Here is a 72089-nt window from a genome sequence, read left to right on the forward strand (position 1 = left end):
TCTCTTTTGTTCGTAGTTCCAGTTCTTTTGTGTAATTTGTTTGCTTTGCTTTACTTTGTTATTTTTTTGTTTGTTTTTTTTTCCCTGGTTCTGTTTGACTTCCTTTGAAATGTCTCTCTTCTAAAGTGGCAAGAAGGCAATAACAACTATCTATTTTGAGCAAATATTCGGTCTGCTCTAACCAATGTATCTATTCTTTCAAAAATATAGTCCGAGTCCCTTGAATAATTTGATAGTCACGACTTCTTTGAGTGCCTTTTCATTTGCATGTTCTTTTTCCATTTGCATTAACCAGTTTCTCATTGTCTGTTTTATTTAGGGATAATGAGTTTAGAAAATAATTTGGAGGTGAACTTGGAATCCTCTGAAAAGGAAAAACCCATGGCCACGCTAAACGAAGATGATGCTGTAGTGGAGCTCGATGTAGATGAGATCCAAGACACTGCAACAGGAACTCAGGCAGGGACATCGAAAGGCAAGCGAAAAAGAAGATTGACCTCACCTGTGTGGCAATTCTTTGAGAAGTTGGCATAAAAGTCTATTGATGGTAAGAGCCGTTGTAAGTGCAAGAAGTGTGGCGCTGTTTTTATTTGTGATAGTCAATATGGGACATGAAATATGAAAAAACATAGTGAAAGATGCATTCGTAAGGATACATGAGATGTTGGTCAGCTGCTCATGAACCATGATATGTCTTTGAGAAGTGCTACATTTGATCCTGAACGCTTTCGTGAGTTGTTGATTGCTGCCATTATTATGCATGATCTGCCTCTTGCCTTTGTGGAGTATGCTGCAATTAGATCTGTATTCTCATATTTGGTGAGAGTGTGCCTGTTATATCTCGAAACACTGCAATGGCTGATGTGTTGAAAATTTATAAAAAAAAAGAGAAGTCACGGGTTAATGACTTGCCTAAGGAAGCTAGTGGTAGGATTTGCTTGACATCTGATTTGTGGACCTCGATTGCTACTGATGGGTATCTCTCTTTGACCGCACATTTTATTGATAAAAATTGGATTTTACAAAAGAGGATTCTAAATTTCTCCTCGATGCCACCTCCACATACTGGTGTGGCATTGAGTAATAAGATTACCTCTTTGTTGGCTGAGTGGGGTATTGAGGGAAGAATGTTTTCTATTACTTTGGATAATGCCTTCGCCAATGACACTTTTGTGGGCTTGTTGAGATCGCATTTAAATTTGAAGGATGCACTCCTAATCGAAGGTGAATTTTTCATCAACGATGTTGTGCCCATATCATTAATTTAATTATGCAAGATGAACTAAAAGAGATTGATGTTGCGGTAGACAAAGTGCGGGAGAGTGTCAAGTATGTTAAGGGGTCTCAAGTTAGAAAAGAAAAGTTTATTGAATGTGTGAAACTCTTCTCTTTGAATTCGAAAAAAAGCTTGAGGCAAGATGTCCCTACTCATTGGAATTCAACCTTTCTTATGCTTGAAAGTGCATTCTATTATCGTCGTGCATTTTGCCACCTAGAGTTAAGTGATTCCAATTATACAAATTGTCCCACTCCATTGGAGTGGCAGATTGAGAAGATAAAGAAGTTCTTGGGAGTTTTCTTTAAGATTACGAACTTGTTTTCTGGGAGTAAGTATCAAATTGCAAATCTATTCTTTCCTTCCACTTTCAAAGCATATATGATGCTCAAGGAGTATGGTGATGGGACAGATGAAGATTTGAGACCAATGTCATTGATGATGCTTATGAAATTTGAAAAATACTGGTTTGAATTTTCAGTGATTTTATCGATTGCAGTGATATTGGACCCTAGGTATAAACTTGAGTTTGTGGATTGGAGTTATAGAAAGTTGTATGGTAGTCAATCTTCATAATTTTAGACTGTTCGAGACAAATTATTCTCATTTTATGAAGAATATACAACACATGAGAAGGAGAATCGAACATTTGCATCAAAAGAGAAAGTGGTGCCAGATCGTAATCAAGAGTCCGAATCCGTAGATATGCTGGAGGTAAAAAATTTAATAATGTTATGTGTTACTTTGTCAATATTTGTATTTGTTCTCCCCATATATTTTCATTTTCTTGTTATTAGTTGCACTTGGAATACGTTTGTCATTGGTCTTTCCATGTTATTTTTAATTTTTTATCTGGAGTTCGATGATTATGCTGATAATGTGTACTTAGCATCTTCTTAAAAGTCCGAGTTAGAAAAGTACTTAGATGAGACAAGGAGCGATAGAAAGACAGACTTGGACATTCTTGAGTATTGGAAGATTAACTCCCAACGAATTCCGACAGTTGCAAGGATGGCTCGTGATGTTTTGAGCATTCCCGTATCCACGGTTGCGTCCGAGGCAGCATTCAATTGTGGAGGTCGCGTTCTTGATCAGTATCAAAGTTCTTTGAAACCCGACCTTGTGGAAGCACTCATGTGCTCTCAAGATTGGCTTTATGGATTAGCCGGTTAGTTTACTTTTTAGATTTGTTTTTTATAGTTCTTTTGTTGATCTCTCTCTTTTTTGAATGTAGATGGTTGTGGAATTTCCGTGGATCAACTCATAGAGGATGTAATGAACTTAAACATTAGCGAGGAGCCATCAACTCGATGGTCCAATACTGTGGTTAATTAAGGGAGCAATTAGCACTTGGGAACATCAACAGGTCTATGGAATGGAATATCTCTTGGTAAGAGTTGTAGAGCTCTATCACTTTTGTATTCGTAGTTGTTTGGCTTGGGTTGGATTCTGTTATCTTTCACAGTTGTTTGGCTTTGTAGAACTACTCTGTTATGTCGGTGGTCCTCAGACTATTGGATTCTTATGATATCTTCACTTCATCCATTTCAAAGCACATTACCATAGCATGTTGATTTGACAATGATAAACTAGTCTTTTCTTGCCTCTTCTTAACATTGTATCGTCTTACTTATACATGTCTTTGCCATGTGTCACTTTTAGGTTGATAGAATCAACTTTGTCCCATAATTAATGGGACCTTTCTATAGCAATATGTCGGTTTGTCCCGCAAACCAGCACTGCTCTCAGTGGGCAAGGAAGAACATGCAGTACTGCTTCTGCAATGCAAAAGATGGAGTCTCCTTGTTTCTGGGTTTGGCTAGTGTAATTAGTTGGGGAATAGCAGAGTACCCCATATTTTCTCCAATTACAGGTAAAACGGAATAGCTAAGAAAGTTTGGGCAACCGTAAACCGATACTAAAAGCCTTCAGTCGCACTGCAGGTTGGGTGGAGAAGCTCAAAAGCAGAACTTTCCATGTAGAACTGATAGGAGCTAAGAGTACTGTTTGTGTAATTTACTTTGTGTGTTGTAGGAATGAAGATTCTGTTGGTGAAACGTTTGTTGGTTTACCTTCCAGCTGAAATTGGAGATGCAGTGTTGTTTCATCGGTTCTTAATCTGTTTCTTTGTTCACTGTTACGATGAGTTTCATCCTAATCCTGTTCAACATTTTATACCTCGGGCTCAACCCCTTTTCTAGAAATGTCTCCATAGATTTTTCCATGTGGAATTGTTGACATCAATTCTACAACTGTTCATATCATCTTAGTTTTTTGTTAACTATATAGAACTGAATATCTGGTTCAGTTGGCCTTTCGAAATGTTCCATTTTTTTGCACATTCTTATGATAGGGATTGCATCTTTATCAACTAGTTAGTGTAATTAGTTCGGATCGTGTTAACGTGTCCAGGTTGAACGGATAACGGGTCATGTTAACATGTCCGCATACCGGTTATAATCGTGTCGTGTATACGTGTACCTGTTATGACATGTTTTAATAAATGAGTTTAAACGTGTCGTGTACGGGTTGACACGGATATAACTGTGTCGTGTTCGTGCATATGAAACCTGACCCGTTTAATAATCGTGTCGTGTACAGGTTATAACTTCGATAACACGAACCCATTTAGACAAGACATGTATAAACACGACACGACACAACACGAATTGCCACCCCTATTCGGATGCATGTGCATATATAGCATGTTATAGGATATCTATCGGTATTCCTCCAATCGATGTTGCACGAGTCCTTCAAATTAATTTCATCATCATTTACCCCCCCAACTTAAGTGTTGATTTCGGGAGTTAGATTGTACCTTCAATTTTGTACTTGTGAGCTATGATCTTTATCAGCCTTTGGAAATTATCAAGTCCTATTGACCTAAAGTTTCAAATCGATTTGTGGATCTTTATAAAATATGAAGTTCGTAGATCTTGGAATCAAAGAACTCATACATTTTTTATTGACCTGTAGGTCTTTGTAGGGTCCATAGATTTTCGGAATTGCGGAACCTTAGGTTCTTTATTGACTTATAGGTCTTTATTGGGTCTATCAACTTTAAAATTCTGAAATCTATAAGTTCTTTACTCACCCTTAGGTCCATAGACCTTGGAATTTGAGGAATCAATATGCTCTTTCTTTCTTGAGTCCATAGCCGTTGGAAATGTTGAACTTATATGATCTTTTATGGACCCGTAGATCTTTACTGGTGCGTAGACCTCGAAAATATTGAACCTGTAGGTTCTTTTATGCACATGTAGCTCCTTATTAGATCCGTAGACCTTGAGATCATTGAATTCGTAGGTTTTTTAGGGAACTGTGAGTTTTTATTGGATCCGTAGACCTTGAAAATGTTGAACTCGTAAGTTCTTTATGGACTCGTGGGTTTTTGTTGGATTCGTAGACCTTTGAAAATGTTGAACTCGTAAGTTCTTTATGGATTCGTGGGTCTTCGTTGGATCCGTAGACCTTTGAAATGAACCCTTAGGTCTCTGTTAGGTCTATAGACCTTTGAAAATGTTAAGCCTGCAAGTTCTTTATGGACTCGTGGGTCTTTGTTGGGTCCATAGACCTTTGAAAATGTTGAATCCATGGAATCTTCATGGACTCGTGGATCTCTATTGGGCCCGTAGACCTTAAAACTGTGAAACCCGTAAGTTCTTTATTGACCTCGTGGGTCTCTGTAAGGTTGGTAGACCTTGGAATTCAGGAACCTTTAGGCTCGTCGTGCATCTGTATGCCTTGGTGTATGTATGTGATAATAACACAATGATAATTTTATTATAATTACCTTAAAGGTTTATTCCACTCTCGAGAGAGTATTCCAACATCTTTTGCCCCCACTACAGGCTTCAATGTCTGGAGTACTTAGAAGATTGTGAACGTCAAACTATCATTCGTTGATGTTCTCTTCCGGTCCTTGATAATCTTGATCCCATATTCTTTCCAACGATCTGTACTCTTATGATGCACATTTCAATAATATGGCTTCTTCCGCTTCGTAGTAACGTCATGCTCTTTCTAATAATTCCACCAAGTCCTTCGATTTTTTTTACAAGGAGTAGTTGAACCTTGAATCTTTTAACCCGTCATAAGCACTAATGTTGCTATAGACTCTTCCAAATATGGAGTTCCCATTGCAGTGATCGTGATTTGTGGATATAGCCTTGGAAGCTTTCTTTCACTTCCCTGCAAAACCTCCGTTAAACTTCTGAGTGGATTTTTTTTTTGTGCTTCTTAAAGCTTCGACGAGTCGATTGATCTGGGAATGGATGTTCGGATTTTCTGAGTTATATATTTATTGGGGGACCTCTTAGTCTTCATCTTGTTCCATAAGATGATACCTTTCAGTAATATATCTAATTTTTCTATTTTTCCCTTTGCTCCCAAAATTGGAGATGTAGAATATGACTATATGTGATATGTTAATCCGGACATTGACTTAGCTTTGGTGAGCTGAGCTTTAAGATGTTTTCCAGATTGTGAATGTGGACCCAAGATAGAAAATGCTAAACCACCTCTACGTGTTAATTTGCTTATCTGTGCATTCAGAATTCTTTCTGTAGGATTTCGTGTTGAATCTTCGGATTTTTCTGCCTTTCTTGCCTTGCGAACTTGGCTTGATGCGTGTCTTTGCATTTTACGACGTTGGTGATGTTGATCCAGCGTTTTTTCTGACACCCCCAATTGGTTTAGCAAAACTTAGTTGTTTTGAGGAAGCACATCTTTGTCTCCTACTCTTGAGCCATGACCTTTCTTTTCGAAAGTTCTCATGGACGGCGCCAAATGTTGATACATAAATTGAACTTCGGTATTACATACATCAAGTACATCTCTTTAAAAATATTTAGAGCACCCTCTCCTATTAAGACCATCCTCTTGTGCCTCTTCCATCCCTCTAATTTCACTGTTTTTCCTCCTCATTATGGAAAAATATTTCTCTTTAATGAGCTCCCTCCGTGGGGTTTCTCTCTTTTCTTCTCCTATTTTTGTCACTAGAGTTGCAATGCCCTCATTCTCTTTTTTCTTCATTAAGCATCCTTGTCCTGCAGATGCATGTGTATATATAACATGTTATATGATACCTATCGGTATTCCTCCAATTGATGTTGCACGTGTCCTTCAAATTAACTTATCATCAACTTTCAGTTTAAGTATTTAGTACTTTAGTTAAGTATTTAGTATTTTATATAATAAAAATACTGTTGTATTTGGTTTTAGAGTTGAGTTTTGGTTTTAATTGGATTATAATGATTGTGTTATAATGATCGTGTTATTGAATTATGAGAAAAGGTGTGAAAAAATAATGAATAGTTGAGAAAAAGTAATGATTGTGTTGTTAGATTGTGAAAAAAGTAATGAATAGTTGAAAGAAAATAATGACTGTGCAGTTGAATTGTAAATAAAGTAATGAATAGTTGAGAGAATTTAGTATTAAAAATTGAATTGAATGATTAAAAAATTAAAGAAAAAGGGAAAAGTAATAATTGTGTTGATGATTTGAAGATAAGTAGAGTTAAGTGGAGTAAAGTAGAGTAGAGTAAAGTAGAGTTAAAAAAGAATTGTAAAACCAAACGGGCTATAAAAATTTAAATTGAAATGCTAAATATTTATACTACAGTACTAAACTTTTCGCTCTTCGTCACCCTAACCCAAACACTAATGGTACGTTTGGTTTGTAAGTAACATTTTAAAATCAGATTTTGATTTTGAAAAAGAGTGGTATAAATGGTTATGTATGGGGTCCACCCTTTGACTTTGTATGAGTTATGTGATTTTGATTTTGAAAAAAAAGTGGTATAAATGGGACTTACCCTTTGACTTTGTATGAGTTATTTTGTTTTGTTGTGGGTAGAATTAAGTTAAAGTAAAATTTTAAAATCTCATTTTGAATCCAAACGGAGCAACGGCATTTGACGAAGGGAATTTTCTTCCATAATAAAGAAAGAGAGATAAACTTTCCTATGAAGCCTCCTTAAAAGAGGGGTTGTTTACAGAGACCAATCACAGTGCACCATGTCGTAGTTTGTCAAGTGATTGTTCGGTGATGAAATAATAAAAAACTTATTAAATAGCAAGAAACTTGTTATTTAATAAGAAATTTATTGTTTATGATATAATAATAAATAATAAGAAACTATTATTTTGTAAAAAAACTTATTATTTTGAATATAGTAAGACTCGAGAACATTTTAAATGATCATACCTTATAATGATGTGGTGAGGAAGAATCAATAAGATTGCCTCAATTAAGAAAACTTACTACAATTAATCGAGTGATTAGTACTTATTATTTAGTTTATTGCAATTTAATTGGTGTTTTCTCACGTCGCATGACAAAGTAGGATGACCGAATAATCTCTCATAAGACTCTTATTAAATATAAAAGTTTTCTTGCTAAATAGTAAGAAACTTACTTTTTTTGAAGTCTCATTAAAAGTGCACTATTAAGGAAGCTCCTTATACTAGCCCTCAAAAAGTAAAAATTATGGCGTGAGAAAGTATTAATTAAATTGCATGAAATAAATGGATTGGTGCTAATCACTCAGATAATTGTCACAATTATTTTTCGTTAAACAATTATTATTGGTTATTTTTCGCTACATCAGTATGAGGTAGGATGATTTAAAATTTTCTCAAAAATTATAGAATTTCCCTTCGTTTTGACTTTGTCTCCTTGTCCTTCCTTTGTCATGAGAGGCTTCTCTCATATTATCACTTCTCTGCACTTTAAATTTTCTTCATTTCTCTCCGAAACATCTCAAAGATCGCCTGCAAATAACATGCATTTAAACAAATAACTTCGAGCATATATCGAGAGCAAACGATTAGGTATTCTTGAGCTTTAGGGATCTAGTCTAGATACTCGACAAGGTTTCCTGAACTTCCTTAAATCTCATATTATGGTTGATGCTGGAGTGGAGTTCATGTGAGTCCAAATAATCATCATTAAAGCATTTTGGGATTGTCTTGCCTTGTAATTCATGTATACTAGAAAAACTAGAAACTCTCGAAGTGCCCAAAAGTGTTTTATCTCGCAAATTAAATACCCTGTTTGATTTTAGGGTCGATTTTTAAAATTTTAACTTTAACTTTAACTCTACTCACTACACAATAAAAGTTGTCAGCACCCCATTTTGGCTCACCAATTCAAGCAATGCATATCAGCAATGATTCAGGCCACGGCTTGAGTATTGATACAGAAAACGGCTCAATAGAGCAACAGATCATTATTCAATCTCAAGTCAGCAGGAACAAGCAGAAGATATGGGAGAACAACAGAAGAACTTCCTGGGTCATCCAGAGCTAACAGATCAAGCGGAAGCCAAACAATCCCCAAACCGGCGTTTTTCAGAATACCACACCGGCAATGCTATTTTCCGATGGTTCACTCGACCATCGGAAGATAGCCAATATTGGACTTCAAAAATCCACATCAGTGCTAAACAGATGAAAAGTGTCTTCAAATGCATTTTGCAAATCATCTGCTCTATACATAACAACTTTCTGTATACAGACGACTTTTCAATGGAAGTCCCAAAATACCGGTTTCTTAGAGAAAAGTTAATTCCAAATGTTAGATGCGACCATGCCCCACAAGCATAAAGAGCATGAAAAGTGCTTCAGATTGTCTCTTGGAAGCCACATAGACACTTCAAATGACTTCCAAGTGACAAAACGGGAATACCCCTCTTCGGAAATGCATAACTGGAGACCGGTCTGACGGAATAACGGCAAACGAAGTTGACCTTGCATTGCCCTGAAAACTCCAGCAGACAGATGCAATTGGGCAAAACAGATAACAAAACCCTTTTCAGTTTCCTGAGTAACCTCCGAGGAGTATAAAAGGCCATTTTCAGTGGAAATTCATATCTGGAGGTCTTCTTTGGGGAAACTTGACGCTGGATGCCTACCTTACACAGTGCTAGCTTTCCTAAGGCTCAATGTGAAATCATCGGAATGAATCATACAACTCATCTAGACCTCCCAAGCAGTGCTTTAAAGGTCTCATATGCACTTTTCAAGTCCTTAGAGGTCCAATATCGACAAACAGAGATCACAGTGATCTCCGGAACGCCCAAGCAACTCAGAAATCAATATGAGAAATCAAGTTTCAGCCTCCTAGGACATCTCCGGCTCCACATTTGCATTACAGGCTTAAGGGTCAGTTATTCAGTCTGATTGACAATGCACATCAAAACGACCAATTCGAAATGTAGACACGAGATACGCATTTAGAAACGGCTAACTTCGCTCTGAGCGCTTAAAATGAGCAAAACCGGCTTCTGAGCCTCGTACGAACCCGAGGCATTTTCTCACGAAAAATGGCAATCTTGGACTCAATTGAACCGTTTTATCGTTGCATACAAAATATCAAGCTTTATCCTTCTTGCACTCAACCATCACCATCCAAGCCATTAATGCATTTGGCTCTTCTTCATGAAGAATACTTGGTGGAGATTCATCCATATCTTCATTAAGTCAACCAAATTTCTTTAAGCAAGCCTCTAATTACACTTTGCTTTCCTTAATTGCACTTAAGTTTTGCCTATATATTGCATAAAGTTTATTAAGCTAATGACAACACACATTGCCATCATCTCTTGCATTTCACTCAAGCATTTCTCTCTCAAAATCCTCTCAAGACTCCTCATAACTTCAGCAATTCGCAGCAGCAAGCACAGCCCCGAAAACAGGCCAAAATTGCCGGAAAACTCAACCGTTTTCCGGCGACCACCCGTCCGGCTTAACCAAGCTTCAAACAAACTTCATACCTCACATGTATTCGACCTCCCGAGTCCATTTCTGGGGTTAGTTTCAGCATTTGAAGCTTCCAGCTCACCGTTCCAGGCCTGTCCAGAATCGGGTCCCTTTTAAGCTTTCCCGGCTTTTCGGCAACCATCTTTCCGATTTAACTTGAAACTTCACCAAACTTCATATCCCACATGTTTTCGACCCCCTCTATCCATTTCCGAGCTTAGATGTTAAGTTTGAAGCCTCCAACAGCCCGAATTAGGTGTGGTCAGTACCTGTCCAAAATATATCCAGATTCGGATCCCGGATGGCAGCAGAATTGTGCGCTGTGCCAAATCTTAAACCGGACCATTGTTGGAGATCTAACTCGTTCATATCCTCATACACTTCCCAAGGGTCTTCCAGGAGAAAGGAGCCATCAAGCAACCCATTAAAACCCACTCAAACTCAAGCTTTTCCAAACCGGATAAAAAAAGGACAGTTTTGAGCTTACCGGGTTTTCTTGTCTTTTCGAGTTAACGCAGGTTCTTGCACGTCATGAGCCACCTGTAGTCACCTCCAGTACCCTCTAGGGAGGTGTCATAGCCCGGGCTAGCTCGTGCAACCATCCCGAGCCACCGGTGCAAGCTAGCCAAAATCGGGTGCCTTCTCGGGTGAACAGTACCGCCCAGGCATCCGAATTCCAGCAAGCTTTTTCCAGCCGTTTTTCCGACTTGTCCTCGACCCTCGAGGTTAGGTATAACCATTCTAGACTTAGAGAAGTTAAGACTTTTACATTATCTTTGCGTTTGTGGGGTTATAAGGCGGTTCGAGACCGGTTTACATGCAAAGTTTACATTTTTATGCTTTTTTTTTACGTTATGTCATGCATGCCTAAATCGTTTAACATGTCAATCATGTCGGGAACGGGTTTAAATCGGAGTTGAGGAGACCGATTTGGCTCGGAATGACCAAAGGAGCTCTCGGCTTAACTTTTGAAAAAGTACCCGAGAGTTCTTCTTGATTTTTCCGGGCCATGACCGGCCTCCTTGCCCCAACTTAAGTCATTTCCCGAGTTTTGTGTTTTCCTACATCCATGAAATTGGTATCGTTTTATTGATTCCGTAAATAACATGTTTGTGCGTGTTTATATGTTTAAATGCGCTTTGTCGATTTTATGGCGATACCGACTTTGCAAAAAGTATGTTATTTATTGTGTTTAAAGTTTGAGCATGCGAGAAATAGTTGAAATCGTGTTAAAGAGACCGCTTGAAACCCAAAATGGGTCAAGGAAACCCACGGCTATTCCCAAGAGGAAAGAGCCAAGAGTTCTTTGACCTTATTCGGGTCAAGAACGGTCTCTTTACCTCGATGAAATCCATTTCTTGGATTTTGTGCAAAATTGCAATTTCAATATCATTGCAAATCCCGCACTAAAATTCCTTTCAAAATGTCGTTTTCCAAACAAAATGCATGGATTCATGTATCGATGACTCTTTCGGGGTCATTTGGGTTCGAGGGTATTTTGGTCATTTTGACCAAATTATCCTCAACCTTCCTAGACCCGTCTTGCATCGTGTCATGAATCGTTTTCATTAAATTAAGCTCTTCGCGTATTCAGACTTCATTCAGTGGATCAATTCATGATCTTTCTGATTGTCTGTAACCCGCACATTTACTGTATTCGGCATTTAATATTAAGCTGTAAATTCACAAACGGGTTAATTGGGACGCTTACATGATTAAACCCACTTGACACTGATAAGTTTGCATGAATTGGTAATTAACTGATAACTCACGTCGATGAGTTGTCAAATGATGTTAATGCCCTTTTCAAAACTTGTCTATTTCAAAACAGGAAACGCGCAGTCCGATGTAGCATGGACGTCTAGAAAGAACTTGTGTGTCTCAACTTGAGTTTTTACCTGATTTCAGGTAACTCAGGTCAAAATACAGAAGATCTTTCTAGATCACTTCCGGTCAGATCGAACGTTTCTTTGGATTTTCCGGGGTTCTTGCATAATCTTGGACGATTCGGGGAATTGGTCGACACTGGCTACAGGCCGAGGTGGCCCGCACTACGACGTTTTCCCTTTTCTGAAAACAATTTTCAAATAAATGGCAGAATTGTCTTTTCACAATTCAGCGACACCCCTAGGATTAGCTTGACAGAAACACTACGGTATTAGGATATGAATGGGTTACCTGTTCAGATGCAAGTTCATCTGCAAAGTCTTTTCTTATCCACTGATGAGTTTCTGTCATTCTAGCGTAGACTCAGGTAATTAGAACGGTTATTTCTATCAGAAAACATGCAAAATACTGATTAACCTTTCACTCGACCTAACCAAACACTAGATAATGGTTATGAGGAATTCTAGATTCCAAATCTAGAGTCAAAACACGAATTTGACTAATTCAGTGGAAATTCAGTGTCATAATACAGAACAATTGTAAAAGCAATCTACACACACGAGATTTGACTCTTTTTGTCAAGTTCTCAAAATAAAGCCGAATGCAAAATGTTTTGCATGATTGTTTGCTTAGCATATGGCATTTGCTTGCAAAAATACCCCTGGGTTAATAATCTGTTAATCTACGTACACTTGGTAATAACAAACACATTCTCTACAATCTGCATGCTATTTGTTACTCTTCTGCATTTGTTTGTCATGCGGGTCGAGCCTGACTCATAGGACGCATTGCACTTAGGGTTCAACGCCCTAACCATCGAACACAGGGTCCAACGCCCTATTCATTGAGAGCGGTTGAATTTCAATTTTTCGGTGTTTCCTTGAACTCATGGCAAGTTAGAGTGGAATAATAACCGAATGCGAACTGACTGAGATTCAATCATTTCTAATTTATAATTTGTTGTATTATTTTTGAGAGTACATTGTAAAGATTTTAATTTGTATATTCATTCTGTAAGAATCTCAGTTGGTGAGCAAACGGTCCGAGAGTCAAATCATTCGAATCGGTTTAATGCTTGCCCAAATAAGAGTAATCTCAAGATCTCGCGGTTCCGGTTCACGCAGGAAATCAAATATCATAGTTTGATGAACTGTAACGCAAGATTGTGAACCGATTCCCCGACATACGGACCTACTTCTCTCTCGGCTTCTCAACCGACATCGTTTAGTTCACCGAATTTCCGGTGTCAAAACGTGTAAGTCAAGCGCAGCTTAATTCACGCGATATATGAAATAAAACTACAAGCCTAGCAAACCAGAGTACCAAAAGGGCGGGCGGGGCCCACACGTAACGTGAATCCCCGAACTCGGACTTTTCGATTCCGCACAGACCAATGCCTTAGCAAAACTAGGTGTTTCATACCCCTAGACCCGGGCAACTCACCGGCCCTTGACTTTCGGGTCGTAAATAGGTAGTGGCGACTCCTTCTCACGCGTGTCCGTCACGCATCCTCTGGAAGGTGGACACTCCCAAGTGCGATCCGAAAGCGCGCATGCGGGCCCCGACGACAGTCCACATTCGGGTTCGTACAAAAGTCAATAAATCAATTATTACTTTTTTCCTTTTCTTTAATTTTTTAACATTTCAATTAAATTTTTAATACTAAATTCTCTCGACTATTCATTGCTTTTTCACACATTTTCTCATAATTCAACAACACAATTATTACAACCCAATTAAAATCAAAACTCAACTCTACTTAACTCTAAAACCAAACACACTGAGTATGAACCATTTGCAATTTAAAAAAAAGAAAAAGAAAAAAGATCAACCACAAAAAAATACCGAATCTCATACATCGCAAAAGCATAACGCTTTTTCACTAGCTAAATACAAAATAAACGACAAATTTGGATGGTTGGGCCGCAAATCTGTTCACTCCCTTGCTTCCCGTACAAGCAATTCATATTAATCCTCTCATGAGGTGGAAGCCCGTCATCAGACTTGGAAATAAAATTCTCCTCATCACATCACTGAGCGACCGCAGAATCAGATTTAAGATCTGTTAGTGATAGTTAGACCAAACTTGAAATACTATATTGACTTTCTCACGAAAAGAGTTCTCTAGTTTTTCGTCCTGAAACTATAGACTAAAAGGAAGTGTCAGATTCCATCTGCCTTGATCGTATTGCACGAGCCAAATCTATGGATCAAGGCATCTCATTTTCCTTTTCCACATCACAAGAATATTTCCTTAATATATCCAAGATATAATTCTTTGGGCATGGGCTTGTTGGATTTTGGTTGAAAATCCTCCTCGTCATTCTCCCCAACTTGTGAAAAGCTCGTCCTCAAGCTTTCGATGTTCTTCGAGTATTGTAGTTACCATGAAGTTGAATTGCTCGTATGGATGGATCTTCATTCGCCAAAGCTTGAAATTCCATATGTAGTAATTTTGATACGCTTGACATATTTAGGATTTCTCTTCCAACGAAACAGGCAACTCTTGCGATTTTGGAGTTAACTCAATCTTGGTCTCAAATGCTTCTTCATTTTTGGGACTCTTGACAATCTTGGAAACTTCCTCAATCTTTTCCTTCTTATAATAGACTGGCTTCAGTCTCCTGTCTTCCTTTTTGGGGCCATGGTTACTGTGTAGAATTCCTTCTTCCATCGTTGGATGAATATTCGCCATATCACTAAGATTCACCTTAGCCTTTTCATGAAGAAGTTTGGCGAAATCAGCAAAGTTCTCTCGAGTTACAATTCTAATTTGCTCCTTCAATTGCAATTCAACCTTGAAAGCTAAGCCGTAAGCTTGAGATAAAGTCAAAATCACCTTGTACACCATTCTTTCTCGTATGTCAGGAATTAGGCCTTCTAAATAACGTTTGATTTTGATATCTTCACTTTCCACTAGTAGAACGCATTCAACCAACTGAAGGAATTCCATGGTATACTCTTCAACTGTCCCGCTTCATTGAGAACATTGCTTATACAATTGAAACAGGTACTCTTCATACTCCAAGGAAGAAATCTTGCTTTTAGCAATCTCTTCATACACCTCCATTTAAAACAAGATCTTTGCCATCTCGAACGCGATTGTCACGACTCGAAACTTATAGTAGAGTTTCCCCTCTATTCCTTAGTATCCATTGTCATATGCGCAACTCATATGTGTATAATCTGTTTTCTTAACTCCCAACACATTGAACCAACCCAGCAAGCTCTATATAAACATATAACCACCTAACCAATTCAGATATATGCATAAAACTCTCAAAGATTACTCAGTTGCAACCATCTTGTAACATAGACTGAACGAAAAGCTTTCATATATATATATAGCATACTTCTACAACACATCCAACCTTTAAACTAACTCGGCATGCTCTACATGAATATATAATGAGTCTAACGGATTCTAATGTACATATATGCTCTCCATAGTGTGTTCAGCTACAACCATACCACTAAACCAACTAACAAAAGTTTCAGGTCGTAACAGGATTGTAACATTTACGAACACTTACTACCTATACTATGGGTGGGCCTACTTGCCAAAATCCTTTGCGCTGATCCCCGTTATCCAAAGCCCTCCTGTGCGGCTAGTCTAGCTCCTAGCTCATCTGGAAAAATGTATGCAGGGGGTGAGCTGCAACTCAGTGAGTACTATATTCCAAGGTAAAATGAGCTAATATATTACATCACAATTCACGACAATCAATCATACACACACACACACATATATATATATATATTTCACCGTGATATAGCATCCAATACCAAGATCATCCTTTCACACAACTCTAGGGCAACCAATCCAAACAACAGTAATATAGCCATAGGGTTGCATTTCCTCGCAACAGAGTTATGACGGTACCGTGACCCCGCACACCTCATTCATATCATCCTCAACTCCCAATATCCATGTCTCATGAGCAGGGGCCGCCCATTAACCTCTGGCGGTAAGAGTTGACCTTCATTTATATTCCGCCGGTCCAGCGGCCGATCATGCCCCTACTTATATTCCGCCGGGTCCAGCGGCCGATCAGGCCCCTATTTGTATTCCGCCGGGTCCAGCGGCCGATCAAGTCCCTATTTATATTCCGCCGGGTCCAGCGGCCGATCAAGTCCCTATTTATATTCCGCCGGGTTCGGCGGCCGATCAGGCCCCTTTTATAATCCGCCGGGTCCAGCGATCCCATGGCTATAGTCCAACCATCACAAGCATACTAAGCATACACATCAACTATGTTCCGCAATCATTCAGCCACCATCACTTCTATAACCATACATATATATATATATATTTATTATCATTTTACGATGGAAGAAAGTACTCACTAAGACCCCTGAAATGACCACTTAATGAGTTGAGCCTTCCGGAGGTATAACCTCAGTCTCCCCAGCCCCTATTCAGTTCAAGCACAAAGGTTAGATAATATGCTAAATAAGAGTACATATAGGTATCAGTTTTAACTCCCGTATTATTTGATTAATATAACTAAAATATAACCAATGACATAACGATTCCAATGATATGCTATGCATAACTCAAATCATATCAGTTTAGAATAGTAATTATATTATACGGAGGGCCAATTCGATCAGCCAAATTCAAGTAAGGAGTACAAGGAATTCTAAGTACTTCTTTGGTTCCAAAATACAAATAAACAAGAGCTTGGTCAATCAACCCATCACATGATATCATTATAATGCATGATAAATTTCAAATCAGATCCCTTCTCTAATCCATAATCAGCTCAAAGAGCAAAATATATGCATATATATACATATGTACACACACTTGTCTACATCTATATATATATATATATATATATTTTCAGAAGGGCATAGCTATGTGTGTTAAAAACCTCCTAACTCAACTAAGAAATTTGCCCCCTGCCTTACAACCGAATTATTCAGCTTCTATTGGTGACCAAACTCATCCTAACACAACATAAAACTAACTCCAAATATATATCCAACTCAATTTATATTAGCTAGGAGAACTAACAAAAATCACCATAAACTAATCTTTTGAAACTTGATCAGACAAGAAGGATGCAAGAAGAGCCACAAACCATGTACAACATAGTAAATATGAATGTTTAAATCATAGATAATCAACTTACTAATCAATACTCTAACTTAGTCTTCTTCCTCTTCTTCTTCTCCAAGAATTTTCTCGACTCAGCCAGTTCTCTCTCTCTCTCTCTCTCTCTTCTGGTTCATTTTCGTTTCCTTTCAGCTAGGGATAGAGCAAGGGAGGGTATGGCTTAAATAAGGATGAAAAGAAGAAAAAGAAGGTGGTCAAAGATGGTCAGAGGCGGTGGGAAGGAAAGGGCTGCTGAAGAGGAGGCCACTTGGCCCATTCTACACTCATCTCTATCTGATTTCTCACTTTTTCGTTTTTTATTATTATTATTATTATTTTTTTCTTTCATATAGATAATGATCCAGCCACAAGTTGTGGTATATTATATACATTTAAAGATCCAGCCAAAAAAATAATGGTATATTATATACATGTATGTTATGTAACCATGCATGTGCACATGGATATGAATATGAGCATATATGCATGTTTGGTGGACACTAGCCTCACAGCGATCTTGTTGCAATCTTTTCCCACCAAGTAGAGGCTCTACCACTTAAACGATAAACAACTCTATCAACTCGGCTTCATTATCCGGAATATCATAGTAATCAAAGAAACGATGCACATTGGAAATTCATTGTAGAAAATCTTCGTCACTTACTCTTCCATCGAAAGTAGGAAGTCTTCTTGGATAGCAATCTCCTGGATCCAATAAATATCTTCTGCTTCCGTAATAATTCACAACTCAATTGTATCCTCCATCTTGATATGGACCAACACTAACTTGGAGTGTACGATAGGCCGAAACGCATCGAACGACAGGGTGTTCACGAGGAACAATTCAATATGCCCGACTGCTGTCTCTCGCATTCTGAATAGCACGACAGCCTAGAGTGCCAAACATGGAATGTAACTCCTCAAACCTTTGGTTTAATCTCCGCTCCACCATTATCAGATTTAAGTAAGTCTTGCCACCAACTGACGCAGCGCGGATCACGGTTTCTCAAGCGTAAATCCAAATCTAGACTCGAAAGGAGAAAACACGTTTAAACCCTAGCGATATGTTGAAAACAAATAGTTATGGCAAGGTCAAAGTAAGCAATAGGTCTTTCTGAGATAGCCTCCTACAATGACGCGAATAACATATGTGTATATATATATATATATTTATTTATTTATTTATTCATTTATTTAGATATGGTGAAGACATCCCTTGACTCTAAAATAGGAAAGTGACAATTAAACTCTTCTAGATAACTTTCCTAAAACGGAACAAGGAAACAATATGAAATTAGAAATTTAAGACTTTTGACTCAAACTAAAATTGGAAGTAACATCTAATTCTAAATATACTTCTATCTAAATAAAATATACTACCTAATTAAGGTAGTAATATTCCTAATCTATAGATCAAGACACCTTATCTTCCATTTCCACATTACGAGAATATTTTTTTGATATATCCAAGATATACTTCTTTAGGCTTGAGCTTGTTGATATGGATTTTGGCTGAAAATACTCCCCGTCAGAAGGCCTTTCTTCCCTTCATGTTTGTGTATTATAGAAACTGTGAGAATTTGACATCCATTCCTATGAGCAATTTAACATTTCTGACTTCTCTTGAGGTTCTCTTTGTTAAGGAATGTAGAGAGCTCAATTTCTCTATGGAAGAGGAGGAGATCTTCTCCTCATGCCTACGTACATTGACTATTGATGACTTGCCAAGTATGATTCCCTTAAATTAGACAAAAAGCTCGCATGCATGCGCTGGTCAGAGTTTTTAACCATAAAATGGGGGACTCAATTGGAAGGGGCATGTATGTAACACAAAATTTTATTGGCATCACTAACCTTGTCCATGAAGAAATTAGTTTTATTTCTATTTTTAAAATTTGCGATTTTGGTAAAATTTCTCTATTTATATTGTGAGGTAGATGGTGTTTACAAAATAGTATGTTGGATATACATTTTTGTATTCCCAATAATGGGAGATCTCTTGGTCCATAAGATATAATATGTTTTATATTGTCTTTGTGAAGATAATGAAAGCGTATATCCACAAGCGGTGGGTTTTTCTTTTATATAAATATATAAACATCGAAAAATATTCTTCCTTCCAAAAACTTTTGAAATAAAAAACCTGTGAATGTCTCTAACAAATAAAATGCCCCCGCTTTTTATGAAAATGACAAATCTGCCATCCCTCACTGATTCGACTCTTTCAAATCGGAGGGTATAACACTAATCTATAATCATATACATAAAAGACTCTTCTACTTCTAAAACTGAAAGAACTTTTGAAATTCTATGAGTGCAATAGCAAGATTATAATATGTCATTTGTTGTGCTATGATTGGTTAGAATTTCAAAAGCCACTCTAACAAGAGTTATCTATGTCCTACATGGTATTATTCGGTGAATTGCTTTAATTTTTATAATTTATATAGATTATTATAAGATATATATATATATATATCTATTACTATAGAAATAAGTGATTATTATATATTTCATTATATTTCTCGAACAACGCGATTGTAATATTTTCGCAATCACTTATCAAATTCCCTTGTAAATAGTAATTATGAATATATTTTCTATAATGAAACTTAAAAACTTCAAATATAAAACATTAAAGTAAAGTAATATTCCTCATTACCCAAAAAAAATCCTATATAATATTTAGGAACAAGTCCATGCAACACCCGGGTCAAGAAGAAGAGTATATTTTGGTTTCTATTCAAATTTCCATATTAGACATTATAGAGCTAAAAAACCGGATTCTTTCTTTGGAACACAATACTCCATCAAGTCCTCAATAATCAAATCCAAACTATTATAAATGTAATTATAAAAATATGATTTATGGCTTTACATAAATTTAAATCTTTTATGTTTCCGGCGCCGACTTAAGATCACGATATGGCATCGATTGTCATTCCTCATTGGTGGTAACACGAAAGATCTCGCTATCATAGACATACTTCATCCTACGTAACACTGTCCAATGCGTTGCTCCAGCTTTTATTATATTATATAAATAAATAGATTTTTCAGGTAAATTAAGTATAATTAGGCGGGATAAACGAAGGGCATTTCCGTAAACCCAGTCATTTTTCAAATCTTTTCAAAAGGCAGACGAAGCTACGACCGCGAAGAGAAGGAAACCGCTTTTTCTGTTCTTTTGTTCAAAAAAGCAACGGCCAAGAGAAAAATTAAATTAAATTTAAAAAAATATGTATAAAAATACTTATTTAAAAAATTATAAAAGCTATATATTACTCTTAAATTTATTGTATTATATTATCTTCCATTTTCATATCCCCACTGACTGACTGACTGACTGACTGGCTGAGAGGGAACCGAAGAATCTTCCCTTGAGAAGTTGCCTTGCTTCGATTCCAAGCCATCATCAATTCATCCTCTTCACCCACTCTCTCACCCACTCCCTCACCTTTCTCTTGCTCATCTTCTTCCTCGTGAAGGAAGAATTTTTGCTCCCCCCCCCTCTGTTGCAGCCTTCAGTTTTTGCCTCCGACGTGTGAAATTCTCGCGCAGAACATGCCGTATGTAGTCGGGAGTCCTCAGACAACAGACTTGGACGGTTTCTTTCACCCTCCAACAATGTAAGTTGCGTCTCGTTGATTTGAAGTCCTTCTCGCCCCTAATGTATCATCAGATGCTAGGCTGCTGCTCTCAGTACATGTGCTTGCCCGTTTGGGATTTATTAGGGTGGTTTGTTCCTTACTTGCCATCAGACTGTGATGATGTGACGTCACGCCAAGCCAAATTTTGGCCCCCGCGTGTTGGATGCGTTATCCATGAAATTTTGAATGTGTGGTTGGTGAAGGGTTTTGAGTGTAGAATTGATTTAATGGGAGGCAAAGATGGTGGCGGGCTTAAATGACTCGAATCCGGCTTTTATAGTGTATGGGGAGTTTCCAAAAGGACTCCGCCAATTGATCTACAGGCTTGCGTGAAACTTGCTTCTTTGATTACGTGACAGTCCTAAGTCCACTTTCTGTTCCTGTCCTCGGCATTAGTTCTGAGCTGTTTGACTGCTTCGGGTTTTCTTCGAGTTTGACTTCATTAAGGATTTCCGATACAACACTGCAATCATTAGTTGCTTGCTGGTCTTCCTTGGATCATTCTGTCCTCTGCAGGATCATAGTTCACATAATATATGATCATTTAATTGAATAATAAGATCACTGGTTTCTCACCTTTATTTAAGAACGTGCGAGTGTCTCTCTTAATTCGCTCTCATTTGAACATCCTCCTTGAAATTATTGAGTTTCATACACCTGATGGTGTACACTCAGTTGTAAATATGCAGCACTATGCTTCTGTTAGATTGTTTACATCGACATATCATCAAATTGTTGTAAGCAACTAGAAACTTCACGTAGCTGTGTCCAGCAATAGTGGACTGTGATGTTGTCAAAAGTAACACGGCTTGGATTTCAAAGTTCTTGAGCTATAATTCTGTTGCCAAGGCATGAATTAGGAGTAATTCTTAGTTCTATGTCCTGCCTGTTAAGAATTAGGGTTAATTAGGTAGACTCTCATTCTGATGTTTGGGGTTCAATTTTAGCAGAAACATCTGGTGAGCGAACCTATAATTGGACTTCAGTGGATTTTCAGAAGATGAAATGTCAAATAAAATCCAGGTTACAGCTATCTGATTCCCATTCAGATCTATATGCAACATGTTTTTCATACTGTAGTCTGAAAACAAAGGGATAAGGCAATGCTACTGACTAGTTGCATCGGTATTGCAATGTCCGCCAACTCCGTCTTGTCTTCCCATAACTTTGTGTTTCTTCCTTCCCCTCTTGCTCTTCCTCATAATGCCTTTCTTACTCTTCAGAGTCTTTATTTGCTTCACCTCTTCCTCCGTGTTCCCATAACTTCTTTTCTTATTTGTCCCTACCCAAACATCCTCCGCGGGCTTCCTTTTGGACAAAAGTTCCCTCAAGCCATTCACAATAGAAGGTACTAACACTTTGCTGTAGTCCTTTTCCTCATTTGAGGGAATCTCCAGCAAAAATTGCTTTCCTCTATCGCCCTCCCATCTTATATCTTCTCCCACGCCTTCTTCCACTCCATTCTTTTCACAACACTCCTCTCCCTCCAGGTCCGTCAAGGTCTCTCAAGTCCACAAGACGGGACTGGGTCACTGGGTCATATGAATGCTGGTGTTTAGCTTGGTTGGTTTGATCTACTTCATGGTTTGGGTCAATTTGTGGTGGACTGGATATCCTACTATTCATATGGCTGTTCACAAAACTGCTTTCTAGTTCAGTTTGTACAGTGATGCCAGTCTCAAGGAAAGTTTCAGTTGCAGTTTTCTGGTCCTTTTGTGTGCTGGTACTGGTTGGTTCTTGGGTATTGCATGGAAACTTTGAGAGAGCTGGCATTTGTTCCCTTGAACACACATCCCTCTCTTCAACTGTTTTCTTTCCTTAACTCTCCCCCTCAGTACTTCCTCCCGATCTGTTCCTCTCCCACATCTATCCTTGTTCTGCATTCGTCCTCTTTTTTGCCTTTCGTCCTTCCCAGTCCCCATTCTTCCCTTTTTTGTGGGAGTTATTATTTAGTCCTTCTTTGCTCGAGGCATCCTCATCCATGGGCCATACACCCCTCCTCTTCCTCATTCTCTTTTCTTCCACATGCCTGTCAGTATGGTGAAGCCTGCCACAAGTATAACAGAAATCTGAGAATCTTTTATATTTGATCTTAACCCAGTTCTTATTCCCTTCACTTCTCCTTCCACCAATGGCTCTTCTGCTATAATCTCCCCTCTCACTCTTAGAAAATTCCTGAAGATGCCCCCTTCTTGATGTAATTTCTCCACTTCTATAACCTTCCCAATCTGACTGCCTATTGCCCATGCATTTGATCTAAGACACATACTGTCGAGAAATGCCCATCTTCAATGCTGCATTTAATGGGCTCAATTCTTTACACATGAGCAGCTACCATCTATATTCCACGGGCCTTCATTCAGTGCTCATTCTGCTCCTTTTTTATCACTGGATTAAAATATAAAGACGTTTTTACCAGCATCCATAATATGTAATTCCCCACCATGACCACTTGAGCACCCCCATAACTGACCCCTTGTTCATCTCCTTCTCCGTTATTACCTCTCCCAGCAGAACAGTACTTCTCTTGGTGTCATTAGCAACTGATTCCAGATTAAATACCGTCTTGCCTTTTTTTTTTTTTTTTTTTTTACTTCTAAAATTGTTAAAATTGTGGAGTTTTAAGTTGTACAGATCTGCTTGACTATATTCGTCATCACTCATAGGGAAATATACTATTGCTTGATGTTTTCCAAGATATACTGGGCTCTCGAGCTCCTAGTTGATTTTGCCTATTATAAGGGGAAAATGGTGCCCGTGTGTTTGAAAAGATAAGACTGATTCACTAAAGGGACAAGTGAGTAGAGAATGTACCTTTTTTCCCTTTTCCTACGTCTATGTATGATATCAATAATCTGTTGAGACCTTAAGTCCAGAGTTCAGCGTAAATAAGCCATTCAAATCCCTGATATTAATATGGAAAAAACTTGATCATTGATTGGTGAGGCATCTTCTAACAAATTAAAGATCCCAAAAGATATTTCAGAAATGCAACTTTAAGCAATAAATTCCTGTGTTAGGCTTATCCATGAATTCACAAGTATACAATATTATAACTATAAACCTCAGCTATGACAAACATTCAAGTACATTTTGGATTATTTGTCTTTATAATTTTGTAAAGAGAGCTGGACCTTCTTGGTGGGATTATTGATGAAAATTTCATTTACTAAATAAAGGAGAATAGAAGAAAAGACTAGGACAACACAACATGTCAATTTTTTCTTTCCTATTTTGAATCACAATAGCTGAGTCATGAGATCATACTTTCTGTAGTCTAACTATTTTTAAGGTCAATGTGATTGTGATGGTATTCAGAGACAAGTAGGTACTTCTGGTTGCACCATAAGATTTTGCAATCTATTTTTAGGTACAAACACTAACCGCTTAGATTTCTTTATTTAGGAGGAGAACAGTTGAAATTATTTGGGTATGATAAAGATGATATAAGTATCTTTCACAATTTGGGGCATTATGGTTATTTGTTGTTTGTTCGTTGTTTTTTACTTCCTGTATTTTGCTTGCTAAATATTTCATGGTTTAGAAGATACAACAAATTGGCCTTGTAAATGAATGGACTTAAAAGGTAAGGATAGATAAGCTGGAGTTAAACTGCAGTGCTGAAGTACCTACTGCAGCACTTTGAACTGCCAATCGTATAATATCTGTTCCAGGGTTTGCAATTGCAGATTGAAAGTCTGATCCTGTGAATTAAAACTGTAACCAGAGGGTACTCCTACCAACTGAGAGAACTGTCACCGTTACTAACGGGAACGGTTAATTAGGTTGGGGAACTCCCCCAGAAACTACTTCTTTCCCCAACTTTATTCTGATGGCTTATCCCATACACAGTACATTCATCAAAACTTTGCCTCGTTTAATTGCTCTAGCAGCAAATTTTGGAGTTGTGCTTTGCAATCTCATGAGTCTTTGCAGTGTAGATTGTTGCTGCTTCTCTAAACCCTTTTGCTCAATTTGTATCTTGTGCAGGAACAGGAGGTGATTTTATGTTGGTTGTCCAGACAATGACTATCTTGTTAGAAATTTTAACTACAGATTGAAGTGATAATGGAAAGAAAGCCATTGCCAGCATGGTCATTTTCTGTGGAGCAGTGTTTGAAACGGTACAATGTGAGGTTAGATAAGGGTCTTAGCACCTATGAGGCCGAGAAGCGTAGAGAGAGCTATGGATGGAACGAACTCTCCAAGGCGAAGGGAAAGCCTCTGTGGCAACTCATATTAGATCAATTCGATGATATGCTTGTTAAAATACTTCTGGGTGCAGCATCCATTTCATTCATCTTAGCTTATATGCACGGATACGAGTCAGATGGGTTCAAGGCTTATGTTGAGCCGTTTGTGATTGTGCTGATCCTAGTCCTTAATGCCATTGTTGGGGTATGGCAAGAAACCAATGCTGAAAGAGCGCTGGAGGCCCTTAAGGAGATGCAATCTAAATCCAGTAAGGTTTTAAGGGATGGTTATTGGGTTCCAGATTTGCCTGCAAGGGAGCTTGTTCCAGGTGATATAGTTGAGCTTCGGGTTGGTGACAAAGTCCCCGCGGATATGAGAGTCGCTGTTTTGAAAACCTCAACGTTTGGAGTTGAGCAGAGCTCATTGACGGGTGAGGCAATGCCCGTCTTGAAAGGCACTGATCCTGTAACTTTGGACGATTGCGAATTACAATGCAAGGAAAATATGGTCTTTGCTAGCACGGTTGTAGTAAATGGAAGCTGCATATGTGTTGTTGTCAGTACAGGGATGAGCACTGAGATTGGTAAGATACAGAAGCAAATACACGAGGCTTCTTTGGAAGAGAGTGATACTCCTTTGAAGAAGAAGCTAGATGAATTTGGTGGCAGGCTAACAACTGCAATTGGGCTTGTTTGCCTCGTTGTGTGGCTTATAAACTACAAAAATTTCCTGATATGGGATATGGTGGATGGGTGGCCTGCAAATGTGCGATTCTCGTTTCAGAAATGCACGTACTATTTTGAAATAGCTGTTGCCCTTGCTGTTGCTGCCATTCCAGAAGGTCTTCCTGCTGTAATCACAACTTGTTTGGCTCTGGGTACACAGAAGATGGCACAAAAAAACGCCATTGTGCGGAAGCTGCCAAGTGTAGAAACTCTAGGATGCACAACTGTAATCTGTTCTGATAAAACTGGAACCTTGACAACAAATCAGATGTCTGTGTCTGAATTTTTCACTTTGGGTGGGAAGACCACATCCGCTCGAGTATTCCGTGTTCAAGGCACGACTTATGATCCTAAGGATGGTGGTATTGTTGATTGGAATTGCTACAATATGGACATTAACCTGCAGGCGGTGGCAGAAATTTGTGGAGTCTGCAATGATGCTGGTATACATAATGAAGGCTGTCGTTTTCGAGCCACAGGTTTGCCCACCGAGGCTGCTCTTAAGGTTTTAGTTGAGAAAATGGGTGTTCCAGATGCCAAAGTCAGGAATAGAATTCGTGAAACACAGCTTGCTGCTAGCTATTTGATCGACTGCAAGACGGTGAATTTAGGTGAGTATAAGTTCAATTCATACTACAATTTGATTGATCTTCGGTTCTTACTATTCTTTTTGTGTATAGGTACATGTGATTGGTGGAATAAGAGATCGAAAAGAGTTGCCACACTGGAATTTGATCGTGTTCGAAAGTCTATGAGCGTTATTGCCAGGGAACCATCGGGTCGTAATAAGCTTCTTGTTAAGGTGACTAACAGGATAGTATCTTTTCTTTTTTATATGATTAACCTGATGCTGCTTTTGAAAATCGATAAAATGTCGTTTTCACAGGGGGCTGTTGAGACTTTACTTGAACGCAGCTCTCACGTGCAACTAGCAGACGGATCCCGTGTACCAATTGATGAATCTTGCAAGCAACTTCTGCTATCAAGGCTTCTGCAGATGAGTTCAAAAGGATTGAGATGCCTGGGCTTGGCATACAAGGATGAACTTGGAGAGCTCTCGGACTATTATGGTGATCGGCATCCGGCCCACAAGAAATTACTTGATCCAGCTTCTTACTCTTCCATTGAAAGTGACTTGACTTTTGTTGGAGTCGTTGGGTTACGAGTAAGCTTCTGTAATGCAGCCAGCCCAAAGATCTTTTAGAGTGGTGATCATCTTTTAATTTTTGTTGTTCAAAATTGCATTCAACAGGATCCTCCACATGATGAGATCGACAAAGCTATTGATGAATGTCGACAAGCTGGGATAAAGGTTATAGTGATAACTGGAGATAACAAGTCTACTGCTGAGGCTATTTGCCGCGAAATTAAGCTGTTCTCTGAAAAAGAGGATCTTATTGGGAGGAGTTATACTGGTAAGGAGTTTATGTCTCTTTCATCTACCCAGCAAAGTGAAATTTTGGAGAAACCAGGAGGGATAGTCTTTTCTCGTGCGGAGCCTAAGCATAAGCAGGAGATTGTGAGAATGCTGAAGGAGATGGGTCATATTGTGGCAATGACTGGTGATGGTGTGAATGATGCCCCTGCTCTTAAACTTGCTGACATTGGGATTGCGATGGGCATGAATGGAACTGAGGTAAAGGCTTTCGAATGCTTTCGTGACCCTCTGGGTTGTTAAGTGAGAGAGGGATAACAAAAGTGTATTACTCGTTGCATTTATGCACTTTTTGTTTTTCAGCACAACCCATACAATCTGGTTCAGTAGTTATTTTTGGGGTAAATAGTGGTAAATAGATTCACCATTCACAATGCTTTGGGAAATGAAAGATCACCTTGAGCTACATCTCACGAAGGAGAATCAAATATTCCTTTTCTCCAATTAAAGTCGGATGCGACTAATTGTACATCTATTTGTCCAGGTTGCAAAAGAAGCTTCAGATATGATCTTGGCAGATGATAACTTCAGTACGATTGTGTCGGCTGTTGCAGAAGGTCGCTCAATATACGATAACATGAAGGCTTTTATCCGGTATAGCCACTTCATAGTCAGGTTAAGATTCTCGTCAAGTGGTGAATGAGCTCACTTGTTTTCTTTTTTCTTCGGTATTATTATTTGCAGATACATGATATCATCTAATGTTGGAGAGGTAATCTCTATTTTCCTGAATGCTGTGTTGGGCATCCCGGAGTGCTTGATCCCAGTTCAGCTCCTGTGGGTGAATTTGGTTACCGATGGGCCACCTGCTACGGCTCTTGGTTTCAACCCTGCTGATAGCGATATCATGCGGAGACCTCCTCTCAAGAATGATGATGCTCTGATAAACTCTTGGGTCCTTTTCCGCTACTTGGTCAGTACTTTGCTAATAAGAGTGACCATGGATGGTCAGTATTAAAAATTAAATGCACTTTCAATGTTGACACAAGGCTCATGTCTCAAATTTGGCAGGTGGTTGGTTCTTATGTGGGCTTGGCGACTGTGGGCATTTTCATTATGTGGTACACACAGGCTTCTTTCCTTGGTATTGATCTCGTGAGCGATGGGCATACGCTCGTCGAACTGTCCCAACTTCGTAACTGGGCAGAGTGCCCTTTGTGGTCAAATTTCAGCGTTACTCCTTTCGTGGTTGGTGGAGGCCACACAGTCGCCTTCTCAAACCCCTGTGATTACTTCACAATTGGGAAAGTGAAAGCCATGACTCTGTCCCTCTCAGTTCTGGTTGCTATCGAGATGTTTAACTCTCTGAATGCTCTGTCCGAAGACCACAGCTTGGTCACTGTGCCACCATGGCGGAATCCTTGGCTTCTACTTGCGATGGCATTCTCGTTTGGGCTGCACTGTCTCATTCTTTATGTTCCCTTCCTTGCGGACATATTTGGTGTTGTTCCGTTGAGTCTGAACGAGTGGCTATTGGTCGTATTGATATCTTCACCGGTAATCCTTGTAGATGAGGTGCTCAAGTTGGTGGGCAGAACCAGGACCCGAAGATTTAGAGCAAAGGAGAAGATGGCATGAGATTTTGCTCGGTCATGTGATTACCCTGACAGCACATTAGGTACACTTCGAAGTTTCATAGGAGATGGCATAGTTTAGCTGTGTGAATTATATAGTATACCTTAGCAGTTGAAGCTCTATAGTATATTACGAATGACTAAGCCTAGACTGCTGTAATTGCCTCTAATTGGTATCGAACATCGTTTCATTGTTTCATTTAATTTTTATTGCGACATCAGCACGCTCCATTCCATCGCATCCCTGTTTATTCTTTACGTGTATTCTCTGGATTATGCCCGTACATATTGTCAACGATGCTCAGATCATGGAAGAGGGGAGGAGAGAACTGATTTAATGGATCGGTTGATGCCTACGAGAGGACAGCAGACTCTAAAGTCTGTCTGAGGGTATCATCGGGCTGTACTATACCATAATTTAACATATCTCATGTCGGAATCATTGTGCATCGTGGTTTCTTTTTCGGTAGGACTCTTTATAGCCATTGGCCTCGACTGGATAATTGTACTTGTACTCGAGTGGTTTTAATCGATTAATCAATTATATAGGGCTGCCTGGTGGATCGGGCCAAGGAGCTCTGGCATGCTGCCTCCTTTTCACGTAGCCTTCCCGTGATGAGCAGTCCCTCAAGGCAGCAGCCTGCTTCACCTGACTCCACCTTAGACATGCTCCTCCATCAACGCCCGGCTCCAGCACAAGCTCCTGGATAACCTCTCCGACAAGGCATGCTCCTCAATTTTGTGTGTTTATCGATGTTTATTGATGATCATTGTGTAAGGAGAATACTTCTGGAATCCTTTCATTGCATCGGAAATGCTGGAAGCCTACTTAAATATCCTATACATACATAGAATCCATAAATCTAATAACACCAGAATAGTTTCACTGGAAGTTGTGAATCCTTGTGGCTGAGGTGAGAGTATTAGACATAAGCATCACTATGGTAACCGGACCGACTCCCTCGTTATCTGGAGTGATAAAAGTAAATTCAAGTTCCGATTTCGATCGTCAGATATCTCCGAAACAAGAACCGAAACCAGTTATAAATAAAAATAAGTGAGAATCCATGCGTTGCATGGGAACGATTATTGATTTTTAAAATAGAGAGTAATATTAAAATTAAATACATTATGCATTTTTCAAAAAATAATTTATGGATTAATAAATTGTTTTGCAGTTACCCGGCAAACAATCATCCTCTTTTACCTAATCTCATAGGTTGAGAAGGGGAAGAAAAACCTCTTTTCAAACATGAAGTTTTCAACCAGAGTAATATTCCTTATCATCTCAGTTCCCAACGGTCTACACAAGAAATGTAACTCATAATGATTGTCCCAAAACTGACCGAGAAGGGCTGCCAATAATCTGAGTCCACAACCAACATTGGAGACCTGGAAGGTCTCGTTCACATGTACTTGTCTTCTAATAGCTTCTTCAGTTGCTCTAACTTCTCAACAATCTTAGGGTTCATCAAGTCCCTGGCTTCTCTTATCAGGGTGCCTTCCCTGCTAAAATGATAAGCTTCTATAACAGTCCTTATCGCAGTGTGAAGCTCCTCCGGTGTCCTACATAAGTAAACGGTGGGGAATCAGATCACCATATGTTTCTCGAACTTAACAGCACAATACCTTCAGAACCAACATTAGGTAATGTGTTGATCTTGTTTAGTAAATTGGAAAGACAAGTTTCATTATACGTACGTGTAGAGGTAGTCTACATCCTTCCCTTGGAGTTCTTCTCCAGGTGTAAATGCATCTGCTAGGGCAGAAACTCGTTCTTCTGGGTCCTCAATCATGAGGAGATATTTGAGTATCCGAATCTCTTTGGGCATGAGCCTCTGAAGGTTGCCTCTTGCAGTCGTATAGAGATGATAAAGAATGTCCTTTACCTGCAGCAAAAGACAAGCACAAATACCAGTCAACACCCACGTAAAAGCAGCAATTTATGGAATATTATGTTGGAAACAATTCTCCTATTTCGCCTCATCCCCATATGTGAAAAGAAATTTTTACATTGTCTTCATTCATCAGTCTGGAGTACCATTCCAGGCTTCCTGTCGGAACCTTCTTTAGTTTGGGTTTTTAAGAGCACACCGAATTCATAAAATTCCGAGTTCAGTATTATCAGTTCTGTTAAGGCTTTTCACATGGAGTCTGAATTAAAAGAAGAAGTATTTTGTGTATAGTTCTAGCTTAGTTGAACCAAACAAATATAAGGGATCAGCTATTTAATCAAACCAGGCCTAACAGACATGAGCTTTGAATTCTTTATATCTTCTAGCATTCATCTCAATAATCTAGAAGCTTGAAAGATCGGAATATATATATATATATATATATGAAGTTAGATTGATGGTAGAGTCAGGATTTCAAATCCAAAAGATGTTGTGCAAGATAAGTGAGTACTTCATCCTTCATCATGTTTGATTCCTTTGCAGCTGACCAAGCTTTCGTGATCATAAGCACCAATGCAGAATCAAGTTGATTTTTTGCAGCCAAATTGTCTATCTTCCTACAAGCAGCATCTAATGAAGGGGAATTGATGATATCCTGGAACTTCAGCTCTGCTGCATTCAGTGCCTCCATATTTTCAGTTGCAGTATCGTAAGCTTGCACGGCAGCCAAGCACATGTTACCAAGCTTCGCCACAGCTACGCAAGTCATGCAGGAACAAGAGAGCAGTTGTTAGCACTTGCAAAACTAATAACAAGTAAATTATTACACTTGATCTCCCAAAAAAAATCAAAACAGGCAAATTTCAAAAGATGGTCTGACCAAAATTATTCTCTCTCGATCTGTTGACTGAGTTTATCCCTTCGGGAAATTAAAAGGACGAAGTCTTCAGTTTATCACAAATGAATTAGTTTCGCAAAGGCAACTGAGGCAATCCATCAGAACTAGTTGTTGATCACAATACAATTTAGCAATTATTCATCAATTTATACACTTTAATAGTCACGATAGTTGCTATATGATCCGCGGTGGTGCTTGATGATGCTTATAGTAAATTCACTGATCAAATTTCCACTCACCATTTCCCTCAGATGGATTATCATGATAGGATTCTGCAACTGTATGAACATGCAGAAAGAACTCTTTTGTAAAATCTTTACGACGATGAGCGACCACTTCGCTTATCTCGGATGGAGCACTCCTGACAACTTCAAGAAGTTCATTGTGTCTCTGGACATCATCATCCACCTGTAGTCAAAAGTTCCAATAAGTTTCCTCCCTGGTCAAGTAAAATAAAAAGAGGACAAATGCCTCCTTTATCACAACACATAATGGTATCCTTACCATCGCATCATTCCATCAAGTATGAACACGTGCACCAAATTGGAATGTCAACGGTGAAAAATATTGAAGTTCTTAAACTGCATAACATACCTCTTTTAGTTTCCTACTAAGTCGGAGAAGCTTATGTTTCATTCCGGGGTCATCCAGACTATCTGCTCGGTCCTGACAACGCTTATAGAAGTGGGGCCGGATGTTGGGCCACTCCCTGCTGAATGCTAATAGCCTTCTCCAGTCAGTTGGAGTAGGCTTGTCCACAATGAAAACCTCTATCAGCTTGTCACACACTCGGACCATTTTATTCTCATCAAAGCTTCCAACATCATCTCCGTTTTGTTCTTCTTCATCTTCTGCCACCAGATTACCTTGCCCCTGCAAAGGTTCTGATGAATCAGAAGCTGACAACTGCCCTTGACCATCTTCGCATGGAACAGTTGTTTTATCACCAGCAGTTGCTTGAGGAAAGGGCTGAAGTCTCAATTGATGAACCGGAAATTGACGACCTTGGAACTTCAGGGGAATCTTTAGTCAGAAACACCAAAAAAAAGAGCATAATAAGTCTTCTTTTGTGTAAAAATCACGAAGAAAATCTACTGGGTTACGTGACCGGTCACAGTTTAGCGGGCAAATAATAAACTGCCTAAGCTGCCGCAACAGAGTATTGAAGTCAGAATCAGCAAAATTCAAAATAGCTCTCAACAGCATATGCACCGGATTGCTATACATAGGTAACCACAATGCACCAGGGAAGCACAAAACCAGCAATCATACCAAAATTATTTTCCTAACACCAAAATACCCATAAACAAACATCAACATCAACGACACTCTTCGAATAAATTATAAACACATAAAACAAGTTTGTGTCAGACCCGAAATTTTATATGGTGCTTAATCAGAAACACATGAATGTTTAGAAGTTTCTCAATTTCAGCATCTCCCCGTGGTTTCCTCGTCAAACAAACAAACAGGGTGTGGAATGAAATGAAATTCTTGAGGGAAAGGAGCGACAAGAGAGCAATATTACCTCACCTTTGAGCCGAAGACGGGGGTTCTGAGCTGGGTTCTTGGCCAGATGAAGAAGAGACGGAACGCGAGAAGTCGAACTTCCAGTGGTTGCAGGTTCAGCAGGAGGAGGCATGAAAGGGAAAGAGCAAGAGGCCCGCGGAGCCCCACAAGCCAAATCCATGGCAAACCGATCGACTCAGAAGAAAAAGAGAGAACTTTCCGGCAAAAAATTCGAACTTCCACCAGAAGGAAGGAGGAAGCTGGGAGATGATATGCCGAGTAAGGAGTTTGCTTGCTGAAAATCCATCGACGGGCGGGGAAGAAACAAACGGAAGAGAAAATCTGCCAAAGCTTTAAAAAGCTACCTACACCCGGTGCAGAATAAGCCCAGCAACGCGGACCCAAATAACTGGTTTGATCTCTTCATGCACCATGAGCATATGCTAACAGAAAGATATTGAATACTTTTAATTATTGAATACTTTTGTGTGAGAAATTGAGAATCGCTGGTGGCATTTTTGGCCCATTAAATTTTCAAGCTCGCCCTCGTCTAATAACTTGTGGACCATGACGTGCCACTAACACCCGCCTTCAACAATAACCCAAGCCGGACATCTTCTTCCGATTCGTGCTCGGGCAAAGGGGAACTGATCACTAAATTATAGGAGAAAGGGATTGCAAATATTAAAAAATCAATTTTACCCTTAGTTTTTATTAGGTTTTTTGGCTCATGCAATGAATGGGACTTTTATCACAAATATGTTTATATTTACTTAACTCAAACTTAACTGTTTGTAGTTAAATTCAAATTTTCTATAAAAAAAATATAATATCTATAATTATATTCAAATATCTTAAGGAATTATGATTAATTCATATATTACTAGTATATCAGAAAGGAAAGTAATGGTGTAACTCTTTAAAAATTATCATTTCTTCAATTCAATAAAAAATCAGTAACTATAAGTTTTTGGGATAATTTTGTAATTATATATTAATGCTTAAGCTATAAATTAAAATATTTCACGTTCAAATATGTTTAATCATACATATTAAAATTATTATGCACTTTTACTGATAAATACTTAATTTGTATGCAACTAATTAAATCCTATTTAATCCTAATTGTATAATATTTACAATTACATCACTTTTTGTTACCGTGTATTGTATTCAAGTGATATATGTGCATATATATTATTCTATAAACTTACCCTTTGAACCCTATATTATTTTTACATTTGCCTTTTTAACCCTATATAATGAATTGTAGACAACCGTATATATATATATATATATGTATGTATTAGCTTTTTATATATATACATATATTTATATATCTTATTCTCAATTACTTTTATATGCAAGGTACAGACACTACATAAAAATTTATATATACAAATACACATTTCATTTAAATATTCAATCTAGAAATAGACTATTAAATATCATATATTTAACAAATAGTAATGTCATTCATTAAATGAAAATTTTTGAAATTTTAAGTTTCTCGGACCCCTCTAAATGTATTTTAGGTTAATCTTTCATAATATATCATTCTTATCGCTATTAAAATATTATCAAATTAGTTTTTACTTATTTTTTATTTGTAAAAGTTAGTGACAGATATTTACTCTATTAAAAAGAGTGGGAACGAGTTATATTTATTTAAAGTAACAAATTAAAATGTAATGAAGATTAAGACTAAAATACGTCATTTTAGTTGTATATTGCCTGAATGAACTTCATCTAAAGGACTCTGTGACAGTAGCTGTTATTTGCAACAAGTGACCCCATTTGGTGACTCGGCATTAAAAATTTGTTAGGTTATATACGGGGAGGAATAGTAATTGCAGAGTGCCTTACTGATATATCAGTAGTATATTAGGAATTATTTTTCATACAGTATTCATAATTTTGATTGAAACAACTATTTGTCTTATATTTTAGCGCGTGAACCGCATTCTGAAGCAGCGAAGAGGGCCATCGGTGATCATCGTGTTGTGATTACCATTACCATGCTTCCTATTTTCAGAATTGAACTTGTTCTGCTTCACATTTGTGATGACAAACAATCGATGCATTACAAAGTTATCATTAACCAGAGCTGGATTTTTGTTCTGTCGTAGGCAGTTGAGAAAGGATTATTGCTCAAGCTTCCCTTCACTACTATATTCGAGTATCTTCAGGTTAGGGTCGGGACACTTTTATTTTCAAGATTCTCGCTTTGAAAATTACCGATAAGATTCATTACTGTGTTTGGTATGCACTGATTTTGATATACATTACTGGTAATCTTGATGATAATCTTGATATGGAAAAGTATATTACCAGCTGAGTGGGAAAGTGAATTACTTGGGGCATTCAAATTACGAATTACTTGGGGCATCTGTTTTATCAGAGCATAGCAATCTGATAAGTCCAAGGAATTTAAAATCATGTTCCTAGCAATCCACGTATATTACGTGATACCAAATGCCCAGTTAGTAGATCAGTAAGATTCAAAGTTACTATTCTGTTCATCATTTGCGGGTAACTTTAATTTTTTTTTTTAAGGAAAGGAAAATTTTGTTTGACCACAAAATAAAATCTAACTTAACTTAATTTCATTTTACTTTTTCCTCAATTTAATAACACAATCATTATTTTTTATCATTTTCTTCAATTTATTAATAAATTCTCTCACATATTTTTTTATCTTTTATTACAATTATTTTTAATATTAAATTCTTACAACTATTTATTACTTTATCTTAAATTCAATACTATAATTTTTACTTTTTTATTTTATTCTTCAATTTTAATAATAAATTTTTTCAACTATTTTTATCTTCATCCTATGAGTTATACAGTCCCACTCAAAAAATGAGCCACACTTTCAGGCAAAAAATAAGTGGGCCATACGTTCAAGCCTTCGTATATAGATGGGCCATATACTCAGGCCAATGTCCACGAAGATGGGCTGAGTAGGCCTAGGATCCAAAAAGAGGAAAATGGACCTAGGATCTCCAATTTAGAAAAATTCTAAGTTTATTCTCTATTTATACATGTTTTATTCTTTGTTTTTCGATTTTTCCAAATATGATTAACAATGCCTTATTTACATGATTAGGCTAATTAATCCCTGAAAGATTCATAAAGTGGTCATAATCCCTTCAAGGTCGACTTGACCTTCGATTTAGATCCTAGGACTTGATTAGTGGGTTTATAACTCTTCATCCCAATGATTGTGTATCATTGTAAGTGATTAACCATTATTATTATTATTTATATTTTTATATTCTATTTTATGTAATTCAGATACAATCTAGGATTATAGAACTCAATCATAATAATGATTAAAAATTATTATATTGTCTACAAGAGTTTGTAACTTTGTGCTTACCGTAAAGTATAATGACATAAGGGATTAGAAAGTAGGTTGAAAAAGACCAAGAATATTATTTAACTCTTAATAATAATTATGGTATTGAAATGACTTTTATCATAATAATAAACAAAAAAAAAAAAAGAATATCAGCCCACGGAGTAATGTATATAATGATGTTAATTTGTCTTATGTCTCTCCCTAACCTTAAAATAAAATAAAGATCTCACTATGGCAACAAAATAAAAAGAATTAATTAGATAAATAAAAAGAAAAGAAAAGAAAAAGAGGGAAGTCTTTTTTATCGTCCAAATCCATTCATTGAATATCAGCCCACGGAGTTCCCGCTTCTCCAGCCCCTGTCAGTGTCTCCTTCTTCTCCCTCCCCCTCCCAACCCTCCAAATTTTTCTACGGTTTCCTCTTTCAACTCTCTCTCTCTCTCTCTCTCTCTCTATCTCTCAATCAACCCGAGAAACAAGAAACAGGAAAGAAGGAAGACGAAAGAAGAAAGAACGAGTCTTGCCATCTTCAAAGCCTATATATGTATTTTGGTGGGGTCGAGGTGAGATTCTTCAGAACGATTGACTGCCCACTGTTCCCTTGCCATCTTCTAGCTCTGTCTTCATTTTCATTTCCCCGGATCTGTAAGGTTTCTTATTGCCCCGTTTCTCTGCTCCGATTTTCTCTTGTTTGACCGGCTTTTCTTCGTCCTTCCGATGCGATTGCTTTTACCCCTTGTTGATTCTTTCGAAATCCGATTGCCCATTTCCACTTGTGCGTGCCTATTCACCCGCGAATGCATAATCGACGGTCTCTTCGGATTAGAAACAGCGTGAGCATTGTTCTTTCACGGTATAATTCCTTTGGCGACAATGGAACATGTCCCGCTGCTCTATCTCATAAGGTTGACTACTTGATTTCGATGTTTTTATATGACGGGCCTGAATTTCTACCACTTTTGAGATCTATTTGTTTCTCTGGTACTATTCCGATCTCGTGGTGGTAATCTTTTATTTTCAATCTCTGAGATCAATATGTAACATTTACTGCAAATGCTTATGAGAAATTGCTTTGTATAAAATGGCTAGATTGATTACCATATTGCATATATAACTAAGTGAGTTCAGTTGGTAAATGCTTGCACCAATCAAAGCATTGCACATTTGTTCGAGTTTTTCACGATCTGACCGTATCCGATAAACCTGCTGCAATCTTATTGACCCTTTGCTTTTTATATTATAATATATTGTATACATTGGTTCAGGACAAGGTTTTGGAGAACTTTTGTTGAATGAGTTAAAACAACCAGGAATTTTGGTGTTTGTGCATCTGATGGATAAAGAAGACTCCAGTAAACCTGATACAGCCGCTCTGAAAGACGAAAAGTTGGAGGAAAAGGCAGATTTGACTCCTCTGTATGCAGAGAAGTCAGGGGACCATGAGGACTCTACGAAGCCTGACACAATTTCGGCGGATACCGTGAATTTACAGGACAAAGAGGAGACTGCAAAGGTAGATCCTGCTTCTGATAAAGCTCACATGATGGATTCTACCAAGTCAGACTCTAGTTCTCCAAATGCTGACAAGCTGGAGGACAAAGAAGTCTCCACTATGGAAAATTTAACTCCTCGGAATACCAAGGATGTAGAGGATAAAGAACAACATATTAAGGCAGATTCAACTTCAGGGAAAGCCGAGAAGTTTGAGGAAAAAATGGACTCTTCTATGTCAGATTCGTCTTCAGCAAACACTGTCAAGAAGGAGGACAGAGAAGTCTCTGTTGCAGTGGATTCAACTCCTCCGAATGCCAAGTACGTAGAGGATGAAGAAGAACCTACTAAAGCAGATTCAACTTTGGGGAAAGTCGAGAAGTTTGAGGAAGAAAAAGAGTCTTCTAAGTCGGATTCGGCTTCTCCAAATTCTGGCAAGATAGAGGACCGAGAAGTCCCTGTTACAGCAGATTCAATTCCTATGAAATCTGAGGAGTTGGAGAATGCTACAAAGGATAAAAAGGAAGGTGGAGGAGGTAATGATAAGATGGACGGGCAAGCGGATCGAAAGTCAACAGAAAAAGATGACTTGGGTGGCAAAATGAACGAGGACAAAGGTTTTGAAGCGAAGGCTGAAGATACAACCAGATCCATGGAGGCAAAACTTGATAAGGACTCAGGAGAACACCCTAGAGAAGCAAACCTTAGTGAAGAGAAGGAACCTGAGCCGGTTTTCGATGGAACTGAGATTCCAGGCATGGAAGCTCACCAGAGCTTGTCAGACCGTTCATTGGATCTTGACCCTGATGGTCAGAGCAACATTTTGGCCGACAAAGCTGTGGCTCTTAAGAATTTTGTCCGGGAGAAGAGCGTTGGGGCAGTTTCCACCATGCTCCGTCGCCTATCTGGGAAAAAAGATGATATCGGAGATGAATTTGCAGATGATGAGAACAGTAAGGAAGTTACTGACTCCAATAGAGAAGGTGAAACACATGTTTCCCAGAAAGCATGTGAGAAGCCCTCATGGAACCCTCTTAGCTACTTTAAATTCTCCCGGGATGCTGATGATTTGGGGAATAAAGTTGGGCAACAAGAAGTTCATGGTGATATAACTCAGCCCATACCCATGAAGGGACGTGCCATACTCTATACAAGATTAAGGTGCCAGGAATGCAAAGAGGCAAGGTTGTTCCTTTATAGGAAAAGGCTTAGATACGTTGAGATCAACATTGATGTGTATCCCAGTAGGAAGCTTGAGCTTGAGAAGATAAGTGGATCCTCTTCTGTTCCCAAGGTGTTCTTCAATGAGGTTCTAATCGGGGGCATTAACGAGATGAAAGGGTTGGAAGAGAGCGGGAAGCTGAAGGACAAGTTGGACTTTCTGATCTCGGAAGCACCATCTCCTGAAGCTCCTTTACCTCCTCTCTCGGGTGAGGACGACGTATCAAGTAGTGGTGCAGTCGATGAGCTGGCAGCTATAGTTAGGAAAATGAAGGAGTCGATCATTGTCAAGGACCGATTCTACAAGATGCGGTGGTTTACTAGCTGCTTTGTTGGTTCAGAAGCTGTTGACTTTATATCGGAAGATCAGTATCTCGAAAGAGCAGAGGTTAGTGAGACTCTTCAACGTGTAAACTTTTTTTTTTTTGGGGGTTTTGTATTAGTTTACCTTCTGCTATGTACATTTTGTTAGCAATAGTGCTTAGTATGCATAAGAGGAGTTTACTTTTGGCTTTTGAATCTCTGGGCCTGATATGTGTAAAAAATTATCTAGAGGAAAGCAGAACCAGAAAATTGCTAAAACATGTTAAGTGAAGTTCGTGGATATATGATAATGAAAACACACGTGGTGATTCTGGGCAGCCTTTCCTTCCTGTTGAATGTCATGCATGCTTTGACTATATTGGCTCAATTCTGTTTAATTTCTTTGTGTCATGTTATGAACCAGGCCGTTGAATTTGGGCGGAAGCTTGCAGGCAAACTTTTCTTTCAGCACATACTCGAGTGAGTTTTTTTCCAACTTGAATCTCAGTCCCCTTATTTATAGCTTACTCTGCTGATGCTCTTCTTTTTCCCCTTGCTGCAGTGAGAATGCATTTGAGGATGGTAATCATTTCTATCGGTTTCTGGATCAAGATCCAATTGTGTCCACACAATGTTATAACATTCCCAGAGGCATCCTAGAGGTGAAGCCAAAGCCCATTTCAGAGATTGCATCAAGGCTCCGGTTCCTCTCTCATGCAATCTTCGATGCTTATACATCAGAAGACGGAAGGCATGTTGACTACAGAAGTATTCACGGGAGTGAAGAGTTTGCAAGGTTAGTCTTAAACTGCTAAATAAGTAGACAAGTATTAGCCCAATGTGAGCGTTTCTAAAACTCCAGGTAGCAGATTGAACTGGTCGAGGCACAGGGTCATGATAAACTATATTAAATGATAAACTATATTAAGATATGGGTATTTGACTATATCCATGGGGAAAACTATATTGGTCTAAGTGCTAAAAATAAATTGTACGTTTTAAAACTAGAATAATTATAATGGAAAATATATATTGATTTTCCATTTCGGGTTGTTTTTAATATGTATATATATATAATATACTCTAATAGTAAGTAAATTTATAGTTTGGGTTCGGTTTACTTATGTACATGTTGTTCCTAATGAATATTATAATGTGATTCAACTTTCGAACCTCGATCCAGGATGAGATCTCGATTTATGTTTGAAATTAGCTCGACAATTGTGTTTCATTGTGAAAAATGGTCTAAACTGGGAACAAGAGATTAATTGAACTGCTGTTGAATCTGCTGTTCTGATTGGAAGATTACGCAAATTGATTAATTGAACTTAAGAGATTGCATGTTTAGCCATAACTGACATATCAAGCTTTCTAGGTATCTGAGGACTGTTGAGGAGCTCCAGAGAGTTGAGCTACAGGACATGTCAAGGGAGGAGAAGCTGGCCTTCTTCATTAACCTCTACAATATGATGGCCATACACGCGATATTGGTGTGGGGCCATCCAGTTGGGCCACTGGAAAGAAGAAAGTTGTTTGGGGACTTCAAGTATGTTGTTGCAGGGTGCACATATTCGCTCTCTGCGATACAAAATGGCATTTTGAGGGGCAATCAACGGCCTCCTTATAATCTCATGAAGCCATTTAGTGCGAAAGACAAGCGTGGCAAGGTAAAAAGTTAATCATCAAGTCATTATGGCCGATGCCATGCTCGATACTAACGAATCAAAACAAAATAGAATGGGTAGAATCAGCATGTAACTACTTCCATTGCGCACCTCTTTAATGGATTGTTTCCATTCTTCATGCCAAACATGCTACAAGTACTTGTTATTATTCATTTATTGTCAGTCACGTTATGAGTTCGTGATGTTCTCAGTTTTCTTCCTGTATTAGGTTGCTCTTCCATATGCAGAGCCTCTTATTCACTTTGCACTTGTTTGTGGGACTCGTTCTGGGCCCGCTCTTCGGTGCTATTCTCCTGGTAACATCGATAAAGAGCTGGTGGATGCAGCTTGTGATTTCTTAAGAAGCGGAGGCCTTATCTTTGATCTGAATGCCAAGGTTGCTTCCGTCAGCAAGATTCTCAAATGGTGAGTTCTTAAAGGAAATGCTCTTTTCGCTGCAGCTGCAGTGCAGTTTCAAGTTTACTTTCAATGATGATAAGAACAACACTGGGACAACTCTTCTCGAGGAACTCTTGTAACATACAATATTACAAAGATTAAAGAAACTTCCATGTTAAGCTAAAGAAAATACGTTGCTTGGTTTCTGTGGAGCAGACCCAGTTTTGGTTTTTTGGTGTCTAATTTAAAGAGCAGGGCTAAACATTATTTGTCAATGGGGCTGCGTGCAGGTTCAGTGTGGACTTCGGGAAGAACGAGGTGGAGGTCCTGAAACACGCTAGCAACTACTTGGAGTCTGCAGACTCTGAAGCTGTACTGGAATTGCTATCGAATACTCAGTTGAAGGTGACATATCAGCCCTATGACTGGGGATTGAACTGCTAAACACAAATTTTCGATCTTTCATTATTTATTTTACTAGTTTCTGACCAAAGACAAGGCTGCTTCCCCTTGTTTGTGGAAATAGATAGCAAGTGGGGATGAAAAAATATAATAAAATTAGGAGTAAAGTTTCTCTGAAAATATATTATATTATATCTGCCGTTGGTATCTGGAAATATATAAACGTAGAACGATAGATCTTTTCATATATGTAGTATGTAACCATTAAAGTTCGAGGAGATTGCCTTCTCGTGAAATTCTTCTCGTGTTTTTCGTATTTCTTGCTATTTCTTGCTATTCGCATTGTTTTTCGTAGCCATAAGCAAAATGCTTTATTGTTGGCTGAACGTTCATCCTGTAATATCTAACTAACTTTTCGCGTCAATGCGATCTAAAATCTGTTGAAGGAAACTCCTTAGGACATAATGGTAAAGTATGCTCCAGTTTCTCCTTTTCATTAGCAATCTCAAACCTGCTGCAACAACCCCCCCCCCCCCCCCCCCCCCCCCCCCCCCCGCGCCAAAAAAAACAACTGATAGAAGGCCCTTCGATCGATCGAGCTGTGGTCATTGCTCAGTTTGATCACGCTCTAATTAATTCCCTTGCAAGTCCTCTTCGACAAAGACCCAATTCACCCAATGTAGCATCACAGCACAAAGCACTGGTAAAAACAGGCATTATACCAATTTCAGCAACAGTCATGCAGAACGTTTCGTTACCAATGGGAAATTAGTTTTCCCTGCTGGTTAGCGCTCTCGTTGAGTGGCTATGCCTGGCTCGGCATGCTGCAATGACTCTTCGGGTTAGAGGCCAACCTTGCTCGTTGGAGTGTATATGCTGGTGGAGCAAAAGAAGTTGTATATATGGCCGACTCATTGGAGAGGTCAAGGATGTCCGGTTCGTCCATTGACAGTAGTGAGGCTCGCGTTCGTGATTGTTGTGGTATCATGAAGGCCAAACTGTTTCAAAACCATAGGGGCCCCCCACCCTCAGCCACCTTTGGCAAGCTTGCCGTTGCCATCTCAACCGTCGTTATAACATCCCGGTCCTTTATTAAGTCGGTATGTCTAAGAAATTCATTTTTTTAATATTTATTAAGAAATACAACAATAGTCTCTAGATTATTTATGGGACACAATGAACATTTCTAGTTTGGAAATATAAGAAAAAGAATGAAAATTCCTACAAAATGTTTGATAAAAGTCGGACTTATAACCCATTAGTGCATTTCACAGGATTCATGTACGTACCTTAAATTGTGCTTGTTTCAACTTAATCAAGTAAGCGCTTAAAAATTAATTACAGTTAGTTATATGGGGTAATGGAAGGGAGAAAGAGTGAAAGGTGAGATATGAGCGTCTAAGTTACTTAATCATTTAGTAAAAAATCACTTAAATGTGTTAAGTCAAAATATTTGACTTAATGAAATAAGTCATTTTTCAATTATTGATGCCTTTAACTCTTCAAAAAACATCTCTCATCATTATCAATTTTTCCTTCATCTTATACACTTATTTTATCAAACGCCACCTTATAGTCTTTTTTCTGGTAATTGTAGACTTATATTAGAAGACATCTAATATGGTTTCTAATAAATTTTGTGATGAGTTTCACCTCAAGAAAGTGGCATTTGAAATATGGTAACGAACAAGACGTAGAAATCCCGTTTTTGTTTGTCGACTGAAAAATTGAATTTTAATTCTTTTTTGTAAATGATATTTTATTTGCATTCAAATGAAAAATACCTTTTTATTAACATGTAATGTCTTAAATAAATGGAGTAAATAAAAAAATGGACGAGACATTTACTTAAATGATATTAAAATGTATATAAGTTAGCAATAACTAATCCGACCAATGAAGGCTCTAAAGGCTCGGATTATGTGATCTATCGGCCTTTGTCTCAGGCGAGCGTCATCCGTGTCTCCAATAAGCCTTTTTGGGAATAATCGCGTATGATTTCGATAATTTATCCCGAAGTTAACTGTTAAGAATGCCATATCGTACGAAATTGTGGGCTGTAAAAAAGGATATAGTAAGCTGATGGTGGCAGAGGGCCGGTTAGAACAGAGTTTTGCTCCACAACACCAGATCGAGACTTCTCTGGTGATTGCTTTCTGCTTTACGGTGATTTTAAGTGCTGGGATACTCTTTCCTGCTTGGTGGTCTATTTGGTATTGAAGAGGCGATTCTTTGACGTTTTCTCAGAGTTCAATTCTTATTAATGGCGTTTTCTGTACTCTATTGCCTTTTCTCTTTTCTCTATTAGTTAGGTTTATGGACTTTTTGGTAATCAGAAAAAGAACGAATATGACATTTTTCATTTAAGACAATTTACATATCACAAGTATTACTTTTTATGTTTATTGTTGGGTCGGTTTTTGGATGTTATAATTTGCCTATGTACATACACAGCCGATGTACGATTTGTCCTGGGTTGTTCTCAAAGACTATCGAATAAAGTTCTCCATCTCACCATTTCTTTTTTTTCATTAATTTCATCAGTTAATACTTTTAATTAATGCCAACGCTTGTAAATCTCTATAAGAAAAAAAGAAGAAAGGAATTATGAAAGGCGTAGTGACAAATCACATGCTGAATGCATAAGCAAGAAGAAAACAGAAAGCATGCCCTGTTTACCTTGAGAAAACTCTCCAAATTTTTGGAAAATTCTCATAAAAAACTTAAAATAATAAAATATGTGTTTACTTACCTAAAATAAGAAACAGTTTTTTAGGAAAATAGTTTTTTAATTCCAAAATTCAAAAAAGAATACTTTTAATAAATTTTAAATTTTCTTCTTCTTTTCGATGTGAATCCTGGTATCAGGAAGCCCAACAGGCCCCAACTAATCTAGTCGAGTTAGGTTGATTCACTAAGGGGTAAAGCTCTCTTTAATTGGAAGGTTATGTTATTTATCAATTATTTTTTTCCTTTATAATTACATTGATTATCCTCCCCTTAATCGAAAAAGTCTCCAACGGTTATTACATATTGAATATAAGGTTAAAAATTATAAAATTTCAGTTTGTAAACGTGATTTCTCAATTTTTTTTAGAAGAATCAATTTAGAAAAAAAGAAGAAAAAAAGAAAAGAAAAATAAGAAAGACTTTTTGAAAAGTAAACATGCCGACAGGGATTGTAAACTCACGTTCAGTCTGACACAATTTATTGACAAACTTTTATTATTTATTAATAAAAATGAGGTAAAAAATTATAAAAACAAGAATAAATTTAAATTGGAAATAATTATTTTTGAAAAGAAAAAAAAAATATTTCGAAGAAGAGAAAGAGATTGTAGCGCGGTGGCGCACGTCTTCCATTGTTAACTATGAGATTTCAAGTTCAATTTTTATGTGAGAATTCTTAGGATCTTGCTTGTAATCGAAATAAATATATTTAGAAGAAAAGGAAAAGAATTATTTAACGAAAAAACTTAAGGGGCTTTCTTGCTAGTTGCTCTCAGAGAACAAATATTCCATTCACTTTTTTTTCCCCTCCTAGTTTAACTTAACCTCTCCAAATAAGATAATAGCAATGATGTTCATGAATTTAAAGTACAATCTTTTTTTTAATAGAGAAAGTAGGTTAATAAAAGTAGAAAATATATTTTTTTTCAGTTACATGAGAGGTCGAAAAAATAAATAGAGCACCTATCAACGTATCTTCATAGATTAAGAATTACAAGATCGCCCCTCACTTCTTTCTCTCATTCAAAATTGTGCATGAGACTTTCATCGATTCCAATAAAGATCTTTATCATCCTTTTCTCCAAAAGTTAAAACTTTCTTTAATATAGAATCGCTATACCACATAAATAGTTACATCCAAGTCTATATAGAACATAAAAAGACAGGATGCCATGACGCGTACTTGTGGGATGAACCAAATCCTCATTACATTTGATTTTTCTATTAGAGGGGGCTCTCAGTTACTGAAACCATTAAAAGAACACCCGATAACTTATTGGGTATTGTACGAAGTATTGGAAAAACGAGAAAAAAATACCATTCAAGTAATATTTCTAAAAGAGTTATATTGGATATAGTACAACAAAATAAAAATTTTATTAGCTAATAAAAAGGCAAGGGTTTCGAGTACTAAACATGGAATCATTTTTTCAGAGAAATATGTTGACTGAAGAGACCCCTCGCATTGCACCGCGGAAGTTTGATGACATCCCAAGCCGCCTCCATGCATTCTTCCAAAGCCGGCACCGCCATTGACAAGTCAAATCCAACCATAGGGGAACGGAGAGGACCCCCTCTCTTTCCTTTTTCCCCACAAACAACGAACATTGATAACGATATTTCCTTGGCCACCAAGTCAATCCCAAAGCCTATAAAAGGCCCCAAAAACCCCAACTCCTCTCCTCATTCCAAACCCTATCAAATCTTCTTTATCTTGTTAATAAAGCAAACCAGAGCAAAGCGGCAATATATATTATCCTCTGCCCTCTTTGTGGTTTCCGCTGATAATATCAGAAAAACAAGCTACCTTTTCTCACTTCGGTTGATCAATTTTCGATGGCAGCAGAGTGTGGCATTGCAGAAGCCTATGTCCTGCGCAAGCTCCACAAGGAAAAGATGAGGAAGGAGGAGGAAGAAAGGGCAAAGTCTCTAGGGATCGATGCTCTAGTTCCACGAGCGAAACCCGGGAACAGAGGATGCTTCTTCGGGATGTTCAAGAAGGTCCATCCTTCCTCGGTGGTCACCGGTTATGATGATGTTGAGAGGAAGCCCGTGGATTCTCCATCGAGATTATAGAGAGGGGGCGTTTAAGATTGTGCAAGTTATCTTTTGTGTGTGTAATATGGTGCCAAAGACCATAAGAGCTCGATATGTATAGGGCTATATGCTCCATATGTTCTTTTAATCAATTGTAAATTCAGTGGAAAGAATGAATTCAGAAGTGAAATCCCGTATGGTTTTTGTAAATATATCTACTCATAAATTATATTTGCATTCCATTTCTTTCTACTGATGCGTATGAATCAGCACTTTTGTTATTCCTTAATTAAGCTCACGTTCGTGTGTGCGTGTCATCAATACAAAAAGTTCAGGTCTGCGAAATTGATAATAGAGCTATTGAGTCATCGAGCTCCTTGGCATATGCCGGCCAGAAGCTTGTGACTACCACCACAGATTTATTGGTTGTGTTCCCCCAGCTACCGAATCAGTAGTACTCATTTCACCCGCTAAATAGATGTTGAATGAATATCCTTTGCTCCAAACAGAAAACGCGATTTGATTGACAGAGTTCTTTCCACCTTTAATAATTGTAAGTTAGAGGTACTGATAATCTAAGAAAAGAAGAAAAGCCTTAGTCATGAAGTCTCGAGGATTTTGTTTTATCAAGAATCTCATATATATCCGAGAATCTTATCGTGATAATGAAATATGATTCAATTCAATCAGTTATAGGACGCAATTGGTTTTTTGATAGTTTAATGATCAGTCAGGTCCAGTTTATTTTCAGGGTTACAATCACAAAAATTTTAACTTTAACTTTAACTCAACCCACTACATAATAAAAATACACATTTTCCAAGTCAACTTTAACTTTAACTCAACACACTATACAATATTTGTCATTTTTCACAATTAAAATCAAAATTACTTTAACACTGAAACCAAACGCCTCATTAATTTATTCGTCAGTAATCACAAATCTAACTGTTCAAAAGGTAATTGTACAAAAATATTATATCTTAGAATTTCACCCTACAGAAGGGGGAAAAAAAACAAAGAAAAAGAAAATTTTTGGTCGTTTGACTCTTGAACCCCTTGGCTGTATTTTTTAATATATTCTTTTTCCACCTACCTCATTGCTGACGCCGCTTTCGCTCCAACTACGCTGTCGAAATACAAAAATAGTGTTTGCACGGTTTGAACAAAAATGTTGAGATAGCCACGTGGGTCCTCTCCTGTCATATATATATATATATATATATATATCAATGAGTTGAACATGAAAAGCATATCCTATATCCAGTGTGTCCGTATATAAGAAATATATTTTAAATCAGAGTTTTTCGTATACAAAAAATATATTCTAATACAGTGGATCAAAATTTATTTATGCGAATCCTAATTTTTAGGAGTTTCGGTAGTAAATGAGTAGGAAAAAGTTCCTTTATCTATTTATCAAATTCGCCTATAAATTATGGAGCGAATGAAACATCTCGCGTCGAGATTCGAGTCCAAATAATTAATTACGTTATTTATATATTGCCATGCCAGTCGCCCTTTCAAGCCCTTATTGCCAAAAAAGAAAAAAAGAAAAAACAGAAAGAAAGAAAATCCGCGGAGAAAGAAGAACGAAGGAATTGACCCGTTGACTATGCGACATCTTTGATGACGTTTGCTTCTTCTTGTGGTGGCCTATCTCATTAAGGTTGCCTACCCAGAAATAGCAAAATACGACACGTTTTTTTAAATGGCAATACGTCCCCCAAACTTCAGTCACAATCCATCTAGGGACAGATATCTGATTTGGATCGAGAGGGGTCCTTGGAGGACGAATGGGAATTCAAATTTTTTGAATTAGAGTAAAAAATAAGTAATTTTATCAAAATAAAAAAATGAAGATCTCATAGAGCTTTAAAATTTGGAGAAGCGACTGCCACTCGAGTAATCCATGTCCCCCCCCCCCTCTACACAGGTTATGAACGTATTGTGGTGGTGATTCTGAATAAGAAATAGAAAGCATTGTTTTTGGATTCATTACTTCCAATTTTTTATATATCAAATAATTTAATATGTCAGAACCATATCAAAAGTACAATTTTATTAATAATCTCACCTCCAAAAATTTAAACTTCAAATTATGAGGTAAATTATATTGTTGGTACAAACTGTATTATCAATGTAACAGTTTGGTACAAACATTAAAAAGTGTAACCGTCAAATGCATTTTTTTTTTAAAATGTAACAATCAGCTGCATTCCGTCAATTTGAGATTAACGGCGTCAATTTTTGCTTATATGGATGCTGACATGTAATGCTTCGATGATGTAGTTCTTATGTGGCGAACAAATTTGCATCTGACGGTTACACTTTTTTAAGTTTGTACCAAACTGTTACATTGATAATAAAGTTTGTACAAATAGTGTAATTTACCCCAAATTATGTAGTAAACACAGACGTTGATTTATCTATATGTAAATTGACTGTCAACTTATTAATAGAGTCAATTTTTTCAGTGTGAATCATAGTATTCAGAAGCCCAATTAGGCCCCAACTAATCCAGTAGAGCAATGATAAAACTCCCACAGCGTGGATTTTCTATATTTACAATGAATCAAACCCGAGACCTTATTTAAGCGGAACAAGTATCAAACCGCTTGAACCAACCCGCGTTAGTATTAATAGAGTCAATTTAGTACATACAACATGTTCTTTTGATGAAAAGAAAATTTTATAGCATAAGAATATCAGCTTCCAATGTAGAACTTGACTCCCACCTTAATTAATAAGTATATTTAGTAGATAGATACGAAAGTGTTTTGTGATGGAAAAAAATAATGTTACAGGATTAGAATATTAATCTAAAATAAAATTCTAACTTTAAAATAAAGAGAAGTAAAGACCGCAAGGTAATTTTATAGAGAAAGGAGCTTCACAATATTAGTGACTAAAATAATTAACTTTGATTTGCATCTTGCATTAGAGAAAGGACCCCCTCTCTTTCCTTTTTCCCCACAAACAACGAACATGATAACGATATTTCCTTGGCCACCAAGTCAATCCCAAAGCCTATAAAAGGCCCCAAAAACCCCAACTCCTCTCCTCATTCCAAACCCTATCAAATCTTCTTTATCTTGTTAATAAAGCAAACCAGAGCAAAGCGGCAATATATATTATCCTCTGCCCTCTTTGTGGTTTCCGCTGATAATATCAGAAAAACAAGCCACCTTTTCCCACTTCGGTTGATCAATTTTCGATGGCAGCAGAGTGTGGTATTGCAGAAGCCTATGTCCTGCGCAAGCTCCACAAGGAAAAGATGAGGAAGGAGGAGGAAGAAAGGGCAAAGTCTCTAGGGATCGATGCTCTAGTTCCACGAGCGAAACCCGGGAACAGGGGATGCTTCTTCGGGATGTTCAAGAAGGTCCATCCTTCCTCGGTGGTCACCGGTTATGATGATGTTGAGAGGAAGCCCGTGGATTCTCCATCGAGATTATAGAGAGGGGGCGTTTAAGATTGTGCAAGTTATCTTTTGTGTGTGTAATATGGTGCCAAAGACCATAAGAGCTCGATATGTATAGGGCTATATGCTCCATATGTTCTTTTAATCAATTGTAAATTCAGTGGAGAGAATGAATTCATAAGTGAAATCCCGGATGGTTTTTGTATATATATCTACTCATAAATTATATTTGCATTCCTTTCTTTCTACTGATGCGTATGAATCAGCACTTTTGTTAATCCTTAATTAAGCTCACGTCCGTGTGCGTGTGCCATCAATACAAAAAGTTCAGGTCTGCGAAATTGATATCAGAGCTATTGAGCCGTCGAGCTCCTTGGCGTATGCCGGCCAGAAGCTTGTGACTACAACCACAGAGTTATTGGTTGTGTTCCCTCCGCTACCGAATCAGTAATACTCATTTCACCCGCTAATGGATGTTGAGTGAATATCCTTCGCTTGCAAACAGAAAAGCTATTTGATTGACAGAGTTCTTTCCATCTTTAATAATTGTAAGTTAGAGGTACTGATAATCTAAGAAAAGAAGAAAATCCTTGGTCATGAAATCTCGAGGATTTTGTTATATCAAGAATCCCATATATATCCGAGAATCTTATCATGATAATGAAATATGATTCAATTCAATCAGTTATAGGACGCAATTGGTTTTTTGATAATTTAATGATCAGTGACTTAATTTATTCGTCAGTAATCACAAATCTAACTGTTCAAAAGGTAATTGTACAAAAATATTATATCTTAGAATTTCACCCTACAGAAGGGGGAAAAAAAAACAAAGAAAAAGAAAATTTTTGGTCGTTTGACTCTTGAACCCCTTGGCTGTATTTTTTAATATATTCTTCTTCCACCTACCTCATTGCTGACGCCGCTTTCGCTCCAACTACGCTGTCGAAAATCGTTTCGCGCCCCTCATTTTCAAAACGAAATACACATTAGTGTATGCACGGTTTGAACAAAAATGTTGAGATAGCCACGTGGGTCCTCTCCTCTCATATAGATATCAATGAGTTGAACATGAAAAGCATATCCCATATTCAGAATTTCCGTATACAAAAAATATATTCTAATTCAGAATTTTTCGTATACAAGAAATATATTCTAATACAGCGGACCAAAATTCATATATAAGAATCCTAACTCTTTCGAGTTTCAGTAGTAAATGAGAAAGAGTATGTTCCTTTATCTATTGTCAAATCAGTTTATAAATTACGGAGCAAATGAAACATCTCCCGGCGAGATTCGAGTCCAAATAATTAATTACGGTATTTATATATTGCCATGCCAGGCCAGTCGCCCTTTCAAGCCCTTATTGAAAGAAAAAAGAAAGAAAGAAAATCCACGGAGGAAGAAGAACAAAGGAATGTTGACTATGCGACATATTTGATGACGTTTGCTTCTTCTTGTGGTGGCCTGTCTCATTAAGGTTGCCTACCCAGACATAGCAAAATACGACACGTTTTTTTAAATGGCAATACAAACAAACCCCAAACTCCAGTGACAACCCATCTAGGGACAGATATCAGATTTGGATCGAGAGGGGTCCTTGGAAGACGAATGGGAATTCAAATTTTTTGAATTAGAGTAAGAAATAAGTAATTTCATCAAAATAAAAAACGAAGATCTCATATAGCATTAAAATTTGGAGAAGCGACCGCCACTCGAGTCATCCATGTCCCCACCCCTTACACATGTTATGAACGAATTGTAATAGTGATTCTGGATAAGGAAAATAAAGCACTGTTTTTGGATTTATTACTTCCAATTTTTTATGTATCAAATAATTTAATATGTCAGAAACCATATCAAAAGTACAACTTTATTAATAATCTCACCTCCAAAAATTTGAACTTCAAATTATGGGGTATTTATGAGTAAATTGGCAAATTGGTTCTCCAGAGATGTATGTTATATTAAATCCGACCTCAAAAATTTTTTTTACATCAAATTGAACCTTGAGAGATTAAAATGTACATCAAATCCGACCTAAATAAATTTTTTATATCAAATTGAATTTGAAAGATTAAGTGTACATCAAATTGAACCTTGAGAGATTAAGTGTATATCAAATTGAACCTTGAGAGATTAAGTGTACATCAAATCCGATATCAAGAAATTTTTTACATCAAATTGAATATTGAGAAATTATGTATACATCAAATTCGACATTCCATCAGAATGCTGAAAAAAATGGATGGAAAAATCTGATCTGGCATTCAACAACTGATGTGGCATTATTTGATTATTTTCTTCCTTTTTTATATTATTCTTCATTTTTGTATGGCTTAAAAAAGTATTTCTTATAGTTCCCTTACTTTTTAGTTGGAGGCGGGAAAAACTTCCTCTTCCAAGCACGTCCTCCTCAATCGCTGGTGCTCTCGGGGTAGACTCGCCAATTGCTGTCGCCGTAATCTCTCTGTCACCCTCTCCGAGAGCACCAGCGATTGAGGAAGACGCGTCGGGATGATGAAGTTTTTTTCGCCTCCAACTGAAAAGTGAGGAAACTGTAGGAAATACTTTTTTTAAGCTAGACAGAAATGGAGAATAATAAAAAAATGAAAGAAAACAATCAACAATGCCACATCAGCTGTTGAATGCCAGATCATATTTTTCCATCCATTATTTGACGGCATTCTGACGGAAGGTCGGATTTGATGTATACTTAATCTCTCAAGGTTCAATTTGATGTAAAAAATTTATTGAGGTCGGATTTGATGTACGTTTAATCTTTCAAGGTTCAATTTGATATACACTTAATCTCTCAAGGTTCAATTTGATGTAAAAAATTTCTTGAAGTCAGATTTGATGTACACTTAATCTCTCAAGGTTCAATTTAATGTACACTTAATCTTTCAAGGTTCAATTTGATGTAAAAAATTTATTGATGTCAGATTTGATATACACTGAATCTCTCAAAGTTCAATTTCATGTAAAAAATTTATTGAGGTTAGATTTGATGTAACATGTATTTATGGAGGACTAATTTGTCAATTTACTCTAAATTATATTGTTGGTACAAACTTTATTATTAATGTAACAATTTGGTACAGACTTTAAAAAGTGTAGCCGTCAAATGCAAATTCCGTCAATTTGAGACTAACGGCGTCGATTTTGTTGATGTGGAATTATGTAGTAAACACAGATGTTGATTTATCTATATGTAAATTGACTGCCAACTTATAGAGTCAATTTTTTCAGTGTGGACCATTATATCCGGAAACTCAATTGGGTCCCGACTAATTCAGTAAAGCTTGATCGGTCCACCAATGGGTAAAGTTCTTTTAGTGTAGATTTTTTACATTCATAAGGAATCGAATCGGAGACCTTACTTAAGCAGAATAAGCGCCGAACCATTTGAATCAATCAACGTTGGTATTAATAGAGTATATTTAGTACATACAATATGTTCTTTGAAAAGAAAATTTTATAGCATAAAACTAATGTAGATCTTCTGATATCAACTTCCAATGGAGAACTTGACTCCCACCTTAATTAAGAAGTATATTTAGTAGATAGATCTGAAAGTGTTTTGTGATGGAAAAAAAATAATGTTACAGGATTAGGATAATAATCTAAAATAAAATTCTAACTTTAAAATAAAGAAAAGTAATGACTGCAAGGTAATTTTATAGAGAAAGGAGCTTCACAATATTATAATAATTAAATGGCTCGATTTGTGGATAAAGCTCATGACACCCCCAAACCGTGTGAGGAAGAAAACACGCATTCACCCGCCGAACGGGAGCAAAAGCGGGCGGCCGTGCGCCAATCTCGCCATCACAGTCTATTCCCTTTATCTCTCTTCGCAATCGGAACAATCTGGAATTTAAGGGACCCCGAAACGTTTTCGCGTTGCACCTCCGGAAATTCATAATTTCATGACACGCCTCCATTCTTCCAAAGCCGGCGCCGTCAGTGATGTTAAAGTCAACGACGACGGGACGGACGGAGACGATCCTCTCCCTTTCCTTTTTCCACATGATGACGATTTTTCCTTGGCCTCCAAGTCTGTCTCAAAGCCTATAAAATGCCCCCAAACCTCTATCCTCATTTACTCCAAGCCGTATTCAGATCTTCTGTTTCTTGTGAGAGCAAATCAGAGCAAAGCAGCAATATATCCTCTGCCGTCTTGGCAGTCTCGTTAGGAAAACAAACCTCCCCTTTCCCGTTCCGATTTCAAGGATTTCTGATGGCAGTGGAGTGCGGTATCGCAGAAGTGTATGTCCTGCGCAAGCTTCACAAGGAGAAGATGAAGAAGGAGGAGGAAGAAAGGGCCAAGTCTCTAGGGATTGATGCTCAAGTTCTGCGAGCGAAACCCAGAAACAGGGGACGCTTCTTTGGGATGTTCAAGAAGATCCATCCTTCCTCGATGGTTGCCGGTTACGATGATGCTGAGAGGAAGTCCGCGAATTCTTCACAGAGATTCTAGAGGAGGGGCATTTACAATATTCACCTTATTAGTGCCATAAGGACACGCTTGGTTTCTTCTTTTAATCTCTTTGTTAATTTTTGGGTGTAATACGAGGCTGAAGCCCAAAAGAGCACGATATTGAGTGCGGGGCGCACGCTTGTTTCACTCTTTTGATTAATTGTAATTTCAGTTCAAAGATTGAATTCATTAGTAAAATTCCTTACGTAGACTTACATTTCTGTGTATGTGTGTACATCGATTCTCTAGTAAAATTATATTTGCATACTATTCCGTTCGGCTGATGGGTGCCAAACATGCCCATTGTCCTTAGGTTTGTCTATGCAAAAACTGATATCGAAGCTATTGAGTTGTCCGGCTCTTAGGCATACATCCTATGTTTGGAAGCTTGTAATTACCTGCGCTCCTCAACTAAATGAACACTAGTACTCGTTTGACATTTGACCCTGTTTATCACGTCGAAAAATCGCTGATGGGTAGATAATCGAGAAATCTAGGTGTGCAAGAGAGCTGTCTCAAGTAAAACCCGACGTGACACCGGCTAGCCCCATCGATACAGAGCGTCGTACCACGGCATCGAAAGTCCGCGGGACTGAACGGTTGAGTTTCAAGTATAAAATAAATGATTGAATGCGTCTCAGACAATCTCGCGGCTTGGAGATTTAGCGGCTATAGACTCTCCACGGCTCGAAAGCCAACTATTAATATCGACCGAGTCAACTCAAAAAGATTGAGTTATGAGAAGGTTAACTCAGCTAGCCACACACTGGTCATGGCCAAGCAAATCCCTTGCCCCGTTTGGATTCAGAGTTATCGGATTTTAACTTTAACTTTAATTTTAACTCAACATATTACACAACAAAAATACACATTTCTCAATTCAAAAATTTTAACTTTAACTTTAACTCAACACACTATACAACAAAAACACACGTTTCCCAAGTCAAATTTATAATCACACCTCATTTGTCCTTTTTCACAATCAAAATTAAAATCAAAATCAAAATAACTTTAACTCTGAATCCAAACGGCCCTTGTGTTTTTGTTGTGTAGTGTGTTGAGTTAAAGTTAAAGTTAAAATCAAATTTCGGGAAAACAAACGGGTAAGAATTCAATCACTTCAGCTGCTTGTGCCGAATAATGGAAAAATTCTGACTTGGATGACCCAAGAATAATAAGACAGGGCTAATAAAGTGCGAGGAATGGTTCTCGACCTTCAATGGCCGAAAATAAGGACTTTAGGCTGGAACCTAGACTTGATGAAATAGATGGCCCGAAAGTCGGTCCAAAGAATGATACAACCACGAATCTCGGAAGATTCGCAGCCCGTAGATCTTGGCCTTGTAATGCCAAGAGAGGCCACACCATCCGAAAACCTAAGCTTGGGTGTAAGCCCGTTCCTTGCCCAGAAGCTTGAAAAGGAGTAGAAGGATAGGTGCCGAATGATCGGTGGTTGCAAGAAATTACGAATGCAGGGTAGTAAAGTGCTAGAAAGGTAGATATTGAAGATGCGATAATGTAAGTGCGATGAAAGTAAAGTGCTAGAAAGAAAAGATAGAAAAAAGTGTAGTGTGATTGATAGTTGTGTCCAAGAGGTCCCCTATAACGAACTCGAAGACACGTATATATAGACGTTTACATGAAACTTACAAAATCTATCCAAATCGGATACGCCTATAACGAAGGAATCAAAATATTATTCAAGTAGGAAATTGACTACTTAGCCTACCTAAATTACCTGAAAGATAGAATATCAAACCATATCGGAGAAATATTCAACTTATTTGATATCATGAAATTAAGATAACACGAGAATATTGCTTCCTTGATCTCCAAGATTAAAATCTCGGCTTCCACAAATATTTCTTCATCGCCCCTGTTGATTCACGCCCATGCATATGCATACATGGATAAGTCTTCATATTGGGCTGCCGTTGAAATTAACTCCCGCCACCTCTGTTAATGGAATGCATGTCCAAGCATATGGATTTCTTCATGATAGTGAGCTTCTCCTTCTAGGCCTTATTGTATAGGGCCTCCCCATCAATGTCTCGAACCCCAATTAATCCGACCCATGCAATGATGATCTCGACCCGCTTTCTCAATCTCGGATCAATGTGTTCCCAAAACCCGGGAAAAATCATTGAAATCACCGATCACACATCACGACTCAACAATATTCACAAATTGCGAAAATAGGTGTAAACACACCTCATGAATGGATTGTGAAGGAGTCCTTTGAACAAAAAAGTGATAGTAGCCCCCAAAAAAAAAAAGACACGATGTGTTATATAGTTGAAAATTCCATCTTTATGATTATTGGTAGACGTGATAACAAAGCATTTTCCTTCCAGCCGGATCGTCTGACACGACAAATGCCCATCATTTTCACAATAATTTCAAGGGCTAATAACAAAAATATTCTTGATTTTTCACATTTTAATGATTTAATACGAACTTTTTTTTAGCCAATTATATCACAAATTACCGATTTGATAAAAATATTAGTATAATGTCAATATCTTTATTAAGTTTAACAGAATTGCTTATGTGTACATGACGGTGCCACGTGGCACACGGTGATTGGCCGAGTGAGTCCCACATTTTTTTTAAATAAAAATATTCTGAAAATTTTAAAAAAACAAAAAAAGAAGGAAAAAAAGGCCGTAAGGCCGCAAGTGAAGAGGAGGAGAGGTGGCCTGCGATGGGGCCTCTTTTTGGGGTTTTCGATTATAACCAATGGGGGCCTGCGTTTGGGGGTTTTCGATTCTGAACGGTGAGGCCTCAAAGCTGGGCCCCACCACCCCAATTGGGGTCGTTGGCGATAGCAGAGGTCGTCAACGACCCCAATTGAGGGGATGGTGGCCGACGTTGAGGCCCCCATTCGCCGACTACCTCCCTTCCTCCTCAGTTGCTGCCTTTTTTTATTTTAATTTTCAGAGTGCTTTTTACTTTTAAAAAAATGTGGAATCCACTCAGTCAATCACCATGTGCTACATGGTATCGTCATGTACACGTCGGCAATTCCGGTTGAAATTAACAAACATATTGACGGTGTTCTAACATTGTTATCAAATCAGTAGTTTCTAATTTAATTGGATAAAGAAAAAAGTTCGTATTAAAATCGTTAAAATGTGTAAAATTTGGATTTTTTTATTATTAACCCATGTTTCAATGTTGGCATTATGAGAGAGTCGGAGGATGGGACTAGGAGGAACTATAGCATGGGCGATCTGGGTAAGTGTTCAGATCTATTATGACATAATCATGAGGCACTCAACCGACCTTTTTTTTTTTATCTCAGAAAAACTTTTTCGGGCTTTGAATTTGCAGAATTTTTTTTTTGTACAACCTTGTGGATTTATTGATATCTCAGTTAGATAATGTGCTTCTTGTTATATACTACCTCCCTCACTGATGACGCCTCCATTTCTTTCTATTTGGTCGAGTCTGTGTAACGAGTAAGTCCCATTGTCGGCGCAGTAGGCGATTATATTCATGCATTCAAATAGAACACGTCCACATCTATTTCTGTTATATATTATTATAATATATTATTATATACTATATTATATATTATATTATATATAAACATATATATAAATGATGCGATTCCCGCCAAGAATGACGAGACCCGACAATTAAAGGAACCCAAGATCGTTCCACGATCAGATTTGATTGACGAACCCTCAACCCGTTGTTTACAACATAAATAAGAACCTTGGTATAACTAACCTCAACCCGTTATTTATTGCGAAACAAGAACCTCGGTATATAGGAAGACGCCATAGACAGTGGTGGAAAGCCGTTTGATAAGTCGATGAAGACGCCACAAACGGTGGTGGAAAGCCGTTTGATAAGTCGATAATGAACGCCACGAAAACTTCCGATAAGTTCGAATTAGTTCTTCAAGAACCAAAGAGAATACTCTCACAATTTTATGAATGTTCCTTTTATTAAAAATTGACTAAGATGAATATATATAGACATAAACTAATCATAATCTAGCCATATCTCCTCCTAAAGATAAGGAAAATAAAACATAGAATATCGATAGAGATATGATATAATCTATAAATATATGAAATCTAAATATCCCTAAAATATCTCCATGAGATTTTAACTTTAAACAAATCTGATGATATCTTCTCTTGATCATCAAATATTCTAGAAGTTTCCTCAAACACTTGCTGAATTTAGCATTGTCCGGAATCTTCGATAACTTGAATAATGTTGATAGATCTTTGTTGATCACATGATTCATGTCCAATGGGTATCCACAAATTTGCTTGAGCCCAAACCTCTTGAATCAGGCCGTTGAGTTCATCCTTAAACTTGTTTGCTCGTGCTCGCGTAATCGGTCCAATTGGAACTTGAACTGGATCCCTTGAAGTCGTGTTACGATTTGCATCATTCCCCTCCTCTTGAAAAGGATTTGTCCTCAAATCATCACCTACATCAAAAGAAAGCAAATCGGCAACATTAAAAGTAGCATTTACATTGTACTCATTAGTCTAGTTTGTAAGCGTTTTCATTGATGCGCTCTAGGACTTGGAAAGGACCATCCCCTCTTGGAAGTAATTCGGAACGTCTTTGCGCAGGAAATCTCACTTTCCTCATATGCAACCAAACCCAATATCAGGGTTCAAAAATCAGCTTATAGCGCCCCTTGTTGGCCTGTTTTACATATTGCTCCTTATCATAAGTTGGATAGTTTAGGATTGCCCAGCTTAGTTTTTCGCTGAAGTAAGCAATTGGTCGTCCTTCCTGTGTGAGAATTGCACCTATACCAACACCTGAAGCATCACATTCAATCTCAAAAGTTTTAGAAAAGTTTGGTAAAGATAATAAAGGAGCATTGATCATCTTCTCTTTGATTAACTGAAACGCCTTCTCTTGTTCTTCTCCCCATCTAAATCCAACGTTCTTCTTGATCACTTCAGTAAGTGGTGCGGCTATACTACTAAAGTCATTCACGAACTGCCTGTAAAAACTAGCAAGTCCATGAAAACTACGAACATTACCTACACTTGTGGGACTAGGCCACTCTTGGATTGCACGTACTTTCTTTTCATCAACCTGTATACCTTGTGCACTAACAACAAATCCCAAAAATACAAGCTTATCGGTGCAAAAGGTACACTTCTTTAAATTAGCAAATAACTTTTCCTTCCTAAACACATCCAAAACAGATTTCAAATGTACCTTATGATCATCTAAGTTTTTGCTATAAACGAGTATATCATCAAAGTAGACAACAACAAATCTACCTATAAATGCACGCAAAACATGATTCATAAGTCTTATAAAAGTGCTCGGAGCATTAGTCAAACCAAAAGGCATAACTAACCATTCATACAAACCATATTTTGTTTTAAAGGCAGTTTTTCATTCATCTCCTTCTTTCATTCTAATATGATGATAGCCACTCTTTAAATCAATTTTAGAAAATACACAAGAGCCATGCAGTTCATCTAACATATCATCTAAGCAAGAAATAAGATGTCGATACTTTACCGTTATGTTGTTAATTGCTCGGCAATCAACGCACATTCTCCACGTCCCATCATTCTTAGGTACAAGTATTACTAGAACAGCGCATGGGCTCAAGCTCTCCCTCACGTACCCTTTCTCTAACAACTCACTTACCTGCCGTTGAAGCTCCTTTGTCTCCTCAGGATTGCTCCTATAGGCTGGTCGGTTTGGAATTGTCGCACCGGGAACAAAATCAATTTGATGTTCAATCCCTCGGATTGGAGGTAACCCATGTGGTGTTTCCTCGGGAAATACATCATCATACTCCTGCAAAAGAGAAACAACAGGACTAGGCAGGGCGAGATCAAGTTCGTTAGTATTGAAAAATGCCTCTTTGTACAAAAGTACAATCATCGGCTGATTTGAAAACATTGCTTGCCTAATTTCTCCCATTTTTGCATAAAAATTCTTTTGTTTTCTCTCTGATTTTCTCTCAATGGGCGAATTTTGATTTTTTTTCTCTCTCTCATTTTTCTCGCCCTCTCTTTGATTTTCACTCTTTTTCTTCTGTTCACTTTCTTTCTTTTGATCACTCTCTTTTTTGCAATCTCACTTGATCCTCATATACTTGTTGCGGTGTCAATGGTACAATAGTAATCGATCATTGATTAAGTACAAAGGAGTATTTGTTCATAAAGCCATCATGCTTCACTCGCCTATCAAATTGTTATGGACGCCCTAGCAACAAGTGTCCTGCTTGCATCGGTACTACATCACACATCACTTCATCTTCGTATTTACCAATTCGAAATGTAACAAACACCTGCTTGTTCACCATTATCTCACCACTATCATTTAACCATTGCAACTTGTACGGCCTAGGGTGCTTCAACATGGACAGTTCCAATTTTTCCACCATGGTTGTGCTTGCGACATTAGTACAACTACCACCATCAATAATCACACTACATACATTGTCTTTAACGTAACACCTAGTGTGAAAAATGTTCTCCCGCTGCACTTCTTCAACTCCCTTTGTTTGCAAGCTCAATGCTCTCATTGCCACCAATGTCAAAGCATCAGGGGCTAAATATTCCTCTTCAGAAACGTCCTCCAATGGGGGCATGTCATTGGTGTCGGAATCTTCATTGTCGGTCACAATTTCACCATTGTCTCGCATCACCATGACCCGCTTGTTTGGGCATTGACTTGCTATGTGTCCCCTGCCTTGGCATTTAAAACACTTAATGTCACGATTCCTGGAGATAAAACGTCGATTTTACCTTGAGGAACGTGGCTGGTTGCTTCTTGCTTTTGCTCGGTTTTCAACTTCGACGTGGATTGCTTCTCATCTTTCTTCCATTGATTTGGTTTCCAAGTGGATGTGCTTGGATTTTAGGTTGCACGTGTATTGCCTCTCCTCTTGAACTGGTTCTCAATCTTGATGGCCATGTGCACCATATTCTCCAACTCCACATAATGTTGTAATTCCACGACATTTTGAATTTCTCGGTTCAATCCAGCCAAAAATCTTGCCATAGTAGCCTCTCGATCCTCCTATACGTTAACTCTAATCATGGCCACTTCCATCTCCTTAAAATATTCCTCTACACTCTGGTTACCTTGCCTAAGACTTTGCAACTTATTATATAACTCCCGGTAGTAATAACTAGGAACAAATCGCTTCTTCATCACCATTTTCATTTCCTCCCACGTATCTATAGGTGGTTCTCTATTTCTTCGCCTATTTATCACCAATTGATCCCACCAAATAATTGCATAATCCGAGAATTCAATGGCTGCCAATTTGACTTTCCTAAGCTCGGAATAACTGTAACAATCAAATACAAACTCCACATTTTTCTCCCACTCAAGGTATGCTTCGGGATCACTCTTTCCTTGGAACGATGAGATTTTCATCTTAATACTACCCAGGTTATTGTCTTCCCGATTCCTAACTTCTCTAAACCGCTCTGCACATCTCCTATTATTGACAACCGAATCCCGATCATCTTCTTCATCAAAACCAGCCCCATAATTATCTTCATCTTCAACCCTTACTTCCCTCAGTTGAACTCTTTCCCCCCTACGCACATTAGGAGCGTTTCGTGTCTGCTCCACACATGTGTTCTCCATCTGATCTATCCGTTCATGAACCTGCTCCAACTCCAACCTCATCACACGCCTCATCTCACTCATCATGGCCTCCATAAGTACTTTCAAATCAGCTAATTCAGTAGCAACTTCGGGAATAGTCTTAGAACTATTGTGAGACATGATTGCTGCAAAATAAAGTTAGAAAGAAAGGACCTCACAATTCTCTCCCTTACGTGTTTACACTCAAGAATGTGAATCACTCTACACTCGTGTTTTCACTCAAACAAACGTGGCTTTTAACCCTCTAATGTTCTCACCGCTCTTTGCTTTTTCCACTCGACAATTCTCTTTTAGTTCTTTTGGAGCTAAACAAACAACTCCAAATTTTCCAGCAACAATTCACCAAGAACTCATCAAGGAAAATTAATGGTCAAAGGAAATTTCAGGAAGAAAAGAAACAAGGGAAAAGACAACCAGAATGAAGTATATCAGAATGTTATATGAAATTCTAGAATCAGAATCAATGTAAATCACAAAGAAAAGTAAATAACAACTTTAGAATGATCTGAGGTACAAAATTTGGATCAAATTGACAACGATGTCTTCTTTCTTTTCTTTCGATCTTTTTTTTTAGCTCTGTATATTTTTTTTTGGCTGAAATTTTTTTTTAGCTTTTTTTTTGGCTGCTAACAATCCACAAAGAACAAACTCGATGAAGCGAAACTTAGCAAATTGAAACAAAAAAGGATAAGATAAACCCGATTTGGAGCCTGATGCTCTGATACCAAATGATGCAATTCCCGCCAAGAATGACGAGACCCGACAACTAAAGGAACCCAAGATCGTTCCACGATCAGATTTGATTGACGAACCCTCAACCCGTTATTTACAACATAAACAAGAACCTTGGTATAACTGACCTCAACCCGTTGTTTATTGCTAAACAAGAACCTCGGTATATAGGAAGACGCCACAAACAGTGGTGGAAAGTCGTTTGATAAGTCGATGAAAACGCCACAAACGGTGGTGGAAAGCCGTTTGATAAGTCGATGATGAACGCCACAGAAACTTCCGATAAGTTCGAATTAGTTCTTCAAGAACCAAAGAGAATACTCTCATAATTTTCTGAATGTTCCTTTTATTAAAAATTGACTAAGATGAATATATATAGACATAAACTAATCATAATCTAGCCATATCTCCTCCTAAAGATAAGGAAAATAAAACCTAAAATATCGATAGAGATATGACATAATCTATAAATATATGAAATCTAAATATTCCTAGAATATCTCCATGAGATTTTAACTTTAAACAAATCTGATGATATCTTCTCTTGATCATCAAATATTCTAGAAGCTTCCTCAAACACTTGCTGAATTTAACCTTGTCCGGAATCTTCGATAACTTGAATAATGTTGATAGATCTTTGTTGATCACATGATTCATGTCCAATGGGCCTCCACAAATTTGCTTGAGCCCAAACCTCTTTAATCAGGCTGTTGAGTTCATCTTTAAATTTGTTTGCTCGTGCTCGCGTAATCGGTCCAATTGGAACTTGAACTGGATCCCTTGAAGTCGTGCTACGATTTGCATCAATAAATAGACATACATATACATATATAAAGTGAAAGCATTTTGAAAGTCCTGAGTACAATCGATTTTTGTTTTCTCCCAAATGCATTTAATTTTTTCTTTAAAAAAACCTTTGAGGTATAAAATAATAAAATATAGATTTACCTAACCATGAAGTAAGGTTTACTTAGTTAGAAGTAAGTTTTACTTAACTAGGAAGAAAGTATAGAGTCTAATTTGACTTCAAAAATGATTGATATAATGAAAATTTTATTCAATATAATTCAATTTTATATGGTTGTGGAAAAATATTTAAATATGAAGCATTATTTACAGATCCCAAATGTGACAAATAAATAAAATAATATAAAAATAATATAAAAATATATATATATAAATTTAAAATAACATTTAATAGACTGTTGAACTGTTGAATCAGTGGGATATAAAATGGATGCCTAGACCACTGATCCGGCGAGATATAAAATGGACGTCTAGACCGCTGAACCGACGGGATATAAAATGGAAGTTAGGTTGGAGGTTTGATAATGGGTGGCCCTCGATTATAAGAAGTGGTAAGGTGAGTAATGGAGATTTAAGCTGAGGTGTAGGGTCACTATACCGGTTATAACGCGATTGCGAAGAAGTGCGACCTTATGACTATATTAAGGTCGCACTTCTTTGCAATCGCGTTATAACCGATACAGTGACCTTACACCTCAGCTTAAATCTCCATTACTCACCTTACCACTTCTTATAACCGGGGGCCACCCATTATTAAACCTCCAACCTAACTTCCATTTTATATCCCGCCGGTTCGGTGGTCTAGACGTCCATTTTATATCTCGCCGGATCAACGGTCTAGGCGTCCATTTTATATCCCGTCGGATCAGCGATCTAGGCATCCATTTTATTTCCCGTCGGTTTAGCGGTCTAGGCGTCCATTTTATATCCCGCCGGATCAGCGGTCTATGCATCCATTTTATATCATGTCGGTTCAGCGGTCTAGGCGTCGATTTTATATCTCGCCGGATCAGCGGTCAACCACGCCCCCAATCCTATTCCGCCGGGTCTAACAGTCCCATGGCTATAACAATTAAACAATATCAATATACATAAGCACAATCCCAATCCTATTACAATTGTATCATATTATCATCACATATCTCATACACAATCCGCATACACAATCACATTACATATCTCAAGTCAAAATGAAATATAAGAGGACAATATCTCTTAAATCCTTTCTCACATCATAGCAGAACGATTTCTTAATCTCTAACTATCATATATTCTTCTTAAATAGTTTATAATAAAATAAAATTTTAATATTTTTTAAAATAAAAAAATAAAAAAATATTAAATATATTAGAGTTAAAATTACAAATGAATTTAGATATTCTGAAACAAATAAAAATGAAAAATAAAAATCAAAGAGAGAGAGAACAAAGGTGACCGGAGAAGGGGGCGAGAGTGCCTCCTGCCAACAACCATCCCCATATGAGTTACGTTTTCAAATCTTCACATATCAGCAGTCTCGCAAAGTCACGTCAACAAAACTTGGTGGCATTAAATCATAATTAATATTTGTCTAATATTTTACAGAATTGAAAAGTTATGCATAAAAATTGTTACAATTTTAGTTTTCCGATCGAAGTGTTACTTTTTTATGCCAATATATTACTTTAATAAAAGATTTTGTACTAACCGTGTTGTTTTCCCTAATATCAATATAATTTTATTCAATTAGCTTCTATAATGGGAAAATTACAGCTAAAGCCCTAAAAGTTTCTGGTTTCTATTAATTGAGTCCTATATGTTTCGTTTTGGCTAAATCAGTCATGTAACATATAATTCGTTCGGTCCAAATCATAATTGAGCTGTAATAGACGATGAATTGGGACATACGGTCATTAGTTACTGATGTGGCATGTTTCATGTGGTACTCTCTTATGATATGGCATCATTTAGGCGAATAAAAAACTAAAAAATAATTTAAAGAAAAAAGGAAATTGATGGAGAACTCGGGCTCTCAGCAGGGAGGGGCTAATGGCCTCACCCACGAGTGGCAGCCCTCTCGACGAGGTCGCCGGAGGCCTCAATGGAAGCCATCTATCTCATTGAGGGGGTTATGGTCACCGACGCTACTGTTATCCCCCACATCCCCTCCCCTTTCGCATACAATTTCACATCCTTCACTTCAGCTGCCGCTTCCCCTGCAAATCCCATTTGGGCATCGGAGCTCCCTTTCTTCTCTTCATTGCCCGCAGAATTTTCCCAACTGGGGGATTAGCTTGTCAATTTTTGGCATTTGTTCGAGTTCTTGAATAGATTGCTGGTTCATAGCAGATCTAATGCTTCGATTTTGTGAAGGCATACAAGCCAGATCTAATGCTTTGCTTTTTGCTAAATAAAAAAAAATATGATGGTATTGGCTTGTAAAATTATATCATGTTTGAAGTAGATGTCATAAGTTGATATCAACACCACCAAGAATTGGGGCTTTCCCTTTCGTCCTTGTCCCTGAGAGGAGACTAACCATACTCATCCCCATCCTTTTTTCCAAGAAGCTCCTGCCTTATTCGCCTTCTTCCTCTAATCCTTCCCAGTCTCCCTCTGCAACTTCGAGCAAATTTTAAATAAATAAATAAATAAAAATCCAGTCCCCATTGAACTGGGTGATTTCTCCAGGTGGTAGCCCCCTCCCCCGAGATAAGGCTGTGGCACCTTGAGAGATAGCCAGTGACCTCATCCTAGGGGAATGGGGGCAGCCGGCGAGCCCGAGAAGCACAGAACCTGAAAAAGGGCTAGGACTTCTTCTTCAAGCACCCCCCCCCCCCCCCAAAAAAAAAAAACAAACATATTTTTTCCATTTTATAAAATCCTTTTTTATTATTTTATATATAACCTGGTGGAAAATATTTAACGGTGTTAGTGATCACGTCATTCCGGTTACGACTCAATTACGATATGGACTAAAAGTGTATAACGGACTATATGTTATAGGACTAACTTTGCCAAAATACAACGTATAGGACTCGATCGACAAAATCTAAAAACTTTTGGGACTTCCACCGTAATATAATATTTTAAAAAATTCTTCCCCATGTATGCACGGGTTACCTACTAGTCGCATATACACTGAGGTTCACGCGACTGTGAATCTTTGACAAAGCTAATTGAATCTGGCTCAATCGAGTTGAGTGACAAAAATTCACAAAAATTTTAGATAGTGAAATTGCTCTCTCCATGTTTCAAATCTTTATTTTTAAATCGAAAAACTTTAGCATCGCTAATTAAAGCTTAATCCGAGCTGAATGACCCCATTTTTCACTGGATCGATTGAAGTTGTCGATACTCCTGTAATTCAAACGGGATGAGTATGCCACATCATCCGCTTCTCTTGTTGTAAACTTACGTCATCCAAATTGCCCGCTTGGAAATATATAGCACAACATCTCCTCTTCTCTAATCTAATTTAATCTAACCTAATCTAAAACATTAAGAGTTAGTCTGGGAATGCTGTGGGAGGTTTCATAATCACTTTTCCTTATAATTTTAAACATATTTGGTGCTTGCTGAGAAATTTTGAAATCATGGTTTGGGTCAAAATTGCGATTGTAAAAGAGATTTTCTCAAGTACGTTAATAGGTGCTTATGAAATCTATTTATGCTTATTTTATTTCATGTATTAATAATTATTTTTTTTTACTTTCACTAATTTTCAATTATTCCCTCCTAAATGCTTTTAATTATTCTAAAATCAGCACTTATTTTTTAACAATTATAATTTAACACTTTTATTTCAGTAACAACACTCCCAAACCAAGCCTAAGAGTTCATCTGAGAGTACGATGAGAAGTTCTATAATGACATTTTCTTATAATTTTAAGCAGATTTGGTGTTAAGTGAGAGTTTTCAAAACCACTGCTTGGGTCAAAGTTGCGATTGTAAACGTGATTTTCTCAAGAGGTTTAATAGGCGCTTATAAAATCTGTTTTTGCTTATTTTTTTTTTTTTTTTTGGACAATTGTAAACTGCTGAAAGTAAAAAAAAGGTAATTATTAATATTAAAAATAAAATAAGCAAAAACAGATTAGACATGCTTTTATTTATTCTAAAATTAGCACTTATTTTTTTAATAATTATATTTAAGAACCGGCATTTTTTAGACATGCATACACACATATAATTACATATGTTTATATACATATATACATATATATATATATATATTATGGCTGAGCTTTAAAAAAAAAAGAGGAGGATGTGTAACTTGTTTACGATGGACTTGCCCACACCCTATCACCTGTCCCATCCTTTTTCCACCGCCATTCAATTTTTTTCTTTTTCTTCTTCATTGTCCTGTTCTTGGCTGGAGAAGTCGAGAAAGAAAACAGAGGAAACAGAGAGAGAGAGAGAGAACGAAGGAGAAGAAGAGAAGGGGAGGTGAGAGCGTCATGGATTAGGAGCTACAAGGAGCAAATCGTAATAAAAATGGAGTTATGGGTAGAAATAGAAAAGTAGAAATATATGGGGGTATATTTGTAATTGGCTGGTCAGTTAGTTACAGAAAGGAATATGCATGTGATTGCCAGTAGATTACTCGTATAAAGCTTCTTATGTAAGGAGTGATAATCAATGAAAATATAGAAAATTGTCTCACCTTCTATCTCTTGCTCTCTCCTTTCTCATTCTGCCGAAGTCTCTTCCTCTTTCATTCTTCAACACTCTGCTATCTGCTCTTCCTCTCACCATCAATTTAGTCTATCACAATTGGTATCAGAGCATCTCTTGGCACCTAGGGCGATGGGAACACGCGCGCAAGAAGTCAGCAAGATGGCCATAACATTGGAGGAGCAAGATAAGGCGATCCTTGAGCTCAAGAGCAATACGGGCAACACGAGCAACAGGATTGACCAGCTGGCTGAGCTGATCAGTGGCCTGACACTGCAACAAAATCGTCTAATACAACAACTTCAAATAGGTGAGTCGAAATCCACTTCACACCTATCTAGTGGATCTGATGTTGGGTATTATTCTGCTACCGCTAGAATTGCCAAGCTTGAATTTCCGAGGTTTGGGCGAGAAGGAGTGAAGGATTGGTTATACAGGTGTGAACAATTTTTTGAAGTGGATAAGTTTGATGATGAGTTTAAATTGAAGCTGGTAGTGATACACTTGGAAGGGAAGGCTTTGTAGTGGCATCAGTCATCTATGATATCATTGACTGCTGAGAATAAGGTTGTGAAATGGGAGGAGTATGTAGCCGCAGTAGTAGCTCGTTTTGGAGAGACAGCGTATGAAGATCCCATGTCTAACCTTAAGAACTTGAGGCAGTTTGGGTCTCTGAAGGAGTATATGGATGAATTTGACGCTTTAAGCAACAAGGTGACTATTAATGAAACAGATGCACTCAGCCATTTCCTTGGAGGGTTAAAAAACAAGATTCAATTGCCAGTCCGTATGTTCTACCCAACTTCCTTAGCCCAAGCTTACTCTCTAGCTAAGCTACAAGAATTGACTTATGGAGCTCTACACAAACCAGGCATTCCTCCTCCAAAATTACATAATCTATCTCTTTCTTCCAGTTCAATCATTCACCCTACTATGGTGACCACACCAACCAGGGTAAATTCACCTATTATGCCCAAAACTACCCCAGCATAACCCTCTAAAACTATGGGTAATGACCATGGTATACTGCCATTACCCAATATTCCACCACAAAGAACCACAAACCTTTCCCTAAACAAACACCACAGAACTCTCTCTCACAAGGAATTGGATGAGAAAAGAGCAAAGAATTTGTGTTTTTGGTGTGATGAGAAATTTACACCAGGACATAAATGTTCTCGAAGACAAGCATTCCTCATTGAAGTAGAGGCTGTAGAAGAAGAAGAGCAGGAAGATGATGGAAGAGAGGAGGCACTGGAGATCAGTACACTACAGATATCTCTCAATGCCTTATTAGGTACTTGTAACTTTCAAACCATGCGAGTAGTGGGTACTATAGGTAGGAAGTTGCTGCATATTTTGGTGGATTCAGGCAGTACACATAATTTCCTGAATGCAAACATAGAAAGAAGGTTGGGATGTAGTACAAAAAGGGTACCTGCTGTTAAGGTGTCTGTAGCCAATGGTAACGAATTATCGTGTAACCAGGTATGCAGAAGTTTAATGGAAGATGCAAGGGAATGAGTACACGGCTAACACGCTACTGTTAGCATTGGATAGCTATGACATGGTATTAGGGGTGCAATGGCTATCCACCTTAGGGGACATTCTGTGGAACTTTAAGGAGTTATAGATGAGATTTAAGTTAAAGGGAAAAGATAGCGTGTTGAGGGGAAATGATGTGGAAGAATTGAAAACTATTGATGAGGAACAAATGGAGAAACTACTACTAAGAGGGAATCAGTTAGCTGCAATCCAATTGTGTAGCCTGCAGTTGGCTGACCTAAGCAAGATACCTGTCACTAGCAGTAAAGAAAAGAGCATGGCTCAAGAATTGGCAGCATTACTCAAGGAATTTGAAGACATTTTTGAAGAACCAAAAGGCCTACCTCCCAAGAGAGCTCAAGATCACATAATTCCCTTGAAGGAAGGGTTTCAACCTGTCAACATCAGGCCTTACAGGTATCCCATTCTATAGAAAAATATCATTGAGAAGATGACAGCAGAAATGATGGAGGCAGGGATCATTCAACATAGCCATAGTCCATTTTCTTCTCCAATGGTGTTAGAAAAGAAGAAAGACAATTCTTGGAGGATGTGTGTGGACTATAAAGGACTCAACACTCTAACTGTCAAGGATAAGTTCCCTATTCCCTTGGTGGAGGAGTTGCTAGATGAGCTACATGGGTCTTCAGTTTTTTCGAAGGTTGACTTGAGATCTGGATATCACCAGATCAGGATGCATGGACCTGATATGTATAAGACAGCTTTTAGAAACCATGAAGGTCATTATGAGTTCTTGGTTATGCCATTTGGTCTCACCAATGCTCCATCAACTTTTCAAGGGTTGATGAATGAGGTGTTCAAGCCATATCTTAGGAAGTTCGTATTGGTCTTTTTTGATGATATCCTGATTTATAGTCAGGATTGACAACAACACATGAGGCACTTGAGGAGAGTTTTCTCCACCTTGAGGGAACACTCCTTATTTGCTAAAAGATCTAAATGTAGTTTCGGAGAGGATAAGGTGGAGTACCTTGGACATTATGTATCAGCAGCTGGGCTGTCCACTGATAGCAGGAAACTTCAGACAGTGCAAGAGTGGCATGTTCCTCGAACTCTTAAGCAACTAAGAGGATTCTTGGGTCTCACAGGGTACTATAGGAGATTTGTGAAGGATTATGGCAGCATTAGCAGGCCTCTCACTGATCTACTGAAGAAGGACTCATTTCAATGGACTGAAACAACACAAGAGGCTTTTGATAGACTTAAAGGAGTCATGACCACCACTCCTATCCTAGCACTACTAGATTTCTCAAAAGAGTTCGTGGTTGAGATTGATGCATTAGGGATAGGAATTGGAGCAGTATTGATGCAGGAAGGGCATCCAATAGCCTATATAAGTAAAGTGTTAGCTCCTAAACACCAAGCTCTATTTGTTTATGAACGAGAACTGTTTGCTATACTTTATACAGTTAAGAAGTGGAGTCATTATCTCATGGGAAGGCATTTCATCGTCAAAACAGATCATCAAAGTCTGAAATATCTGCTGGAACAAAGGTTGAATACACCACTTCAGCACACGTGGTTGGCTAAGCTACTTGGGTATGACTACGAGATCAGTACAAAAAGGGAAAGGAAAATGTAGTGGCAGACGCACTCTCTAGAGTAACTAGTTAGGAGCTCTTATCTATGGCTATATCAGTCATCTCTACTACCTTCTTGGAGAAGATTAAGAAAAGTTGGGAAAATGACTCCAGAATACAACAGCACATCAATGACTTGAAGGCTGATCAGTCATCTCACCCCAAGTTCACGTGGCAAGACAAACAACTGAGGAAGAAGGGAAAATTAGTGGTGGGAAATGATGCTGCTCTGCAAAGAGAAATCATCTCGGTATACCACTCCAGCTCAGTACGGGGACACTCTACGGCCCAAGCTACGGCTAAAAGAGTTGCTAGTTTATTATACTGGAATGGACTGTGGAGGCAGATATGATAGTTTGTAAGAGAGTGCCAAATATGTCAGCAGAACAAGGCTGAACATTTGGCTTATCTGGGTCTTCTTCAAACTCTACCTATGCCTAGAGCAATTTTGATTGATATCAGCATGGATTTCATTGAAGGGCTTCCCAAATCGGGGGGAAAGGAGGTGATTTTTGTAGTAGTGGACAGATGTACGAAGTATGCCCACTTTATGGCTCTTGCTCATCCCTATTCAGCAACCATTATGGCTCAAGTCTTTTTGGACAATGTTTTTAAGTTGCATGGTATGCCTGAATCAATTGTAAGCGACAGAGTCATAGCACAGTGACAAAGTCATACAAAATGTGTA

General features: G+C 37.9%; 3 protein-coding genes across 9 annotated transcripts; 2 read left to right on the forward strand and 1 right to left on the reverse strand.

The window, feature by feature from the left end:
• The first annotated feature begins 20344 nt into the window (after positions 1 to 20344).
• LOC116187672 (calcium-transporting ATPase, endoplasmic reticulum-type) lies at positions 20345 to 29434 on the forward strand. 3 transcript variants are annotated; one of them, XM_031516559.1, is made up of 9 exons: positions 20345 to 20659; positions 24671 to 26210; positions 26280 to 26401; positions 26486 to 26764; positions 26852 to 27235; positions 27519 to 27628; positions 27719 to 27947; positions 28046 to 28652; positions 29158 to 29434. In XM_031516559.1, the coding sequence occupies exons 2-8, from the start codon at positions 24749 to 24751 to the stop codon at positions 28610 to 28612; spliced, it is 3153 nt and encodes a 1050-aa protein (XP_031372419.1). In that variant the 5' UTR covers positions 20345 to 20659; positions 24671 to 24748; the 3' UTR covers positions 28613 to 28652; positions 29158 to 29434. The 3 variants fall into 3 exon arrangements, with proteins under 3 accessions (XP_031372419.1, XP_031372418.1, XP_031372417.1); XM_031516558.1 differs by lacking the exon at positions 29158 to 29434 and adding an exon at positions 21631 to 21703 and having other exon boundaries at positions 28046 to 28842; XM_031516557.1 differs by lacking the exon at positions 29158 to 29434 and having other exon boundaries at positions 28046 to 28842.
• Positions 29435 to 29744: 310 nt separating this feature from the next.
• Positions 29745 to 33393, reverse strand: LOC116187673 (uncharacterized protein At4g37920). Of its 2 annotated transcripts, none has more exons than XM_031516561.1 (6): positions 32930 to 33393; positions 31996 to 32412; positions 31641 to 31809; positions 31015 to 31259; positions 30310 to 30497; positions 29745 to 30174 (listed from the first exon to the last, which is right to left on the reverse strand). In XM_031516561.1, the coding sequence occupies exons 1-6, from the start codon at positions 33089 to 33091 to the stop codon at positions 30015 to 30017; spliced, it is 1341 nt and encodes a 446-aa protein (XP_031372421.1). In that variant the 5' UTR covers positions 33092 to 33393; the 3' UTR covers positions 29745 to 30014. The 2 variants fall into 2 exon arrangements, with proteins under 2 accessions (XP_031372421.1, XP_031372420.1); XM_031516560.1 differs by having other exon boundaries at positions 31996 to 32424; positions 32930 to 33382.
• A 3209-nt stretch (positions 33394 to 36602) lies between these two features.
• On the forward strand, positions 36603 to 42083 carry LOC116188607. 4 transcript variants are annotated; one of them, XM_031518069.1, is made up of 7 exons: positions 36603 to 36927; positions 37543 to 39377; positions 39717 to 39772; positions 39855 to 40088; positions 40668 to 40959; positions 41186 to 41382; positions 41646 to 42083. In XM_031518069.1, exons 2-7 carry the CDS (start codon positions 37611 to 37613, stop codon positions 41797 to 41799), a joined length of 2700 nt encoding a protein of 899 aa, XP_031373929.1. In that variant the 5' UTR covers positions 36603 to 36927; positions 37543 to 37610; the 3' UTR covers positions 41800 to 42083. The 4 variants fall into 4 exon arrangements, with proteins under 4 accessions (XP_031373929.1, XP_031373928.1, XP_031373926.1 ...); XM_031518068.1 differs by having other exon boundaries at positions 36603 to 36922; XM_031518066.1 differs by having other exon boundaries at positions 36604 to 36840.
• The last annotated feature ends 30006 nt before the right edge of the window (positions 42084 to 72089 follow it).

Source organism: Punica granatum, chromosome 8, assembly GCF_007655135.1.
Source record: "Punica granatum isolate Tunisia-2019 chromosome 8, ASM765513v2, whole genome shotgun sequence".
Classification (NCBI taxonomy): Eukaryota; Viridiplantae; Streptophyta; class Magnoliopsida; order Myrtales; family Lythraceae; genus Punica; species Punica granatum.

Excerpts from the sequence above, each read along its gene's own strand:
- LOC116187672 (XM_031516559.1), top strand. The coding sequence starts at position 24,749 with ATGGAAAGAAAGCCATTGCCAGCATGGTCATTTTCTGTGGAGCAGTGT. Across the intron at positions 26,402-26,485 it reads GTAATAAGCTTCTTGTTAAG|GGGGCTGTTGAGACTTTACT; the intron begins GTGACTAACAGG and ends TCGTTTTCACAG. Across the intron at positions 26,765-26,851 it reads TTGGAGTCGTTGGGTTACGA|GATCCTCCACATGATGAGAT; the intron begins GTAAGCTTCTGT and ends TGCATTCAACAG.
- LOC116187673 (XM_031516560.1), bottom strand. The coding sequence starts at position 33,091 with ATGGATTTGGCTTGTGGGGCTCCGCGGGCCTCTTGCTCTTTCCCTTTC. Across the intron at positions 30,498-31,014 it reads CAAACATGATGAAGGATGAA|GTAAAGGACATTCTTTATCA; the intron begins GTACTCACTTAT and ends CTTTTGCTGCAG. Across the intron at positions 30,175-30,309 it reads GATGTAGACTACCTCTACAC|GACACCGGAGGAGCTTCACA; the intron begins GTACGTATAATG and ends TTACTTATGTAG.
- LOC116188607 (XM_031518069.1), top strand. The coding sequence starts at position 37,611 with ATGGATAAAGAAGACTCCAGTAAACCTGATACAGCCGCTCTGAAAGAC. Across the intron at positions 39,773-39,854 it reads TTCTTTCAGCACATACTCGA|TGAGAATGCATTTGAGGATG; the intron begins GTGAGTTTTTTT and ends CCCTTGCTGCAG. Across the intron at positions 40,960-41,185 it reads CGAAAGACAAGCGTGGCAAG|GTTGCTCTTCCATATGCAGA; the intron begins GTAAAAAGTTAA and ends TTCCTGTATTAG.